The sequence below is a fragment of the Triticum aestivum genome, chromosome 1A, assembly GCF_018294505.1.
Source record: "Triticum aestivum cultivar Chinese Spring chromosome 1A, IWGSC CS RefSeq v2.1, whole genome shotgun sequence".
Taxonomy (NCBI): Eukaryota; Viridiplantae; Streptophyta; class Magnoliopsida; order Poales; family Poaceae; genus Triticum; species Triticum aestivum.
The window spans coordinates 550,371,306-550,434,494 of record NC_057794.1 but is presented as its reverse complement, the minus strand read 5'-3'; the positions used below and the strand labels follow the sequence as shown (position 1 = coordinate 550,434,494).

The 63,189-nt window shown below is 46.2% G+C and overlaps 3 protein-coding genes across 3 annotated transcripts; all 3 read right to left on the bottom strand.

Annotated features, from left to right (window-relative positions):
- Positions 1–2,872: 2,872 nt before the first annotated feature.
- On the bottom strand, positions 2,873–9,988 carry LOC123046875 (threonine synthase 1, chloroplastic-like). Its single transcript, XM_044470341.1, has 2 exons — positions 9,797–9,988; positions 2,873–3,715 (listed from the first exon to the last, which is right to left on the bottom strand). The coding sequence occupies exons 1-2, from the start codon at positions 9,986–9,988 to the stop codon at positions 2,873–2,875; spliced, it is 1,035 nt and encodes a 344-aa protein (XP_044326276.1).
- Positions 9,989–10,490: 502 nt separating this feature from the next.
- On the bottom strand, positions 10,491–12,405 carry LOC123066121 (threonine synthase, chloroplastic). Its single transcript, XM_044489270.1, has one exon. The coding sequence runs from the start codon at positions 12,347–12,349 to the stop codon at positions 10,772–10,774; it is 1,578 nt and encodes a 525-aa protein (XP_044345205.1). The 5' UTR covers positions 12,350–12,405; the 3' UTR covers positions 10,491–10,771.
- A 513-nt stretch (positions 12,406–12,918) lies between these two features.
- On the bottom strand, positions 12,919–16,753 carry LOC123066109 (peptidyl-tRNA hydrolase, mitochondrial). Its single transcript, XM_044489262.1, has 8 exons — positions 16,454–16,753; positions 15,976–16,060; positions 14,146–14,213; positions 14,012–14,062; positions 13,861–13,934; positions 13,698–13,756; positions 13,539–13,615; positions 12,919–13,347 (listed from the first exon to the last, which is right to left on the bottom strand). Exons 1-8 carry the CDS (start codon positions 16,679–16,681, stop codon positions 13,213–13,215), a joined length of 777 nt encoding a protein of 258 aa, XP_044345197.1. The 5' UTR covers positions 16,682–16,753; the 3' UTR covers positions 12,919–13,212.
- Between the last annotated feature and the right edge of the window lie 46,436 nt (positions 16,754–63,189).

Here is a 63,189-nt window from a genome sequence, read left to right as displayed (position 1 = left end):
AGGACAGAGATGGGTCGCTCAGCTCCGATGACAAGCAGATCCAGTTGGATCCATTTTGCATTTTCGAGCGCTACTTTGGCGTGAAGGACGACAAGGGCGTCGGGAAAGGCAAGGGCAGCTGTGGATGATCTTCTCCATAGCTAGTATGTAGATTTTTTTGCGGGTAAGCTAGTATGTAGATTGAACATGGCAATTTTTGGCAGTCCGATGGCATGTCCTCATGTAGTAGTCGGACGAAGTTGTTGCATTGTTTACGTTTACATATGAATCCGAGGTTTGCTAATAAAGATGTCCAGTTGTGCGAAGCAAGATTTGATATGTGACTGGTCAGTGTTCGTGGACCTGTCTGGGTGCGTCTGCGGGCCTTTAGAGTCTACATTAGCAAGTTGCGGCTGTAGATGCACACCTGAAGAGTGTATGGAGAAGCCATGGGTGAAAATTCAGTGCCCTGACAAGATGAAGGTGGTGCTTTGGAGGCTGGCCCGTATTTGTCTTCCCACATGGGCGGGCACAGATTCTCAGCTCCAAGCGAGATCAATTCCTACAAGGTACGACTGTCATTGTAATCGTAAGGAAGATGAGAATCAATATGATTATAATGCTGATTTGGAGGATCTGGCACCTCCGTAATGAGCTAACTCATGGCAAGGAAACCCCTCCCGTGGAAGCATCGAAGGTGCTTCTATGCAGCTATCTAAGCTCATTCCGCAAGGCTCGACAGTTCACCACAGAACAAGCCATCAAAGGCATGGCTCCTGTGGAGACGTTTGTACAGGTTCAACAGGATAAAGAACGACCGCCGGAGTCACCATGGCCGCCTCCACCAGCAGGCTGGTTGGCGTTATGAACATCGATGGACGGTTCCGATGACCCGGCTGATGGATCAGATTTCATATGGTGCAGGCATGATCTTGAGGAACAGGAGAGGTGAAGTAAATTTTTGCTGCATGCCAGTTGCTGTTCTTCTGTAATAGTAACGCGCTTGAAGCAGAGATCGAGCAATAATGATACTGTAGGTAGTACTATGTCGTTAGCCCTACAGTGGTCTACGCCTCCTGTTCTGGTGCAATCAGATGCGAGGGGTGCACTTGCTGCTATAAAAGAATCAGTGGTTAGGGGTGAAATGCCACTCGAACCCAGAGTTGTTGCCTGTCTTCAGAATTGCTGGTATAGTCGACTTGCCTCTGTTCTCGCACCGGTGTTTGCCAGGGTCTGAACCATTAGGTAGAGGATCAGCTGAAAGTAGAATCCTCCATTTAAGTGGTTCTCGCTTCTCCTTGTTCCTGCTCCTAACTCCTCCCCGGGTAGTTCCCAATGTTTGGCACTTTCCATACTTCGTGGGTGCAACATCAACAAATTCGCTCAAATAAAGGATGCTTCTGCTGACAAATCTCCTAACGGCCAACTGGTGAAGGAAATCAAGATTTTTATGTCCTCTATAGGGAGTTCGAACCTGTTAAGATTGCTAGAACGCAAAACAAGGTAGCACATTGTCTTGCTAGTTATGCTCGCTCGGCACGTAGCACCGCTTGTTGGTTGCAACGTGGCCCCCCTTCCATTACAGAACTTGTGTTAGCAGATTGTAACCCTAATTCTATGGAATAAATTCCCAAAAATATATATGTCCAAGAGCTATGGAAAGAAATAAAATATGCATATGGTATTTGCCTGAAGCTAACAAGCTATGTTGATATCATGCCATGGATATTGGGCCGAAATTCTAAATCGGCGAAGCTTCAGATTTCCAGGCCATATATGGCCTGGAAACAGGAACAGCTCCACTGCTCCAGTAATGGCGAGATGGAGCTTCACCCCTTCCGTATGGTGGGTAAAATCAAAGTCTTACCTCTGACCTCATCATCAAAAAGAAAATGGTCTCTGCCACAGGAAGATGTTCTGCAGATAAATGTTGATGCAACGACTTTTGCCCACTCTGAACAAGCTGGTCTAGGCGCCACTGTTCATGGATCAGTGCAGGCAGCAAATCGGGCTGCCATTCACCATGTTGGGATCCCAGAAGTGGCTGAAGCCCTTACATAGCGCCAGGTCTTTTAGCATGAGTTCAGGTTTTCATAAGATACATAAGGTAGTTCAGAGTTTTCAGAGGCAGGTAGTTCAGACCACCTGCCTATCTTTGATAAATAAGGTGCAAAGTGAGTTTGACAGATCATCTACAGGCGCCAATGTCCAAGATAGTACCAAGAATACAGCCTCGATGTTTTTATCTAGTAATTCTATTCATGTAAAATGTTGTAGTAATGGGACAACCCATGTTCTTGCAAAATCTGCAGAATATGATCAATGCTGCTGGTACAATGAGGAACCTGAAGCTATGAGGACCAATGCTTCTAATGAAAAGACTGTGAATGAAAGAAAGGGTGCTGCCCATTGTCTAAATAAAAGTACGTAGAAAACTACAATGAAGAACTGAAAAGTCTCGACAAGACTCGATGTAAACTGGAATGCGAGGATATGCATATAGCACCTGAATCCAACTTCAGGTTTCAGTAGTCACAGACTCCTTCAGAAGAAACATCAAATACTAGTGACAGTCCATAAAGCAGTGAACATTTCCAGCAAGCCAGTGCAACATGGAGCAAACAGACTGAATGATTGATTATTCAATGAACAACAACACAACACAACCGTTTATTATCCATAGAACACAACACGGTACAAGAGATAATCAACCCCACCCCCTAACCATTCCCCGCAGACGCCTACAAGAGTCTCACTCACCTACAAGATTTCAAATCAAGGGTTTCGAATGCTCCACACAGCAAACCAATCACATTTGAATCAGATGCATAAGACAATCGAATCGCAGTAGCCAATCGGAGGGGTCAGCAGCAGCAGCAGCAGGAGGGAAGGCTCACAGCTTACCCTTGAGCCTCTTCTTGAGGACGTCCATGACGGCGCTGAAGTCGGCCTTCATGCTGACCGGCGGGTTGGCGTACTTGCAGGCCATGTCCTCGATCTTCTGATCATGGTAGTCTATCTTGGATTGGGAGAACTTGAGGCCGTGCGCCATGCTGACGACCACTGTGCGGTCATTTGCCCCGATGGTGCCCTCTTCCCGGAGCTTGAAGAGCGCCGCGAGCGCGACCCTAGTGTGCGGGCACGCAAACATGCCAGTGCGGTCAGCGAGGGACATTGCGTTCGTGAGCTCCTCCTCTGTGGCCTCCGCGATGATGCCATTTGTTGCCTTGAGTGCGACCACCGCACGGTCGACAAATACAGGGTCACCAATCTGAATCGCCGATGCAAATGTAGGCTCGGCCACTTGTGGCCGGAACTGCGTCCACCCTGACTTGTAGTAGCGGTACAGTGGGTTGGCATTGGCAGGCTGTGCGCAGACACGCCGAGGCAGACGATAAACCAGACCAAGAACATGGCACATCTCGAATCCCTTGTAGAATGCATATATGTTTCTGAGCTTGCCTCCTGGGACAATGACCCAATCGGGGACCTCCCAATCAAACTGCTGCAGTATCTCAATGGCTGCTGTCTTCTGCCCCTCGAGCCTGAGAGAGTTGAGCGAATTGGCAAGGTAAATGGGCAACTTAGCGGTCACCTCCCTGATGAGCCGCATACAGCCATCAAAGTCGGTGTCCAGGGAGAGCACGGTGGCGCCGTTGGCGATGGGCTGGATGAGCTGCTCGAGCGAGATGCGGTTGGCCAGGAGGAACACAATAGCTGAGATCCTAATCTCGATCTATGCCAACTCAACAAACACCATCGGAGACACCTGTAGAGCATCTTTATAATCACCCAGTTACGTTGTGACGTTTGATGGCACACTAAGTGTTCCTCCGGTATTCGGGAGTTGCATAATGTAACGCCCCGGACACACCCGCCGGTGGTCGTTACTCCTGGCGGGATCTAGACTGGCCCCACAGATCAATACTAGTCTTTTCTACGCACTTTGTCCTCACTCATGCGCACCCGGGAGCAACTTCCCGATCGGTCACCCATCCTGACACTACTCCAAGCTGAGCACGCTTAACTTTGGAATTCTATCCGAATGGGCTCCCGGAAAAGAAGGAATTCCTTATTGATATGAGTAGTCTATCATCCCTAATAAGCCAGGCTATCACACATAATCTCATAGTCATATGAACATGTATAAGTCATGAACAAAGAATAGCAACAAATTAAACGATCATCGTGCTAAGCTAACGGATGGGTCAAGTCACTCACATCATTCTCTAATGATGTGATCCCATTAATCAAATGACAACTCATGTCTATGGCTAGAAAACTTAACCATCTTTGATTCAACGAGCTAGTCAAGTAGAGGCATACTAGTGACACTCTGTTTCTCTATGTATTCACACATGTACTCAGTTTCCGGTCAATACAATTCTAGCATGAATAATAAACATTTATCATGATATAAGGAAATATAAATAACAACTTTATTATTGCCTCTAGGGCATATTTCCTTCAATGCTAGGCCCGTCAAGTTTAACCCGAGTATTCTGCGTGTGCAAAACTGGCTTGCACCCGTTGTATGTAAACGTAGAGCTTATCACACCCGATCATCATGTGGTGTCTCGGCACAACGAACTATCGCAGCGGTGCATACTCAGGGAGAACACTTATACCTTGAAATTTAGTGAGAGATCATGTTATAATGCTACCGCCGAACTAAGCAAAATAAGATGCATAAAGGATAAACATCACATGCAATCAATATAAGTGATATGATATGGCCATCATCATCTTGTGCCTTTGATCTCCATCTCCAAAGCACCGTCATGATCACCATCGTCACCGGCTTGACATCTTGATCTCCATCGAAGCATTGTTGTCGTCTCGCCAACTATTGCTTCTACGACTATCGCTACCGCTTAGTGATAAAGTAAGCCAATTACATGGTGATTGCATTTGATACAATAAAGCGACAACCATATGGCTCCTGCCAGTTGCCTATAACTGTTACAAAACATCATCATCTCATACAACAAATTATATATCATCACGTCTTGACCATATCACATCACAGCAAACCCTGCAAAAACAAGTTAGACGTCCTCTACTTTGTTGTTGCAAGTTTTACGTGGCTGCTACAGGCTTAGCAATAACCATTCTTACCTACGCATCAAAACCACAATGATTTTTCATCAAGTGTGTTGTTTTAACCTTCAACAAATACCGAGCGTAGTCACACTCGATTCAACTAAAGTTGAAGAAATAGACACCCACTAGCCACTTGTGTGCGAAGCACGGAGGTAGAACTAGTCTCATGAACGCAGTCATGCAATGTCGGTTTGGGCCGCTTCATCCAACAATACCGCCGAATCAAATTATGACATGCTAGTAAGCAGTATGACTATTATCGCACACAACTCTTTGTGTTCTACTCGTGCATATAACATCTACGCATAGACCTAGCTCGGATACCATTGTTGGGGAATGCAGTATTTCAAAAAAAATTCCTACAATCACGCAAGATCTATCTAGGAGATGCATAGCAACGAGCGGGGAGAGTGTGTCCACGTACCCTCGTAGACCGAAAGCGGAAGCGTTAAACGCGGTTGATGTAGTTGAACGTCTTCGCGATCCAACCGATCAAGTACCGAACGTACGGCACCTCCACGATCTGCACACGTTCAGCTTGGTGACGTCCCACAAACTCTAGATCCAGCTAAGGCCGAGGGAGAGTTTCGTCAGCACGACGGCGTGGTGACGGTGATGATGAAGTTACCGATGCAGGGCTTCGCCTAAGCACTACGACAATATGACCGAGGTGGAAATCTGTGGAGGGGGCACCGCACACGACTAAAATCAACTTGTGTGTCTATGGGGTGCCCCCATCCCCCTATATAAAGGAGTGGAGGAGGGGGGGGGCGGCCTCCTATGGCGCGCCCCAAGGGGGGATTCCTACTCCTACTAGGAGTAGGTTCCCCCCCTTTCCTAGTCCAACTAGGAGGGGGAAGGAAGGGAAGAGGGAGAGAAGGAAAGGGGGGGGGGGGCGACCCCCTTCCCCAATTCGGATTGGGCTTGGGGGGGGGGGGGGGGGGCGCCCCACCACTTGGACGCCTCCTCCTCTCTTCCACTATGGCCCATTAAGGCCCATTAAATCCCCGGGGGGTTCCGGTAACCCCCCGGTACTCCGAAAAATGCCCGAACTCATCCAAAACCATTCAGGTGTCCAAACATAACCTTCCAATATATCAATATTCATGTCTCGACCATTTTGAGACTCCTCGTCATGTCCGTGATCACATCCGGGACTGCGAACAACCGTCGGTACATCAAATCACAAAACTCATAATACATATCATCATTGAATGTTAAGCGTGCGGACCCTACGGGTTCAAGAACTATGTAGACATGACCGAGACTCATCTCCGGTCAATAACCAATAGCAGAACCTGGATGCTAATATTGGTTCCTACATATTCTACGAAGATCTTTATCGGTCAAACCGCACAACAACATACGTTGTTCCCTTTGTCATCGGTATGTTACTTGCCTGAGATTCGATCGTCGATATCATCACACCTAGTTCAATCTCGTTACCGACAAGTCTCTTTACTCGTTCCATAGTGCATCATCCCACAATTAACTCATTAGTTACATTGCTTGCAAGGCTATTCGTGATGTGCATTACCGAGAGGGCCCAGAGATACCTCTCCGACAATCGGAGTGACAAATCCTATTCTCGATCTATGCCAACTCAAAAAACACCATCGGAGACACCTATAGAGCATCTTTATAATCACCCAGTTACGTTATGACGTTTGATAGCACACTAAGTGTTCCTCCGGTATTCGAGAGTTGCATAATCTCATAGTCATAGGAACATGTATAAGTCATGAAGAAAGCAATAGCAACAAATTAAACGATCATAGTGCTAAGCTAATAGATGGGTCTTGTCAATCACATCATTCTCTAATGATGTGATCCCGTTCATCAAATGACAACTCATGTCTATGGCTAGGAAACTTCACCATCTTTGATTAACGGGCCAGTCAAGTAGAGGCATACTAGTGACACTCTTGTTTGTCTATGTATTCATACATGTACTGAGTTTCCGGTTAATACAATTCTAGCATGAATAATAAACATTTATCATGATATAAGGAAATATAAATAAAAACTTTATTATTGCCTCTAGGGCATATTTCTTTCATCTTATCCATGTCGTCGCTAAGCTAATTGCTAAAATGATGTCCAACCGACTTACCTCGCACATGAATGAGCTCTTCTCACACGCCAAACATGCATTCATTAAAAAAAAGATGCATCCACGACAATTTCATGTATGTGCGCAATCTCGCGAGACGCTTCTACCATTGGGAAACCCTAGCGTCTCTTCAAACTTGACATTAAAAAAAGCCTTCGACTCGGTTCGGTGGTCTTTTCTCCTCGAACTGCCTTGACACCTTGGTTTCCCACTTCACTTCATAGGTTGGGTTTTGACACTGCTGCCCTCGGCTTCGTCGCGCATTCTGCTCAATGGCGTGCCTGACGATTCCACCAAGCTTGGTTGTGGGTTGAGGCATGGGAGCATCTACCTCCTGCTATTCATCCTCACATTCATGTGAAGGCCACGGCTCAGAGAAACCTTCATCCCCTTGGTGGAAATGCTATGTGTATCCATACTTCGCTTTACACGGACGACGCTGTTGTTTTTCTTGCACCCATTAAGGAGGACGTCCAGTTCTTCACGAGCACTCTCAAGCACTTTGGGGGTGTCGCTAGCCTTTTCACAAATTGTTCCAAAAGTTTTGTGGCCCCAATCCGTTCCGAAAATGTTGATCTTCCGGACATCCTCTAGTCCTGACTTGCCAAGTATTCCTCCTTTCCGACGAATATACCTTGGTTTGCCTTTGTCAAGAGATTGAAGAGAATTCACTACAAGCCCCTTGAGGACAATAGTCAGTTCACTCCTTGGGTGGGAAGGCATATTGCCTCAACGGGTCATGCGGTCTTGGTCAAGTCGATCCTCATGGCGATTACTATCTACTACATGACGGTGTTAGATTTACCGGTGGAGGTCAAGAAGAAGATCGATGCGCTCAGACGTGCTTTCCTTTGGGCAGGCTGTGATAAGGTCATAGGTGGAAAATGCAAGCTAAATTGGAAGCAAGTGTGCAAGTCCAACCTGCATGGAGGCCTTCGAATCCTAAATCTTGACAAGTTTTCCATTCCCCTTCGCCTCTGGTGCTTGTGGGCTGAGTGGCTTCACCCGTACAAGCCATGGTTTGGTTTGGGAACTCCTTGTGATGCCAATGGCCGAGATATCTTTGTCGCGGCTACCAAGGTCCAAGTTGGGTATGGCATGTGTGCCAAGTACTGGGAGTCACCTTTGCTCAATGGGATTAGGCCCAAAGATGTGGCTCCAAAAATCTATGATTTGTCGAAGAAGAAAATTGCTTGGTTCAAATGGCTTTACACGACAACTACTTGACTTCCTAGGTGGACATTCTTCAAGGCATCCCCGTCGAACACATCTTTGAGTTTGTCAACCTTTGGGAGAGGCTCTCCCATGTCCACCTTAATATTGACAAGCCTGACACTATCACTTGGAAGTTCACTACTGGCGGACACTACTCGGCAGCGTCGACATACAAGGTGCAATTCTTTGGCCAGGCTGACAGGGCCATGATCCCGACTGTTTGGAAGATTTGGGCACCTTCTAAATACAAGTTCTTCGCATGGATGGCAATCAACAAATAGGATTGGACAGCAGACAAGCTTCATCATCGTGGCCTCGCCAAACTATAACCTTTGTTCCCCGTGCAAGCAGGTCCACCCATTCAGACTTTGGCACATGATCAAAGATTGTCTTGGTCACCATGAAGTGCATCCTTCGACCGGGGTGACGCGGCTTCCGCTAAAGAGAGGTGGAGCCACAATGCTACCAAGAAGACCCAATCGCGAGGGCTACTTGCTTCCTTGATGTTGCTTATCTCTTGGGGGGTTGTGGAAAGAGAGGAATGGACGGATCTTCCGTAATAATGCCGTTTCGGTGGGAGTCATCGTTGCTAGGATTAAAGAGGAGACCTATCTTTGGAGTATTGCAGGAGCAAGGCACTTGAGTAACGTAATGCCACATGAGAGGTTGTTGTAGTTCGGCCTTGGACCTTAACCTCTAAAACTTCTCTCTTAATCGATGAAAATGGCAAATCTTTTGCCTCATATCAAAATAAAAATAAAAACTAGGCCACGGACCTCTAGACGCCAGCTTCTAAACTACAAAGAAGAAAGAGGCCAAGAGGGGAGGCGACTGCTACCATCTAAACTTACAGGAAAGCTTGGGATTTTATCAGGCTTACAACCTGGGCTGAAGACACTTTTTTTCCGGTCTGAACGTTGTTCCTCAGGGAAGGGTATCTCGTCCCACCTGAAGACTATGGAGAAGCCATGGGTGAAAATTCAGTTCCTAACAAGATGAAGGTGGTGCTTTGGAGGCTGGCCCATAATTGTCTGCCCGCAAGGTTCTCAACTCCAACTGAGATCAGTTCCCACAAGGTACGGCTGTAATTGTAATTGTAAGGAAGATGTGGATCGTTGCTTTTCTTTTTTACAGTGACAATATGTCCAAGAGCTATGGGTGGAAATAAATAAATATGAATATGGTATTTGCCTAAAGCTAACAAGCTTTGTTGATATCAGGCCATGGATATTGGGCTGAAATTCTGAACTGGCGAAGCTTCAGATTTCCATGATATATATGGCACTGGCAACAACTATACAACGCGGTATTTGGGGAAACAGGAACAGCTCCAGTAATAGCGAGCTGTATTGTGGGTAAAATCAAAGCCTGGCATGACCTCAATACCTCATCATCAAAAAGAAAATGGTCTCCGCCACAGGAAGATGTGTCGCAGATAAATGTTGATGCGGCGACTTTTGCCCACTCTGAAGTCTGAACAAGCTGGTCTAGGCGCCCTTGTTCATGGATCAGTGCAGGCAGCGAATCAGGCTGCCATTCACCATGTTGGGATCCCAGAAGTGGCTGAAGCCCTTGCATCGCGCCAGGTCTTTTAGCATGAGTTCAGGTTTTCATAAGATAAATGTTGTAGTTAAGAGTTTTCAGAGGTAGGTAGTTCAGACCACCCCCCTATCTCTGATAAATAAGGTGCAAAGTGAGTTTGACAGATCATCTACAGGCGCCAATGTCCAAGATAGTACCAAGAATAGAGCCTCGATGTTTTTATCTAGTAATAATTTTTATTCATGTAAAATGTTGTAGCAATGGTCCAGCTCATGTTCTTTCAAAATCTGCAGAATATGATCAATGCTGCTGGTACAAAGAGGAACCTGAAGCTATGAGGACCAATGCTTGTAATGAAAAGATTATGAATGAAAAGATGGGTGCTGCCTACTGTCTAAATAAAAGTAGAAAACTACAATGAAGAATTGAAAAGTTTCGACAAGACTCAGTGTAAACTGGAATGCGGGCATAGGCATATATAGCACCCGAATCCAACTTCAGGTTTCAGTAGTCGCAGACTCCATATACTAGTGCAACATGGAGCAAACAGACTGAATGATTGATTATTCAATGAACAGCAACACAACACAATCGTTTATTATCCATAGAACACAACACGGTACAAGAGATAATCAACCACACCCCCTAACCATTCCCCGCGGACACGCCTACAAGAGTCTCACTCACCTACAAGATATCAAATCAAGGGTTCGAATGCTCCACACAGCAAACCAATCACATTTGAATCAGATGCACAAGACAATCGAATCGCAGTAGCCAATCGGAGGGGTCAGCAGCAGTAGCAGGAGGGCATCATACTCAAAGCTTACCCTTGAGCCTCTTCTTGAGGACGTCCATGACAGCGCCGAAGTCAGCCTTCACGCTGACCGGCGGGTTGGCGTACTTGCAGGCCATGTCCTCGATCTTCTGATCATGGTAGTCTATCTTGGACTGGGAGAACTTGAGGCCGTGCGCCGTGCTGACGACCACCGTGCGGTCGTTTGCCCCGATGGTGCCCTCTTCCCGGAGCTTGAAGAGCGCTGCGAGAGCGACCCCAGTGTGCGGGCAGGCAAACATGCCGGTGCGGTCGGCGAGGGACATTGCGTTCATGAGCTCCTCCTCCGTGGCCTCTGCGACGATGCCATTTGTTGCCTTGAGTGCGACCACCGCACGGTCGACCGATACAGGGTCACCGATCTGAATCGCCGACGCAAATGTAGGCTCGGCCACTTGTGGCTGGAACTGCGTCCACCCGGATTTGTAGTAGCGGTACAGCGGGTTGGCATTGGCGGCCTGTGCACAGACAAGCCGTGGCAGCCGATCAACAAGGCCAAGAACGCGGCACATCTCGAATCCCTTGTAGAATGCATATATGTTTCCAAGGTTGCCTCCTGGAACGATGACCCAATCGGGCACCTCCCAATCGAACTGCTGCAGTATCTCAATGGCTGCCGTCTTCTGCCCCTCGAGCCGGAGGGAGTTGAGCGAATTGGCAAGGTAAATGGGCAGTTCGGCGGTCACCTCCCTGATGAGCCTCATACAGCCGTCGAAGTCGGTGTCGAGGGAGAGCACGGTGGCGCCGTTGGCGATGGGCTGGATGAGCTGCTCGAGCGAGATGCGGTTGGCCGGGAGGAAGACGATGGCGGGGATCCCGGCGGCCGCGCAGTATGCGGAGAGCGCGGCGGAGGTGTCCCCCGTGGAGGCGCAGCCGACGCCGGCGATGGGGCGGGAGAGCGGGGCGCGGCGGAGGCGGTTGACCTGGCTGACGAGCACGGTCATGCCGAGGTCCTTGAAGGAGCCGGTGTGGGAGATGCCGCAGTGCTTGACCCAGAGGTCCTTCATCCCGGCGAGGTGGTCGCGGCCGAGGCGCTCGGCCCAGAAGAGGTTGGAGTTGCCCTCGAAGAGGGAGACGATGTGGTCCGGGTCGATCCCGGGGAGCACGAACTCCTTCTTGGACCAGACGCCGGAGCCGTAGGGCCAGACGGTGCGGCCGACGCGGGAGTCGAAGAGGTCCCGCCAGTAGGACCCCGGGTGGCGCGCGAGGGCGTCCATGTCGTGGCGCACGTCGAGCAGGCCGCCGGAGCTGGAGCGGTACACGATCTCGTCCAGGGAGTAGCGCTCGTCCGTGCCGGCCCCGCCGGGGCCTGGGGGAAAGGGCTCGTACCAGGCGGAGAAGCCGTTGGCCGGGGCGCGGTGCCGCGCCGCCTCCTCGCGGATGTCCTCGTCCGCCGCGCGCCGGGGCTTGTTGGTGGCGGCGGGGGCGGCGGCGTCGGTGGCGCAGCGGACGCGGCGGTGGGCGGCGGGGCGGAGGCGGAGCTGCGGCGCGGCAGAGCGGGGGCGGGAGAGGAGGAAGGAGAGGGATGGCGACGGGGAGGGGGCGTGGGTGGTGGCCGCCATGGTGGAGCTGACGGCGGCGGCGGCGGGGATTGGGAGCAGTGGGTGGGATGTGGACTGTGGGGGTGGAGGAGGGTTTTAGACTGTAGCACGGGGTTGGTGGAAAGTGGAGACTGGAAAGCGGTAGAAAGTCTGATGGACGGTCCTGATTTGGCCGACATCTGACGAGCACCGTCTGTTCCATCAGATCACATCCAACTGATGGTCATTCAGACAAAGCTGTCCATTCTCATGATCAGATGCAGAAACACAATGTTCAATTTTTATCGACAAAAACATCCCAGGTTTTGAAATCAACCGGCTAAACATACCACACAAGTACTCGCTCCGTTCCGAATTACTTGTCGCAGAAATGGATGCATCTAGACGTATTTTAGTTCTAAATACATCCATATCCGAGACAAGTAATTCCGAACCGAGGGAGTACATTTCTAGAAAGTACAATAATATCTACTATGCATCAACAGATTCACATAACCTAAGTTTCATTACAGAGTGGTTAAAAATGCCAAAAAGGCGGCAATCAAGCCATGTAAAATAGAGAAACTCAACTGTTAGGTAAGGAGATCTGCTTGGAACAAAATCTGCTGATATAAACACTAGAACAAATAAATGCTTCACGCTGGAGACCGAAAACGTCGTACAACTGCAATTTTACAAGCTCTGGTGTGCGCTCCATTGGACGCCTCTACAAATGAATCTGGAATTCAGGATACATATGCTCAAAATGAATCTGGAATTCAGGATACGTATGCTCAAAGGACAATGGTCCTCTGTGCTTTCTAGTTTCTGCAGCTACCTGAGTGACTCTTAACCTGAACAAACTAATTTACACTTCACAGTGTGCATCTCAGCGTTGTTTAAGGTCAGGTTATTTTCATCTCTTCAACGTTTTCACGTGGCTGTGGAGCTGGAGTGTTCACAAAGGTCGCACTCTTGTTGAACCCTTCCAGCAACATTATCCGCACCGCTTGCAAGCCCCTCAGAAACGTGGAATCAAGCTGCAAAAGATTGGGGTGGAGACAAAAGTTAGCTGATGCTGTGGTTGTTTCTACACATCGATATAGTGCTTCAGCTAGTCACTGAGTGCTTGCTTACAAGAAGAAAAAGCACAGGATCAGCGCAGAAGCAAATTTCCACGCGTTATATTTTTGTCAAAAATATGTACAATGCAATATGCAGGTAAAAGTACCTCTTCTTGTTCTTCCTTGCTGAATGCACGTAGAACAAAACCGATGGCTCCCATCATTCCAGTTGGCCGTCCAATGCCTGCACAACATTTGGGGGATTTGTATTTTCAGATTCGTCACCTCAGTGACAAAGGCGTTAAAGAAGCGATCATTTAACATACCAACTCTTAGCCGCGGGAAATCACGGCTTTGTTTCAGATGGTGAATGACACTTCTCATCCTGAAACATTAATCATATGTTAAGGTAGAACAAAGGCAAACGATTAAGAAGAAATAACAAAGAACCACAGAACAAAGCAGGATGGGAACAGGTTAAATAAATACCCATTGTGCCCACCATGTCCCCCCTTTGGCAGTAGACGTAGTTTTGCAAAGGGTAAGTCTAGATCATCGTAGATCTAGAAGAATCAAACAACAGTTTGTGAATAACTAGGAGCATCAAAACATGTATTATGAGCTAGTGGACAATATTTACCAGAACGACTTGATTAAGTGGTATCTTGAAATATGAAACCAGCTGGCCAACCTGCATAAGGCAGTCCTATTCAGTAAACAGGGCCTGCTGAAAATAGTGATCTGAAGCTGCATTATTAGAGTTGCTGTACTTACAGACTCACCACTTGCATTCATAAAAGTCTGCGGCTTGGCAAGCATTACAGGGACATCACCAATGAGGCCTATAAATACAAGGCAATAAGATCAACAATGCCGTTTCAGGAATTTAAATACTTATCCATGTCCATTGCGAACAAAAATTCAAGCATATGGAAAAAAACTAAGAACTTGCGTTCTAAGGACATAATTCTTGATTACACAAAGATTGGCATGTAGATACTTCTTACAGTACATTAACCAAAGATATAAGCCTAGTGCATAAAGGTCATGCAGGAATCGTTTTTCTCAAAAACAGAGTGCAACTACAAATGATGGGTTAACAGTTCACACCCATCTATTCCCTCCGTTCCTAAATATAGGTCTTTCTAGAGATTTCAACAAGTGACTACATAGGGAGCAAAATAACGATTACGAGTCGAACGACTAGTCTAGACTAGTCGCTCGACTAGTCTATGAGTCGCAAACTGGCTGTGACTCGGTTTCTCGTGTAGACTACTTGTATGAGTCGAGCCAGTCATCGACTAGTCGACAACTAGTCCAGACTAGTCGACATGTTCGAGTCGAACGACTCAAAAAACTGGGGGAGTATAAATACGATGCCTCATCCCGCGGGAGACCTAATCCTTTCTTTCCCCTCCTCACCTGGACGCGCCGCCGGCTGCTGGACGCGCCTGTCGAGCCCTCCTCGCGCCGCCGGCCGCTGGATGCCTGCCGCCGCAGATCTGAAGCTCCACCGTCGCCGGCCCCACGTCGCGGATCTGAAGCTCCACCGTCGCCTTCGTCTCGCGCCCCTCGTGCTCTTCTCCTCTTCAGGCAGGTGAGCCTCAGTGCTGCTCTGCCTCGCTGCTGGACTGCTGGTGCTGCTCTGCCTTGCCCCTCCTTTCTCCTCCTCTTTCTTCTTGGCTTGCCGCTGCTGTTGCTCTGCTTCGCTGCTGGACTGCTGGTGCTGCTCTGCTTGCTGTTGGTGCTGCTCTGCTCGCAGATAGACTGCTGGTGCTGCTGTGCTTGCTGCTAGTTGCTGGTGCTGCTCTGCCTCAGTGACTCCACTTTGCTTGTTTCAATTGTATACTGTACTTGTATACTTATATAGTGTAGTACTACATACTACTACTAGGTATTATTAGTTATGTACTGTAAGTTCAGTGCTACAGTACCATGTCGACTAGTCTTGCACTAGTCTAGACTAGTCTATGAGTCTCAACCTTGGAACGGCTCGTCGACTCTTCGACTCGTAAACGTTGGAGCAAAATGAGTGAATCTACACTCTAAAATATGTCTATATACATCCGTATGTGGTAGTCTATTTGAAATGTCTAAAAAGACTTATATTTAGGAACAGAGGGAGTATTAGACTATTACAACGTCCTGGAGTTGGATAATACTCCCTCCGTCTGGAAATACTTATCATCAAAATGGATAAAGGAAGATGTATCTAGACGTATTCTAGTTCTAGATACATCCCTTTTTGTTCATTTTGATGACAAGTATTTCCGGACGGAGGGAGTACTCAATAGAAAAAGCAAGAACATTTTATTGTGCTTTCTTACAGAATGTGTGTCAGGAACAGAATGATGGATACCAAGTCTTAACCAACAAGCCTTATTTGGTTGCTCTCTATGTGAACAACTAGCGAAGTAAAAATAAGCTGCCAGAAAACATAATTCAAAAACAGAGCTAGACATAATTTGAGCAGGCCAACATTTAGCTTGTTGCAGTGGTCAGTTATAAATTACTCCCTCCGTCGCAAAATAAGAGTATATCTCAAATGTATAGCTACGCACAGCTGCACTTTTTGTAGATCAACAAGCTTTATGTGGAAATTACCTTTCCCAACCATCGATTTGAACTGCTTAGTGCTGACAGATATCCCCTCAGCTTCTGCAATAGCATCAATCATCTCAAACCCAACCTGTATGCAACAACAGAATGGTTACCAACAGGATATAATAGTGATATACTGTAATCCAGAATATAGTTCAACTAATCACATTAATCGGGACAGTGCGCAGTTAACTGAAAGCCAAGAGTTTGTAGTATCAAGCAACCAAAAAGATAACACCTTTACCCTGGCGAAGAGCTTAGCATCAAAGCCTAATTTAGCCTTTCCAACCACGCAACATCAACGTTTGTAGACATAGTATAAATGGCTTCAGAAAATTGTGATTTCTAGCAAATACTACTAGGATTTATGAATTGCATCATGATTAACTTGGACAGTCGACAGGGCTACCAGCTGAAAACGCACAGTTCCTTTCAAGATAAGCAAAGCGGGATCCAGATAGCTGGATCGCCGGAATCTTACGTTGTGGCGGGTCCCCTTGTACATCCTGCCGGGGTTCCCGAGCCCGACGAACAGCCACGGCTTCTGGGCCGCGCCGGCGCCGGCGCCGGCAGTGGCCGAGGAAGAGGATGACGAGGCGGCGGTGCTGCTTGCGGGGCCGTTCGCCCCCATGCTTCTACGGCTCGAGCGGGCGAAGGAGATGCGCGGGGAGGTGAGGCGGGAGGCGGGGACGCCGGAGAGTAGCCGCATCGCCGCCGTTGTGGCTTCCTCTATAAAACGGGTCCGGGTTGACCCGGGTCCCAATCGTACACGGGATTCCCCTTTGACAAGCTGACCGCTCAGCCTATTGGGTATTGGGCTGGACTTGTGGACCAGCCCAATATAACTCTTACAGCCCGTTTGGCTGAAAGGAACAAAAAAAAACTCAGGGCTTGTTTGGTTTGTGACTGATTTTGCCACAGTTTATCACAATGTGTTTGTCGCACTTGCTTTTATCTTAAGTGCTCAAATAGTCGCGACCTACCAAGAGATTGGCTAGCTAGGGTTTCTCGTGCCGCCGTCGCCCCCGCCATCTAAGAAAGGCGACTGCTACGAATAAGTCGGATGATTTCCTCGGGAAATCATCCGCCTAACCAGCCGTCCGATCTGACGGGGGTTGCCGTTGGATCGTAGCACAACCTCGTCTTCCTTCCCTATACGCAGCGCATCAATTGGATCGCAGCACAAACCTCGTCTTCCTTCCCTGTACCAAGCGCAGCAGCTTTCATGGCAGCACCGGTGGCACCGCCGACGCTCCATTGCAACCTCCGGCGTGCTTCACTGCAGCTCCGGCGACGCTCCATTGCAACCCCGACGACCCTCCGGCCTGCTTCACTGCAGCTCCTGGCGACGCTCCATTGCAACCCCGACGACCCTCCGGCGTGCTTCACTGCAGCTCCGGTGACGCTATATTGCAACCCCAACCCTTCGGTGACGCTTCACTGCAGCCGCGGTGGAGCTCCAATGGCCCCAAGAGCTCTCCAATGCAGCTCCGCCGCTGGCAACTTGCAGCATCAGTAGGTTGTATCGCAGTGTTGTGGCTATGGATGCGTTGCTCTGCATTGGAGCACAGATGGTCATCGACGAGCGCGGCGCATCGCCGGCGGTACCGACGAGCGAGCGCCTCCCCCATACGCATTGCGTCGCACCCTCGAGGATGCAACACCGCGGCGGTGGCGTGCGGACTTCACCGTCTCTCCATTTGTGGTGGGATGCAGGAGCGTGGTGGAGCCGTCGCTCCCTTTTTCGCAGCACCGTGGCCGAAGTACGCCATGGGGGCTCTCCTCTTCTCGCGAGCAGAGATGGGAAAGAGAAAAAAGTGAGCGGGGATGAAAACGTGTGGAGGAGAGACGGGGTGAAGAGATAAGGCCGACTGAGCGAAGCGGTGGAGGGCGAGAGGACACATGTCGATCAACGGGAGCGGCTTGCGTTTCGTTCTTTTCATCCGACTTAAAACAAACGTTTTCCTCCAAGAAATTACTTTGTATTTTCATTGTAATTCTTAGTCATAGGAGTTAGTTTGTATTTTCTTGAATCTTAGGTCCAAATCAGTGTACTTGTAATTGTTATGAGTATCAATAAAGTTGCAGGTGTTTCTAAAAAAAGATCTTAGGTCCTCAAATAGTTAGCCACAATTTGACTTGTCTAGGGGAGTCTTGCTACATTTTTTATGCGTATGACATATGAGGCTTATTTTTCACAAAAGGAATTTTGCTTTAGGTGTGGCTAAAATCAAACAAACACCTAATTTGACAAAACTTGCCTAACTTAACATGTGGCAAAGTGTGGCTACAAACCAAACAACCCTCAATGATACGATGTTGATCTTCAAATTTTTACTCTTAGCCCAAGTGGTTTAGCAAATTGCAATTAAACATAATTCTATTTAAAATTAGCCTTTTCCTTCCCCTCTCGCAAGGCGACTAGGGAAAGCCTTCTTCCCTTCGATCTTCATCGGCGAGCCTGTCGATTTGCCTCCCCTCCGCTTGCAGCTCCGACGGCTGGTGGCGGAGGGTACTCCTGGTGCCTCGGCTTATATAGGTAGGGTTTTCGTTCTCGCAAGGACGGCTCTTGGACAGATGACGACGTTTCTTCTTCGAGTCAGTCTCTTGGGCTCCGATCCTCCTCAAGTTCGTTTGTCGGGGCGGATTAGAGGAGCTCCAGCGTAGATTCCTGCCAGCTCCCGGGAGCGGCGAGGTTAGGGCTTCTCGTTGCATGCAACGACGAGATTTGATGTCAGGTTCTTCAGATCGATTCAAAGATTCAACGGCAACGACTGCGGCTCCTGAACGCTGGTCCTTAGGGGCACGTGCACGAAGACTTCCCAGCTGGTATCGACAAGGTCAGGCCGACTCCGGTATGGGAGCGGCGACAGCGGCGCGTCGGCGACTCGTTCGCGGCAACGATGGTCGTTAGGTTCTTTATGGATCTCGATGTAATTTTTATTATGTTTGGGATGCTTTGTACTTCCAGTGAATTTTTATAATAGATATGGTATTTTTGCAAAAAAAAAAAGGTTTAGCAAATTGCATGTCTTACAACTGTATTTATTCATGCCACTCACATGGTATTGCTATGTCAAGTGTTATGTTGATCTTCTCTCTTTTTCCAAATACGTGAAGACATTGCTGGGAAGCATTGGGTTCAGTCTTGAGAGAGTAATGTTACTATTCTTTGCACAATTTTGACACCGTTTAGCTCGGTTCTTGTCTAGTACTTGGGAAACCATCAGTTACTGCTAGAAATAAGGAGAAATACATGTATATATCCAAACCATGTTGGTGTGTGTGTGAGCACTCAGGAAGTCTTATGCCTTGCTATGTAATGTCAGTTTTAGAAGCTTAAAATCTGATAACTACTATAGTAAGTTTGCTTACATGCTTCCCATGGTGTTTGCAGGGAAACAAAGAAGCCACAAGTTTAAACCAATATCTGCATGCAAGTTCAAGCCTCTTCATTCAATGCAATTTTTTTATTTTTATGGTCTTAATATATTTGGAATGGCAAGTTCTCTTTTATCTTCCATACCGTGCTTAATACAAGCCATGAACCTTCGAAGATCTTGGTTTTCGACCAACCAAAATTTTAGCCTTCAATGGTCCTTGAAAGATCTTGTCGCTATTAGTATCTGCATTTTGGATTATTACATTTGACATATTTGAATGCGTGAATGTGTGAAGATGATGTTGTTTAGATAGATCTTGTTGATCTTGATCATTGAAAAAAATACACAATTATTTTGGGTTAATTGTCATTTTTAGGTTTTAAATGTGTTAATGTACATATTGAGATGTGCATGTTGATTATGATTACAATTCAACATAGCAGCTGATACGTCTCCAACGTATCTATAATTTTTGATTTTTTTGAGAACTATCTATAATTTTTGATTGTTCCAATGCTATTATATTATCAATCTTGGATGTTTTATATGAATTATTATGCTATTTTATATCATTTTTGGGATAGTCTATTAACCTAGTGCCAAGTGTCAGTTGCTATTTTTTCCTTGTTTTTGTCTTCACAGAAAAATCAATACCAAACGGAACGAAACTTTTTGACGATTTTTCTTGGACTACAAGACACCCTGGAAGCTTCGGGAGGAGGCCAGAAAGTCACGAGGTGGACACAAGTTCACAAGGCGCGCCCTAGCCCCCCCCCCCACTTGTGGGCCTGATACGTCTCCGTCGTATCTACTTTTCCAAACATTTTTGCCCTTGTTTTGGACTCTAACTTGCATGATTTGAATGGAACTAACCCGAACTGACGCTGTTTTCAGCACAATTATCATGGTGTTATTTATGTGCAGAAACAAAAGTTCTCGGAATGACCTGAAACTTCACGGAACAACTTTTCGGAAAATATAGAAAATCTTTGCAAAAGATGAAGGCCAGGGGGGCCACCACCTGTCCACGAGGGTGGGGGGCGCGCCCCCTACCTCGTGCCCCTGGAGCTCCTCCGACTCCAACTCCAACTCTATATATTGTGTTTCGGGGAGAAAAAAATCAGAGAGAAGAAATCATCGCGTTTTACGATACGGAGCCGCCGCCAAGCCCTAAAACCTCTCGGGAGGGCTGATCTGGAGTCCGTTCGGGACTCCGAAGAGGGGAATCCGTCGCCATCGTCATCATCAACCATCCTCCATCACCAATTTCATGATGCTCACCGCCGTGCATGAGTAATTTCATCGTAAGCTTGCTGGACGGTGATGGGTTGGATGTGATCTATCATGTAATTGAGTTAGTTTTGTTAGGGTTTGATCCCTAGTATCCACTATGTTCTGAGATTGATGTTGATATGACTTTGCTATGCTTAATGCTTGTCACTAGGGCCCGAGTGCCATGATTACATATCTGAACCTATTATGTTTTCATCAATATATGAGAGTTCTAGATCCTATCTTGCAAGTCTATAGTCACCTATTATGTGTTATGATCCATTAACCCCGAAGTAACAATAATCAGGATACTTACCGGTGATGACCGTAGTTTGAGGAGTTCATGTATTCACTATGTGTTAATGCTTTATTCCGGTACTCTATTAAAAGGAGGCCTTAATATCCCTTAGTTTCCGTAAGGACCCCGCTGCCACGGGAGGGTAGGACAAAAGATGTCATGCAAGTTCTTTTCCATAAGCACGTATGACTATATTCGGAATACATACCTACATTACATTGATGAACTAGAGCTAATTCTGTGTCACCCTAGGTTATGACTGTTACATGATGAACCGCATCTGGCATAATTCTCCATCACTGATCCATTGCCTACGAGCTTTCCATATATTGTTCTCCGCTTATTTACTTTTTCGTTGCTATTGCTATCATCACTATAAAATACCAAAAACATTACTTTTACTACGGTTACCTTTTTGCTACCGTTACCACCACTATCATATTACTTTGCTACTAAACACTTTGCTGCAGATACTAAGTTTCCAGGTGTGATTGAATTGACAACTCAGCTGCTAATACTTGAGAATATTCTTTGGCTCCCCTTGTGTCGAGTCAATAAATTTGGGTTGAATACTCTACCCTCGAAAACTGTTGCGATCCCCTATACTTGTGGGTTATCAAGACTATTTGCTGGCGCTGTTGCCGGGGAGCATAGCTCTATTCTTTGAGTCACTTGGGATCTATATCTACTTATCATTATGAAGAACTTGAGAGTCCAAAAACTAAGATTTATCCCTCAAAGGAACTGCCATCTAGCTCTGCACTTGATTCACCTTCTGTTTTGAGTAAGCTTGCGACACCTAAACCTACTTCTGTTATTCGTTCTGATATGTCGCATGTTATTGATGGTGCCACTTCTGCTATACATGATACTTATGATGAAACTACTTATATGCCTGATACTACTGTGCCACTTAGTGAATTTATTGACAAACAACTTGCTAGGGCTAGAGAGATTGGAAATATTGAATCTGATAATACTGATGAAATTGATGATGAAGACTTGCCTGTTATTCCTGAGGGTTATGTTTTTGATAAAGAAGCTTCTTTAGCTATTTTAGCTTGCAAAGATAGATACGAACTCAAGATGTTATTAGCTAAATGGAATCAGCAATCTCTAAATGCTAGAATGAAACCTGACCCTGCTTTTGCTACTTCACTTATCTGTGTTATTGATAAGGATTATGAATTCTCTGTTGATCCTGATATAATTACTTTGGTTGAATCTGATCCTTTTCATGGCTATGAATTTGAAACTGTTGTGGAACATCTTACTAAATTAAATGATATAGCTACCCTGTTCACTAATGATGAGAGAACTCGCTACTTTTATATCCTTAAAATATTTGCGTCCTCATTAAATGGTGATGCTAAGATATGGTTTAATTCTCTTGATCCTTGTTGTGTGCGTAGTCCCCAGGATATGACTTATTACTTCTCAGCTAAATATTTCCCTGCTCATAAGAAACAAGCTGCTTTAAGGGATATATATAATTTTGCGCAAATTGAAGAGGAGAGTCTCCCACAAGCTTGGAGGAGGCTTCTCCAATTACTTAATGCTTTGCCTGATCATCCTCTTAAGAAAAATGAAATACTTGATATCTTTTATAATGGACTAGCCGATGCCTCCAGAGATTACCTGGATAGTTGTGCTGGTTCTGTTTTCAGGGAAAGAACACCGGATGAAGATGAAATTCTATTGAATAATATGTTGAAAAATGAAAATAATTGAACACCTCCGGAGCCAATTCCTGAGCCTATTCCCAAACCAACTCCGAAGAAGAGGGGTATTCTATTTCTCAGTCCTAAAGATATGCAAGAGGCAAAGAAATCTATGAAAGAAAAAGGTATTAAAGCTGAAGATGTTAAGAATTTACCTCCTATTGAAGAAATACATGGTCTTAATTTACCGCCTGTTGAAGAAACATATGATCTTAATCCATTACCTATTGAAGAAACTCATGGTCTTGATAACCCGACACAGGTAGTAAAGGTAAATTCTCTCTATAGATATGATAAAGCTGAAATCCCATTTACTAAGTTTGCTAGCCCATGCTTAGATGAGTTTGATAAATTTATGGTTAAGAAAGAAGATTTTAATGCTTATTTTGGTAGACAATTGAAATACAATTCAAATATGCTTGAACACTTTGGGTGATTATATGGCTAATGTCAAAGGTGAACTTAAACTTATTAGTAAACATGCTTCTATGGTTACCACTCAAGTAGAACAAGTACTTAAAGCTCAAAATGATTTGCTCAATGAATTGAATAGTAAGAATAATGATAATGCTGTTAGAGTTATGACTAGAGGTGGTAAAATGACTCGGGAACCTTTGTATCCTGAAGGCCACCCTAAGAGAATTGAGCAAGATTCTTAGAGAAATAATATAGATGCACCGAGTCCTTCTAAAAGGAAGAAAAAGAAAAATGATAGGACTTTGCATGCTTCTAGTGAACCTATTACTGAAACACCTAAGAATCCAAATGATATTTCTATTTTTGATGCTGAAACACAAGTTGGTAATGAACCTGAAACTAGTGATAATGTTAATGATAATGTTCATGATGATGCTCAGCCTAGCAATGATGATGATGTAGAAATTGAACCTGCTGTTGATCTTGATAACCCACAATCAAATAATCAACGTTATGATAAGAAAGATTTTGTTGCTAGGAAACACGGTAAAGAAAGAGAACCATGGGTTCAGAAACCCATGCCTTTTCCTCCCAAACCATCCAAGAAAAAGGATGATGAGGATTTTGAGCGCTTTGCTGAAATGATTAGACCTATCTTTTTGCGTATGCGATTAACTGATATTCTCAAAATGAATCCTTATGCTAAGTATATGAAAGATATTGTTACAAATAAGAGAAAGATACAAGAAGCTGAAATTTCCACCATGCTTGCTAATTATACTTTTAAGGGTGGAATACCAAAGAAACTTGGAGATCCCGGTGTACCAACTATACCATGCTCCATTAAAAGAAACTATGTTAAAACTGCTTTATGTGATCTTGGAGCCGGTGTTAGTGTTATGCCTCTCTCTTTATATCATAGACTTGATTTGAATAAGTTGAGACCTACTGAAATATCTTTGCAAATGGCTGATAAATCAACTGCTATACCTGTCGGTATTTATGAGGATGTGCATGTTGTAGTTGCAAACGTTACTATTTTAACGGACTTTGTTATTCTTGATATTCCCGAGGACGATAGTATGTCTATTATTCTTGGAAGACCCTTTTTGAATATTGCAGGGGCTGTTATTGATTGCACTAAAGGCAATGTCACTTTTCATGTTAATGGTAATGAGCACATGGTACACTTTCCGAGGAAACAACCTCAAGTTCATAGTATCAACTCTATTGGAAAAATTCCATCGGTTATATTTGGAGGTTTTGAATTTCCTCTTCCTACTGTCAAGAAGAAATATGATATTCTTATTATTGGGGACGTGCATATCCCCGTTGAGGTAACATAGTGTTATTCAAAATTTCTCCGGTTCCATGTTATTCGGAATGAGTTCGTTAACAAGACTTGATCAACCTTGTTAGTGGATTCCTTTTGATGACCATGAGATGGATGAAACTAGAAGGCACAACCTTCTGTACCCCACTTTTACTTTCTGTTATTTATATTAAATAAAATAAAAATAGTATTTTTCTGTCTGTTATCTGAATTATCCGTGCACTATAAAAATACCCCGAAAATAAAAGTTCTTCAAATGCCCTAAAATTTAAATATGATTTTTTCTAGAATATTTGAGAAGATTTGGCACTGAGAACACAACAGGGGGGCACCCACCTGCCCACGAGGGTGGAGGGCGCGCCCTACGCCCCTAGGTGCACCCCCTACCTTGTGGGCCCATGCTGGCCCTACTCCACTTATCCTTTCACCCACACACTCCTTCTTCCTCCACAAACACGAACAACCAGCTCAAACCCGAGTCCAAGCTCATTTTGCTACCATTTTTTATCTCCTTGCTCAAAGCACCTCTCACAAAACTGCTTGGGGAGATTGTTCCTTGGTATGTGACTCCTCCATTGGTCCAATTAGTTTTTGTTCTAGTGCTTTATTCATTGCAAATTTTGGCTGCTTAGGTGACCCTGTTCTTGAGCTTGCATGTCAAATTTATATGGTTCCAAGTAGTTTTGATGCATGATATAGGCTCTAGGCACTTGTAGGAGTAGTTGCTATCAATATTATTGAGTTTGGTTTACTTTTATTTTGAAGTTACTAAAAAAATTCAGAATTTTTCAGAGGAAGAAATATGCTTAGGAAAATGTTCCAGGGTGGTTCTTCAAGGAAGCAAGGACCCAGGCTTGCAATGTGTGATGCTAATGATGAGCCACCAAGAGATGCTAAAGTGCGTCCTTGTGAATGGCCTTCTGAGAACTTTATGGATCGAGCGGGAATTAAGGAAGAATTTAATGCATATTTGCGTAACGCTGATCTTGTGAGCTTCGAGGAAGAGAAGTGCAGCCAGTATCACAATCTCACTAGTTCCTTTGTGAGGAGATTCCAGCTTAGTCCAATGCACATGCACAATTATTATTATTCACATCATTCGGTCGTGCAAGTGAAAGGCAATTATGACGATATATGATGGACTGACTGAGATGAGAAAGGTTGGTATGAACTCGACCTCTTTTGTTTTTGTAAATATGATTAGTTCATCGTTCCTGATTCGGCCTATTATGAATAAACATGTTTGCAATGACAACTAGAGATCATAGTTCTTGTGCCATGCTTGATTAGCTATGAGTTATAATGGTTTACCTTGAGTGCCAACATGCTATTGAAATGGTTATGATGTGGTATGATAGGGTGGTATCCTCCTCTGAATGATTTAAGTGACTTGACTTGGAGCATGTTCACGCATGTAGTTGAAACAAAATCAACATAGCCTTCACAATATTTATGTTCATGGTGGATTATATCCTACTCATGTTTGCATTCAGTGTTGATTAATTTTAATGCATGTTCATGACTGTTGTCGCTCTCTAGCTGGTCGCTTCCCAGTCTTTTACTAGCCTTCACCTGTACTAAGAGGGAATACTGCTTGTGCATCCAATCCCTTAAACCCCAAAGTTATTCCACATGAGTCCACTATACCTTCCTGTTGGAAATATGCCCTAGAGGCAATAATAAAATGGTTATTATTATATTTCTTTGTTCATGATAATTGTCTATTGTTCATGCTATAATTGTGTTATCCGGAAATCGTAATACATGTGTGAATACATAGACCACAACACGTCCCTAGTGAGCCTCTAGTTGACTGGCTCGTTGATCAAAAGATAGTCATGGTTTCTTGACTATGGACATTGGATGTCATTGATAACGGGATCACATGATTAGGAGAATGATGTGATGGACAAGACCCAATCCTAAGCTTAGCTCAAAGATCGTGTAGTTCATTTGCTGTAGCTTTTCTGAATGTCAAGTATCATTTCCTTAGACCATGCGATTATGCAACTCCCGGATACCGTAGGAGTGCCTTGGGTGTGCCAAACGTCACAACGTAACTGGATGACTATAAAGGTACATTACAGGTATCTCCGAAAGTGTCCGTTGGGTTGGCATGAATCGAGACTGGGATTTGTCACTCCGTATGACGGAGAGGTATCTCTGGGCCCACTCGGTAATGCATCATCATAATGAGCTCAATGTGACCAAGTGGTTGATCATGGGATCATGCATTACGGCACGAGTAAAGTGACTTGCCGGTAACGAGACTGAACAAGGTATTGAGATACCGACGATCGAGTCTCGGGCAAGTAATGTACCGATTGACAAAGGGAATTGTATACGGATTGATTTAATCCTCGACATCGCGGTTCATCCGATGAGATCATCGTGGAGCATGTGGGAGCCAACATGGGTATCCAGATCCCGCTGTTGGTTATTGACCGGAGAGTCGTCTCGGTCATGTTTGCATGTCTCCCGAACCCATAGGGTCTACACACTTAAGGTTCGGTGACGCTAGGGTTGTTAGGAAGACTTGTATGTGATTACCGAATGTTGTTCGGAGTCCCAGATGAGATCCCGGACGTCACGAGGACTTCCGGAATGGTCCGGAGGTAAAGATTTATATATGGGAAGTTGTCATACGGTCGCTGGAAAGGTTCGGGGGCATATCGGTATTGTACCGGGGCCACCGGAGGGGTTCCGGGGGTCCACCGGGAGGGGCCACCTCTTCCGAAGGGCCTTATGGGCTGTATGGAGAAGGGAACCATCCCAAGTGGGCTGGGGCGCCACACCCCCCTAGGGCCCATGCGCCTAGGGTTGGGGGGAAACCCTAAAGGGGGGGCCCCCTTGCTTGGGGGGCAAGCCCCCTCCCCTTGGCCGCCCCCCCTCTAGATCTCATCTAGAGGGGGCCGGCCCCCTTCCCCCTTCCCCTATAAATAGAGGGGTGAGGGGAGGGCTGCATACAACATCCAAGGCGCAGCCCCTCCCCTCCCGTACACCTCTCCTCCTCCGTTAGAGCTTGGCGAAGCCCTGCCGGAGTACTGCAGCTTCACCACCACCACGCCGTCGTGCTGCTGTTGGAGCCCTCTTCCTCAACCTCTCCCTCCTCCTTGCTGGATCAAGGCGCGGGAGACGTCCTCGCTCCATACGTGTGTTGAACGCGGAGGTGCCGTCCGTTCGGCGCTAGGATCTTCGGTGATTTGGATCACGACGAGTACGACTCCATCAACCCCGTTCTCTTGAACGCTTCCACTCGTGATCTACAAGGGTATGTAGATGCACTCCTCTCTCCCTCGTTGCTAGATGACTCCATAGATTGATCTTGGTGATGCGTAGAAAATTTTAAAATTCTGTTACGTTCCCCATCAGTGGCATCATGAGCTAGTTCTATGCATAGTTACTATGCACGAGTAGAACACAAAGCAGTTGTGGGCGTCGATATTGTCAATTATCTTGCCGTTACTAGTCTTATCTTGATTCGGCGACATTGTGGGATGAAGCGGCTCGGACGAACCTTACACGTACGCTTACGTGAGACCGGTTCCACCGACTGACATGCACTAGTTGCATAAGGTGGCTGGCGGGTGTCTGTATCTTCCACTTTAGTCGGATCAGATTCGATGAACAGGGTCCTTATGAAGGGTAAATAGAAATTGGCAATTCACGTTGTGGTTTTGGTGTAGGTAAGGAACGTTCTTGCTAGAAACCTATAGCAGCCACGTAAAAACTTGCAACAACAATTAGAGGACGTCTAACTTGTTTTTGCAGCAAGTGTTTTGTGATGTGATATGGCCAAAGGATGTGATGTATGCGATGATCATGTTCTTGTAATAGGAATCACGACTTGCATGTCGATGAGTATGACAACCGGCAGGAGCCATAGGAGTTGTCTTTATTTATTTATGACCTGCGTGTCAACATAAACGTCATGTAATTACTTTACTTTATTGCTAAAGCGTTAGCCATAGTAGTAGAAGTAATAGATGACGAGACAACTTCAAGAAGACACGATGATGGAGATCATGATGATGGAGATCATGGTGTCATGCCGGTGACAACGATGATCATGGAGCCCCGAAGATGGAGATCAAAAGGAGCAAATGATATTGGCCATATCATGTCACTATTTGATTGCATGTGATGTTTATCATGTTTTGCATCTTATTTGCTTAGAACGACAGTAGCTTAAATAAGATGATCCCTCGAAATAATTTCAAGAAAGTGTTCCCCCTAACTGTGCACCGTTGCGAAGGTTCGTTGTTTCGAAGCACCACATGATGATCGGGTGTGATAGATTCTAACGTTCGAATACAACGGGTGTAAGCCAGATTTACACACGCAATACACTTAGGTTGAATTGACGAGCCTAGCATGTACAGACATGGCCTCGGAACACAGAAGACCGAAAGGTCGAGCATGAGTCGTATAGAAGATACGATCAACATGAAGATGTTCACCGATGTTGACTAGTCCATCTCACGTGATGATTGGACACGGCCTAGTTAACTCGGATCATGTTATACTTAGATGACTGGAGGGATGTCTATCTGAGTGGGAGTTCATTGAATAATTTGATTAGATGAACTTAATTATCATGAACTTAGTCTAAAATCTTTACAATATGTCTTGTAGATCAAATGGCCCATGTTGTCCTCAACTTCAACGCGTTCCTAGAGAAAACCAAGCTGAAAGACGATGGCAGCAACTATACGGACTGGGTCCGGAACCTGAGGATCATCCTCATAGCTGCCAAGAAAGATTATGTCCTAGAAGCACCGCTAGGTGACGCACCTGTCCCAGAGAACCAAGACGTTATGAACGCTTGGCAGTCACGTGCTGATGATTACTCCCTCGTTCAGTGCGGCATGCTTTACAGCTTAGAACCGGGGCTCCAAAAGCGTTTTGAGAGACACGGAGCATATGCGATGTTCGAAGAGCTGAAAATGGTTTTTCAAGCTCATGCCCGGGTCGAGAGATATGAATTCTCCGACAAGTTCTTCAGCTGTAAGATGGAGGAAAATAGTTCTGTCAGTGAGCACATACTCACAATGTCTGGGTTGCATAACCTCTTGTCTCAGCTGGGAGTTAATCTCCCGGATGACGCGGTCATTGACATAATCCTTCAGTCGCTTCCACCAAGCTACAAGAGCTTTGTGATGAACTTCAATATGCAGGGGATGGAAAAGACCATTCCTGAGGTGTATTCAATGCTGAAATCAGCAGAGGTGGAAATCAAAAAGGAACATCAAGTGTTGATGGTGAATAAAACCACTAAGTTTAAGAAAGGCAAGGGTAAGAAGAACTTCAAGAAGGACGACAAGGGAGTTGCCGCGCCCGGTAAGCAAGCTGCCAGGAAGAAGCCAAAGAATGGACCCAAGCCCGAGACTAAGTGCTTTTATTGTAAGGGAAATGGTCATTGGAAGCGGAACTGCCCCAAATACTTAGCGGACAAGAAGGCCGGCAACACTAAAGGTATATGTGATATACATGTAATTGATGTGTACCTTACCAGTACTCGTAGTAGCTCCTGGGTATTTGATACCGGTGCCGTTGCTCACATTTGTAACTCAAAGCAGGAGCTGCGGAATAAGCGGAGACTGGCGAAGGACGAGGTGACGATGCGCGTCGGGAATGGTTCCAAGGTTGATGTGATCGCCGTCGGCATGCTACCTCTACATTTACCTACGGGATTAGTTTTAAACCTCAATAATTGTTATTTAGTGCCAGCTTTGAGCATGAACATTGTATCAGGATCTCGTTTAATTTGAGATGGCTACTCATTTAAATCTGAGAATAATGGTTGTTCTATTTATATGAGAGATATGTTTTATGGTCATGCTCCGATGGTGTGGTTTATTCTTAATGAATCTCGAGCGTAATGCTACACATATTCATAGTGTGAATACCAAAAGATGTAAGGTTGATAATGATAGTCCCACATACTTGTGGCACTGCCGCCTTGGTCACATAGGTGTCAAACGCATGAAGAAGCTCCATGCAGATGGACTTTTAGAGTCTCTTGATTACGAATCATTTGACACGTGCGAACCATGCCTCATGGGTAAAATGACCAAGACTCCGTTCTCAGGAACAATGGAGCGAGCAACCAACTTATTGGAAATCATACATACTGATGTGTGCGGTCCAATGAGTGTTGAGGCTCGTGGTGGCTATCGTTATGTTCTAACCCTCACTGATGACTTGAGTAGATATGGGTGAGGGAGTCCTGGATTAGGGGGTGTTCGGGTAGCCGGATTATACCTTCAGCCGGACTCCTGGACTATGAAGATACAAGATTGAAGACTTCGTCCCGTGTCCGGATGGGACTTTCCTTGGCGTGGAAGGCAAGCTTGGCGATGCGGATATTCAGGATCTCCTACCATTGTAACCGACTCTATGTAACCCTAACCCTATCCGGTGTCTATATAAACCGGAGGGTTGTAGTCCATAGGCAATCAACTCCATATACAACAATCATACCATAGGCTAGCTTCTAGGGTTTAGCCTCCTTGATCTCGTGGTATATCTACTCTTGTACTACCCATATCATCAATATTAATCAAGCAGGACGTAGGGTTTTACCTCCATCAAGAGGGCCCGAACCTGGGTAAAACATCATGTTCCCTGTCTCCTGTTACCATCCGGCCTAGACGCACAGTTCGGGACCCACTACTCGAGATCCGCCGGTTTTGACACCGTCATTGGTGCTTTCATTGAGAGTTCCTCTGTGTCGTCGCCTTTAGGCCCGATGGCTCCTTTGATCATCAACAACGATGCGGTCCAGGGTGAGACTTTGCTCCCCAGATAGATCTTCGCTCTGCGGGCCAATTCGCTCGGCCACCTGGAGCAGATCAAAAGTTACGCCCCTGGCCATCAAGTCAGGTTTGGAAGCTTAAACTACACGGCTGACATCCGCAGAGACTTGATCTTCGATGGTCTCGAGCCACGGCCAAGCGCGCCGCACTATCTCGAGGGGCATGATCTAGCTCTGCCCCCGGACAGTGTCCTGGAGGCCGCACATGCATCGGTTCCGACCCCTAACTCGGAGCCTATTACGCCAATCGAGGATGAATGGTTGGACATCACCTCAGGGGCTGCGATCCTGAAAGCTATCGAGCCGAACGCTAGCCCCGCACTCTGCACGACCCGTGACTACGAGGATCCGAACTCCTCCCCGGACTCCGAACCCCCCACGCCCCTGCCAATCGAATCCGATTGGGTGCCGATAATGGAGTTCACCGCCGCAGACATCTTTCAGCATTCGCCTTTTGGCGACATCCTGAATTCTCTTAAGTCTCTCTCTTTATCAGGAGAGCCCTGGCCGGACTACGGTCAGTGAGGGTGGGATACGGACGATGAGGAAATTCAAAGCCCACCCAGCACCCACTTTGTAGCCACTGTCGACGATCTAACCGACATGCTTGACTTCAGCTCCGAAGACATCGACGGCATGGACGACGATGTACGAGACGAATAGGAACCAGCACCTGTAGGGCGCTGGAAGGCCACCTCGTCATATGACATATATATGGTGGATACTCCAAAAGATGGAGATGGCGATGGAACAGTGGGGGATGACGCCCCCAAGAAACAGCCAAAGCGCCGGCGTAAGCGGCGCCGCTCTAAATCCTGCCAAAGCAAAAATGGTGATTCCGGCATGGGAGATAATACTACCCCGGATAGCGCCGAAGAACACCCACCTCAGCAAGATTCGGCACAGGAAGATGGAGAAGCCAGCCCTCATGAGAGAGCGGCAGACCGAGAGGTCGAGGATGATAACTATACGCCTCCCTCCGAAGACGAGGCAAGCCTCGATGACGATGAATTCGTCATACCATCAGACCCCGTCGAACAAGAGCGTTTTAAACGCAGGCTTTTAGCCCGACAAGTAGCCTCAAGAAAAAGCAGCAACAGCTTAGAGCTGCCCAAGATTTGCTAGCTGACAGATGGACTGAAGTCCTTGCGGCCGAAGAGTATGAACTCGAACGCCCCTCCAAGAGTTACCCGAAGCCCAGGCCGCTACCCCGATCAGAGGAGGAAGCACCTACATCACCAGCGCATGACATGGCAGACCGGCCACCTCGCGGCCGTGACAGAGAGGCCTCTCGGCCCTCCACCCAAGCCATGCCCCGACGCTGCTCAACTAAGGCATGGGAAAATGCGCCTGACCTGCGAGACATACTGGAGGATAAGGCAAGACAAACAAGATCGATCTACGGATCGCGCAGGCGCCCTACGGCATGTGACAATGATCTTCACGCCGGATACAACAAATCCGGCCGGGCCGAACACAACAGACATAGCTCTTCCGAGCTGTGTCGTGATATAGCCCAGTACAGAGGCGCCGCACACCTGCTATGCTTCACGAATGAAGTAATGGATCATAAAATCCCAGAGGGTTTCAAACCCGTAAACATCGAATCATACGATGGCACAATAGATCCGGCGGTATGGATCGAGGATTATCTCCTTCACATCCACATGGCAAGCGGCGATGATCTACACGCCATCAAATACCTCCCGCTCAAACTTAAAGGACCGGCCCGGCATTGGCTTAACAGCTTACCAGCAGACTCAATCGGTTCTTGGGAGGACCTGGAAGCCGCATTCCTTGACAACTTCCAGGGAACTTACGTGCGACCGCCGGATGCCGACGACTTAAGCCACATAATTCAGCAGCCAGAGGGATCGGCCAGACAATTCTGGACACGGTTCCTAACAAAGAAAAACCAGATAGTTGACTGTCCGGACGCAGAGGCCCTAGCAGCCTTCAAGCATAACATCCGCGACGAGTGGCTTGCCCGGCACCTGGGACAGGAAAAGCCGAAATCCATGGCAGCCCTCACGACACTCATGACCCACTTTTGCGCGGGAGAAGACAGCTGGCTAGCTTGCAGTAACAACTTATCAAAGAACCCTGGTAATTCGGATACCAAGGACAAAAGTGGCAGGACACGTCGGAATAAGCAAAAACGCCGCGTTAACAGCAACAGTAATGAAGACACGGCAGTCAATGCCAGATTCAAAGGCTATAAATCCGGTCAGCGGAAAAAGCCATTCAAAAAGAATACTCAGGGCCCGTCCAGTTTGGACCAAATACTCGATCGCTTGTGCCAGATACATGGCACCCCCGAAAGGCTAGCCAATCACACTAACAGGGATTGTTGGGTGTTCAAGCAGGCAGGCAAGTTAAGGGCCGAAAATAGAGACAAGGGGCTGCACAGCGACGATGAGGAGCCCAAGACGCCGAACAACAATGGACAGAAGGGCTTTCCCCCACAAGTGCGGACGGTGAACATGATATACGCAACCCACATTCCCAAGCGGGAGCGGAAGCATGCGCTACGGGACGTATACACGATGGAGCCAGTCGCCCCAAAGTTCAACCCATGGTCCTCCTGCCCGATCACTTTTGATTGAAGGGACCATCCCACTAGCATCCGTCATGGCGGCTTCGCCGCATTGGTTCTCGACCCAATCATCGACGGATTTCATCTCACAAGAGTCCTCATGGACGGCGGCAGTAGCCTGAACCTGCTTTATCAGGATACAGTGCGGAAAATGGGCATAGATCCCTCAAGGATTAAGCCCACAAGAATGACCTTTAAAGGCGTTATACCAGGTGTAGAAGCCAATTGTACAGGCTCAGTAACACTTGATGTGGTCTTCGGATCCCCGGACAATTTCTGAAGCGAAGAGTTAATCTTCGATATAGTCCCGTTTCGCAGTGGCTACCACGCCCTGCTCGGACGAACCACATTCGCAAAGTTCAATGCGGTGCCGCACTACGCATATCTCAAGCTCAAGATGCCAGGCCCTCGAGGAGTAATTACGGTCAACGGAAACACCGAACGCTTGCTCCGTACGGAGGTGCATATGGCGGCTCTCGCAGCGGAGGTACAAAGTAGCCTTCTCAGGCAATTCTCCAGTCCGGCCATTAAAAAGCCAGACACTGCCAAGCGCGCCCGGAGTAACCCACAGCAGGACTGCCTGGCACACTCTGAGCAAGCATAGCAATGCGGCCCCAACCCCAGCTTTTGCGACATAGCGAAACCAGTACCTCACGTACATAACTACGCCCTTGAAATACCATGGGCACAGGGGAAGGGGCACAATAACGGCACGCCCAAAATATGGCTTAAAACGTACTAGGGGCTGCCGGATTCTTTTTTTAATTTTTTCTTACTTTCAGGACTCCATACTTCGGACGACCTGTTCGGCAATTCGACTGCCGCACAAACGATGCAAGATCCAGGGAGGCAGACAAGCCATGCCGCATTATGGAACTCCCAGGTGGTCTCTGTTACGAGCGGTATACCTGTTTTAAATACAATTCCGCGGCCTGCCCCTGGTCAGGACATACTGAATAGTCCAATATCTTTTGCTTACCGCACTATTTGTATCGTTCGTCTTTGATAAATAGCCTCTCTATAAACAATGCTTAGCTTCTTGTCTATTTTTTGCATTATCTTCTTTTCACATTTATGTTTATTAAATGACATGATTGCACCCGTACACCATGGTACGGCAAACACGCCAGGGGCTTCAGTACCCCTCATAATGGTGTGAGAAGTCCGTACACTTTCACAAGTGCGGCACCCCGAACTTATAGCACTATATGCATCGGCTCCGAATCATGATTTGGGTCAATAGTTGGGTTTGCCCGGCTCCTATGTTTTGGTGCCTTACATTCCGCTCTATCGGCTAAGGTAGCACTAGGAGAACCACTGCGATTGTGCCCCGGTTCAGCTGGGTTAAGCACCTCAGTGGAGAAAGCTAAAACTGACTGTCATGATGTGGCGAGAGACCGGTCGCTGTTCGAGAGGTTTTTCGAGTCCCTAAAGGCTTATGCCGCTTCGAGCGAGGAGCTGGCTTTGTCCGGCCAAGGCGTGGATAGCGCCCCGAACTCGGTCTTCCGAACTAGGGGCTTCGCCGAAATTTAAAATTATAGAGTTCTATGGCTAAGTGAGAGTGTTCAAGCATTATAGTCCGATTGCCTGGTTCATTGTGCTGAGCGCCTCCCTCGAAGGACCCAACTATGGGAAAAAGAGCGCTCAGGTTTATCCCGAACACCCCAGCACTAGTGGCACGGGGGCAGAAGCCGACGACTGGCCATCTCTCAATTTTTGATAAATGGCCGCACAGAAAGTAATATTTTAAATTCAATAAGCATTGCTTAGCGCATATGAACAAGTTTTCAGCGCACAGGATAAACACGAGCGAGTTCATTCAAATATCACATCCTTGGTACTTTCATCCGCCACAAGGCGGGCACCTGCAAGAACATCCTTGTAGTAGTTCTCGGGCTTGCGATGCTCTTTCCCCGGCGGCGGCCCGTCCTTCACAAGCTTCTCACCGTCTAGCTTACCCCAGTGCACCTTTGCACGAGCAAGGGCCCGACGGGCACCTTCGATGTAGACGGAGCGCTTGATGACCTCAAGCCTCGGACAGGCCTCCACCAGCCGCTGCACCAGCCCGAAATAGCTCCCAGGCAGGGCCTCTCAGGACCACAGCCGAACTATGAAGCCCTTCATGGCCTGCTCGGCCCCCTTGTGGAGCTCAACCAGCTGTTTCAGCTGGTCGCTCAAGGGCACAGGGTGTCTGGCCTCAGAATACTGAGACCAGAACACCTTCTCCGTCGAGCTACCCTCTTCAACTCGGTAGAATGCGGCGGCATCGGATACGCTGCAGGGAAGATCTGCGAATGCCCCTGGAGAGCTCCGGATTCGGGTAAGTAACAGGTAGTTCACTTTTATATTTCTGCTTTGCATAAAGAATGCCTTACCCGCTGCTATCTTCCTCATCTCCTCCAACTCTTGGAGGGCCTTTTGGGCTTCGGCCTTGGCAGACTTGGCAGCCTCTAGGGCCGTTGCAAGCTCGGATGCTTGCGCCTTCGACTCCAGCTCCAAACTCTCATGTTTTTTCATGAGAGCCTGAAGCTCTTGCTGCACCTCGCCGACCTGAGCCCCAAGTCTGTCTCACTCGGTGCGCTCCGTGGCCGTTTTATTTTCAGCCTCAGACAGCGCCTACTTAAGGGTCGCCACCTCAGTCATGGCCCCTACAATAAGCAGTACAATCCTGTTACTCTTTTTTGCAATCAAGCCTTTTTATAGGCACTTTTTCTATAAGGTATTTCTTACCTTCTTCCTCCTCGAGCCGCCGCCTGGCAAGGCCGAGCTCTTGCTCGGTCCGCTCGAGGTCCTGCCTCAGGACACCCACCTCCGCAGTCAGTGCGGCAGTGGATAGCAGCGAAGCCTGCATACGCATATTGACTCTTTTTTGTTAGACTCATGCGATATTTAATAGATCCTCTATTCGGCTTTTCTTTCCGAACGCCAAACAGAGCATCAGGGGCTACTGTCTATGCGGTAATATTTTTACTTACCTCAAAGCCTGTTAGAAGGCTAGCGCAAGCTTCAGTCAGTCCACTCTTGGCAGACTGAACCTTCTGGATCACCTTACTCATAATAGTACGGTGCCCCTCGTCGATGGAGGCATCGTCAAGCACCTCCAGCAGATTGTCCGGCACCTTCGGTTGGACGGAGGCCGCCGGCTCAGAAGGCTTGCTCCTCTTGGAAGGAGTTCGCCTATCGCGGTCCGAAACTGTAGAAGATTCTGGCGCGGTGTCCGGCACAAAGCCGGACCGAGAGCCATGGGGAGCCTTATCCCCTTCACCCCTGGAGTTCGGGAAGTTGCCTTGCGGCTCCTCCGGGACCACCTCCTCCTGCCCTAGAGCTTGTCGTGACGCCACTTCGGCATCGTCTGCAGTGCGGGGGGAGACAGCGGGCGGAACTGAGTTCACGTCCGATGAGTCCAGGGAGCCGCCCGACGATTCGTCGAATTCGGCCCGGGGCGGACTGCATAATTACATTCGACATTAGGGAAAGTTGTGCAACAAAGGAACATCATGAGTTATTCTGATATCCGAACTTACGATTTCGCCGGACGCTTGGCCCTGTTTGGCCACTCCTCTTTGCCCTCTTCGGCGTTGGGGGCATAGTCCGGCGGAGGGGTCTTCCTTTTCCTAGACCCCTCGGCCTCCCCCGTTGGGGCGGCCCTCCTCTTCTCTCCTCCCTCCGCTGGGGGGGATAGTTTTCTTCTTCCTCCTCCTCGTTTCCACGGGAGGAGGGCGTCTCGGACTCGTCAGATGACGAGTCTGACACCACCACGTTGCAGGCACTCTTTCGAGTCCCCGTGGTCTTCTTCTTCTTGGCCTTCTTCTCCGGCACCACATAAGGCGCCGGAACCAGCAGCTTCACTAGTAGAGCTGGGGCTGGGTCTTCGGGCAGTGGAGCCGGACAATTAATCGGTCCGGATATCACTTGCCAAGCCTTTCAAAGGTAAGGGAGTTTAGATCCCGCATAGAGTCAAACTATGAAAAAAGCTTAACATCCTGTAAAAGGTGAAGATAGCTTACCTCGCTAGCGTGACGCTGCGAGCTGTATCCGCGGTCCTCGGAAGCGGATGTGGGAGCCTCGGTGCCCTTGAATAACACCTTCCAGGCATCTTCGTACGTCGTGTCGAAGAGCCTGCTAAGGGTTTGGTGCTGCGCCGGGTCGAACTCCCACAGATTAAAATCCCGTTGTTGGCACGGGAGGATCCGGCGGACGAGCATAACCTGGATTACATTAACAAGCCGGATTGGCTTGTTCACCAGGGACTGGATGCATGTTTGCAATCCGGTCACCTCTTTTTCGTCACCCCACGACAGGCCCGTCTCTTTCCAGGACATAAGCTGCGTGGGGGGTCCGGATCGGAACTCGGGGGCTGCGATCCAGTTCGGATCGCGTGGCTCGGTGATGTAAAACCACCCGGATTGCCACCCCTTTAGGGTCTCCACAAAAGATCCCTCGAACCATAGGATGTTGGCCATCTTGCCCGCCATGGCGCCTCCGCACTCTGCCTGGCTGCCACGCACCACCTTGGGCTTGACGTTGAAGGTCTTGAGCCAGAGGCCGAAATGAGGGTGGACGCGGAGGAAAGCCTCGCACACGACGATAAACGCCGAGATGTTGAGGATGAAGTTCGGGGCCAGATCGTGGAAATCCAGGCCGTAGTAGAACATGAGCCCCCGGACAAATGGGTGGAGTGGAAAACCCAGTCCGCGGAGGAAGTGGGGAAGAAATACCACCCTCTCATGGGGCCTTGGGGTGGGGAGAAGCTGCCCCTTTTCAGGAAGCCGGTGCGCGATGTCCTTAGACAGGTATCCCGCCTTCCTTAGCTTCTTGACTTGGCCCTCCGTAGCGGAGGAGACCATCCACTTGCCTCCCGCTCCGGACATTGCTGGAGAAGGTTGAGGTAGGAAGTGTGGGCTTGGGCGCTGGAGCTCGAGTGCGCAGGAGATGGATCGGCAAAGGAGGAAGAAGGCGTAGGTAAAAAGGTGGATCCTTATCCCCTTATATGGGCGGATGTGGTTGTGCGTCCCCACCTGCCTAGTAAAACTCGCTTGCCTCCCAAGTGCCGTGATAAGTGGCGCAGTTGGGTTACCCACGTCCGTATTGATGAGAATCCCGTAAAAGGGGGGTACACGATCTCTGCTTTGACAAGACGTGCCAAGGAAACCGCCTCGCAAAACACGCTGAGGTGGAAAAGTAAAAAGGATTCGAGTAAAGGACTTGGCCGTAGTGTGATGATGCACTGCGGAATACGTCAGCAGATTTGATTTGTGTTTATATCATTCTCTCTATGGCAATATGTGGAAACTTATTTTGCAGAATCGGACACTACTCTTGGTGTTTACAATCTTCTATGAAGGACTTGGAGGAGGAACCCGCCTTGCAATGCCGAAGACAATTTGCGCGCCGGACTCGTCGTCATTGAAGCCTGGTTCAGGGGCTACTGAGGGAGTCCTGGATTAGGGGGTGTTCGGGTAGCCGGACTATACCTTCAGCCGGACTCCTGGACTATGAAGATACAAGATTGAAGACTTCGTCCCGTGTCCGGATGGGACTTTCCTTGGCGTGGAAGGCAAGCTTCGCGATGCGGATATTCAGGATCTCCTACCATTGTAACCGACTCTATGTAACCCTAACCCTATCCGGTGTCTATATAAACCAGAGGGTTGTAGTCCGTAGGCAATCAACTCCATATACAACAATCATACCATAGGCTAGCTTCTAGAGTTTAGCCTCCTTGATCTCGTGGTAGATCTACTCTTGTACTACCCATATCATCAATATTAATCAAGCATGACGTAGGGTTTTACCTCCATCAAGAGGGCCCGAACCTGGGTAAAACATCGTGTTCCCTGCCTCTTGTTACCATCCGGCCTAGATGCACAGTTTGGGACCCACTACCCGAGATCCGCTGGTTTCGACACCGACAATGGGTATGTCTACTTAATGAAACACAAGTCTAAGACCTTTGAAAAGTTCAAGGAATTTCAGAGTGAGGTTGAGAATCAACGTGACAAGAAAATCAAGTTCTTGCGATCAGATCGTGGGGGAGAATACTTGAGTCACGAATTTGGCACACACTTAAGAAAATGTGGAATAGTTTCACAACTCACGCCGCCTGGAACACCTCAGCGTAATGGTGTGTCCGAACGTTGTAATCGCACTCTATTAGATATGGTGCGATCTATGATGTCTCTTACTGATTTACCGCTGTCATTTTGGGGCTATGCTTTAGAGACTGCCGCATTCACTTTAAATAGGGCTCCGTCGAAATCCGTTGAGACGACACCATATGAATTATGGTTTGGGAAGAAACCTAAGCTGTCGTTTCTAAAAGTTTGGGGATGCGATGCTTATGTCAAGAAACTTCAACCTGAAAAGCTCGAACCCAAGTCGGAAAAATGCGTCTTCATAGGATACCCTAAAGAAACTGTTGGGTATACCTTCTACCTCAGATCCGAAGGCAAGATCTTTGTTGCCAAGAATGGGTCCTTTCTAGAGAAAGAGTTTCTCTCGAAAGAAATAAGTGGGAGGAAAGTATAACTTGATGAAGTATTACCTCTTGAACCGGTAAGTGGCGCAGCTCAAGAAAATGTTCCTGAGGTGCCTGCACCGACTAGAGAGGAAGTTAATGATGATGATCATGAAGCTTCAGATCAAGTTACTACTGAACTTCGTAGGTCCACGAGGACACGTTCCGCACCAGAGTGGTACGGCAACCCTGTCTTGGAAATCATGTTGTTAGACAACGGTGAACCTTCGAACTATGAAGAAGCGATGGCGGGCCCGGATTCTGACAAATGGCTGGAAGCCATGAAATCCGAGATAGGATGCATGTATGAAAACGAAGTATGGACTTTGACTGACTTGCCCGATGATCGGCGAGCCATAGAAAATAAATGGATCTTTAAGAAGAAGACAGACACGGATGGTAATGTGACCATCTATAAAGCTCGGCTTGTCGCTAAGGGTTATTGACAAGTTCAAGGGGTTGACTACGATGAGACTTTCTCACCCGTAGCAAAGCTGAAGTCCGTCCGAATCATGTTAGCAATTGCCGCATTCTATGATTATGAGATATGGCAAATGGACGTCAAAACGACATTCCTTAATGGTTTCCTTAAGGAAGAATTGTATATGATGCAGCCGGAAGGTTTTGTCGATCCTAAGAATGCTGACAAGGTGTGCAAGATCCAACGCTCGATTTATGGGCTGGTGCAAGCATCTCGGAGTTGGAACATTCATTTTGATGAGATGATCAAAGCGTTTGGGTTTATGCAGACTTATGGAGAAGCCTGCATTTACAAGAAAGTGAGTGGGAGCTCTGTAGCATTTCTCATATTGTATGTGGATGACATACAGTTGATGGGAAATGATATAGAATTCTTGGAAAGCATAAAGGCCTACTTGAACAAGTGTTTTTCAATGAAGGACCTTGGAGAAGCTGCTTATATATTAGGCATCAAGATCTATAGAGATAGATCGAGACGCCTCATTGGTCTTTCACAGAGTACGTACCTTGACAAGATATTGAAGAAGTTCAAAATGGATCAGTCAAAGAAGGGGTTCTTGCCTGTATTGCAAGGTACGAGATTGAGCACGGCTCAATGCCCGACCACGGCAGAAGATAGAGAAAAGATGAGTGTCGTCCCCTATGCTTCGGCCATAGGGTCTATCATGTATGCTATGTTGTGTACCAGACCTGATGTAAACCTTGCCGTAAGTTTGGTAGGAAGGTACCAAAGTAATCCCGGCATGGAACACTGGACAGCGGTCAATAATATCCTGAAGTACCTGAAAAGGACTAAGGAAATGTTTCTCGTTTATGGAGGTGGCGAAGAGCTCGTCGTAAAGGGTTACGTCGATGCTAGCTTCGACACAGATCTGGATGACTCTAAGTCACAAACCGGATACGTGTATATTTTGCATGGTGGGGCAGTAAGCTGGTGCAGTTGCAAGCAAAGCGTTGTGGCGGGATCTACATGTGAAGCGGAGTACATGGCAGCCTCGGAGGCAGCACAAGAAGCAGTCTGGTGAAGGAGTTCATTACCGACCTAGGAGTCATACCCAATGCGTCGGGCCCGATGACTCTCTTCTATGACAACACTAGAGCTATTACCCTTGCCAAGGAGCCCAGGTTTCACAGGAAGACCAGGCATATCAAGCGTCGCTTCAACTCCATTCGTGAAAGTGTTCAAAATGGAGACATAGAGATTTGTAAAGTACATACGGACCTGAATTTAGCAGATCCGTTGACTAAACCTCTCCCTAGAGCAAAACATGATAACACCAGAACTGCATGGTTGTTCGATTCATCACAATGTAACTAGAATATTGACTCTAGTGCAAGTGGGAGACTGTTGGAAATATGCCCTAGAGGCAATAATAAAATGGTTATTATTATATTTCTTTGTTCATGATAATTGTCTATTGTTCATGCTATAATTGTGTTATCCGGAAATCGTAATACATGTGTGAATACATAGACCACAACACGCCCCTAGTGAGCCTCTAGTTGACTGGCTCGTTGATCAAAAGATAGTCATGGTTTCCTGACTATGGACATTGGATGTCATTGATAACGGGATCACATCATTAGGAGAATGATGTGATGGACAAGACCCAATCCTAAGCTTAGCTCAAAGATCGTGTAGTTCGTTTGTTGTAGCTTTTATAAATGTCAAGTATCATTTCCTTAGACCATGAGATTGTGCAACTCCCGGATACCGTAGGAGTGCCTTGGGTATGCCAAACGTCACAACGTAACTGGGTGACTATAAAGGTACATTACAGGTATCTCCGAAAGTGTCCGTTGGGTTGGCATGAATCGAGACTGGGATTTGTCACTCCGTATGACGGAGAGGTATCTCTGGGCCCACTCGGTAATGCATCATCATAATGAGCTCAATGTGACCAAGTGGTTGATCACGGGATCATGTATTACGGCACGAGTAAAGTGACTTGCCGGTAACGAGACTGAACAAGGTATTGGGATACCGACGATCGAGTCTCGCGCAAGTAACGTACCGATTGACAAAGGGAATTGTATATGGACTGATTGAATCCTCGACATCGTGGTTCATCCGATGAGATCATCATGGAGCATGTGGGAGCCAACATAGGTATCCAGATCCTGCTGTTGGTTATTGACCGGAGAGTCGTCTCGGTCATGTCTGCATGTCTCCCGAACCCGTAGGGTCTACACACTTAAGGTTCGGTGACGCTAGGGTTGTTAGGAAGACTTGTATGTGATTACCGAATGTTGTTCGGAGTCCCGGATGAGATCCCGGACGTCACGAGGAGTTCCGGAATGGTCCAAAGGTAAAGATTTATATATGGGAAGTTGTCATACGGTCGCCGGAAAGGTTCGGGGGCATATTGGTATTGTACCGGGGCCACCGGAGGGGTTCCGGGGGTCCACCGGGAGGGGCCACCTCTTTCGGAGGGCCTTATGGGCTGTATGGAGAAGGGAACCAGCCCAAGTGGGCTGGGGCACCACACCCCCCTAGGGCCCATGCGCCTAGGGTTGGCGGGAAACCCTAAAGGGGGCGCCCCCTTGCTTGGGGGGCAAGCCCCCCTCCCCTTGGCTGCCGCCCCCCCTCTAGATCTCATCTAGGGGGGGCCGACCCCCTTCTCCTATAAATAGAGGGGTGAGGGGAGGGATGCATACAACATCCAAGGCACAACCCCTCCCCTCCCCTACACCTCTCCTCCTCCGTTAGAGCTTGGCGAAGCCCTGCCGGAGTACTGCAGCTTCACCACCACCACGCTGTCGTGCTGCTGTTGGAGCCCTCTTCCTCAACCTCTCCCTCCTCCTTGCTGGATCAAGGCGCGGGATACGTCCTCTCTCCGTACGTGTGTTGAACGCGGAGGTGCCGTCCGTTCGGTGCTAGGATCTTCGGTGATTTGGATCACGACGAGTACGACTCGATCAACCCCATTCTCTTGAACGCTTCCGCTCATGATCTACAAGGGTATGTAGATGCACTCCTCTCTCCCTCGTTGCTAGATGACTCCATAGATTGATCTTGGTGATGCGTAGAAAATTTTAAAATTCTGCTACGTTCCCCAACACTTCCTATATGCGGTATCTACATGCCGTTCCAAGTAAATTTGTATGTGCCAAACTCTAAACCTTCAAATAATCATCATGTTTTGTATGCTCGATTAGCTCATGTATCAACTAGGGCTGTCTGTATCTTCCATGTTAGGTGGGTTATTCTCAGGAGGAGTGGACTCCGCTCCTCACTCATGAGATAAAGGGCTGGTCACCGGGATGCCCAGTCCCATGCTTTATGCAAACTAAATCAAAATAATTGCAAACAAAACTCCCCCCTGGGACTCTTGTTAGTTGGAGGCACTCGTTGTTTCGAGCAAGCCATGGATTGATGCTTGTTGGTGGAAGGGGGAGTATAAATTTTACCATTCTGTTTGGGAACCGCCTATAATGTGTGTAGCATGGAAGATATCGCCATCTCTTGGTTGTTATGTTGACAATGAAAGTATACTGCTCAAAATATTATTCATCTCTGTTTCAAAACCGAGCTCTAGCACCTCTACAAATCCCTGCTTCCCTCTGCGAAGGGCCTATCTATTTGCTTTTATGCTGAGTCATGATCCTCTTATTAAAAAGCACCAGTTGGAGAGCACTGCAGTCATTTGCATTCATTATTGTTAGTTTACATTGGGTATGACTTGACTGGATCTCTTTTACCATGAATTACAATGTCTAGTCAGTCCTCGGTCTTCAAAGGTGCTCTGCATTTATGTTTTGCGGTCTCAGAAAGGGCTAGCGAGATACCATCTTGTTATATCATATTATGATTGTTTTGAGGAAGTGTTGTCATCCGAGATTTATTATTATTGCTCTCTAGTTGATTATACCATTGACATGAGTAAACTTGAGACCTAAGCGTTATTGTGAATGTGGTTAGTTATAATCTTTGCTGAAAACTTGAATGCTGGCTTTACATATTTACAACAACAAGAGCAAACAGAGTTTGTAAAAGTTTTTCTTTATCACTTCCAGTTTGTCAACTGAATTGCTTGAGGACAAGCAAATGTTTAAGCTTGGGGGACTTGGTACGTCTCCGTCGTATCTACTTTTCCAAACATTTTTGACCTTGTTTTGGACTCTAACTTGCATGATTTGAATGGAACTAACCCGGACTGACGCTGATTTCAGCACAATTACCATGGTGTTATTTATGTGCAGAAACAAAAGTTCTCGGAATGACCTGAAACTTCATGGAACAACTTTTCGGAAAATATAAAAAATCCTTGCAAAAGATGAAGGCCAGGGGGGCCACCACCTGTCCACGAGGGTGGGGGCGCGCCCCCCACCTCGTGGGCCCCCTGGAGCTCCTCTGACTCCAACTCCAACTCTATATATTGTGTTTCGGGGAGAAAAAAAATCAGAGAGAAGAAATCATCGCGTTTTACGATACGGAGCCGCCGCCAAGCCCTAAAACCTCTTGGGAGGGCTGATCTGGAGTCCGTTTAGGGCTCCTGAGAGGGGAATCCGTCGCCATCGTCATCATCAACCATCCTCCATCACCAATTTCATGATGCTCACCGCCGAGCGTGAGTAATTCCATCGTAGGCTTGCTGGACGGTGATGGGTTGGATGGGATCTATCATGTAATCGAGTTAGTTTTGTTAGGGTTTGATCCCTAGTATCCACTATGTTCTGAGATTGATATTGCTATGACTTTGCTATGCTTAATGCTTGTCACTACGGCCCGAGTGCCATGATTTCAGATCTGAACCTATTATGTTTTCATCAATATATGAGAGTTCTAGATCCTATCTTGCAAGTCTATAGTCACCTATTATGTGATATGATCCGTTAACCCCGAAGTGACAATAATCGGGATACTTACCGATGATGACCGTAGTTTGAGGAGTTCATGTATTCACTATGTGTTAATGCTTTGTTCCGGTACTCTATTAAAAGGAGGCCTTAATATCCCTTAGTTTTCGTAAGGACCCCGCTGCAACGGGAGGGTAGGACAAAAGATGTCATGCAAGTTCTTGTCCATAAGCACGTATGACTATATTCGGAATACATACCTACATTACATTGATGAACTGGAACTAGTTCTGTGTCACCTTAGGTTATGAATGTTACATGATGAACCGCATCCAGCATAATTCTCCATCACTGATCCATTGCCTACTAGCTTTCCATATATTGTTCTCCGCTTATTTACTTTTCCGTTGCTATTGCTATCATCAGTACAAAACACCAAAACATTAATTTTACTACTGTTACCTTTTTGCTAGCGTTACCACTACTATCATATTACTTTGCTACTAAACACTTTGCTGCAGATACTAAGTTTCCAGGTGTGGTTGAATTGACAACTCAGCTGCTAATACTTGAGAATATTCTTTGGCCCCCTTGTGTCGAATCAATAAATTTGGGTTGAATACTCTACCCTCGAAAACTGTTGCGATCCCCTATACTTGTGGGTTACCAGGGCCCCTCCGTGGCACTTCCAACCCTAATTCTTCTATAAATACCCAAATATTCCCCGTAGACCAGAGGGCACACCAAAAATACTTTTCCACCACTGCAAGTTTCTGTCTTCATGAGATCCCATCTGGAGGCCTTTTTCGGTACTCTGTCGGAGGGGGATTCGATCACGGAGGGCTTCTACATCATCCTTGCCGCCCTTCTGATGATGTGTGAATAATTTACCACAGACCTACGGGTCCATAGCTAGTACCTCGATGGCTTCTTCCCTCTCTTTGATATTCAATCCAATGTTCTCCTCGATGTTCTTGGAGATCTATTTGATGTAATCTTATTTTGCAGTGCGTTTGTTGAGAACCGATGAATTGTGGGATTATGACCAGATTATCTATGAATATTATTTTAGTCTTCTCTAAACTCTTTTATGCATGATTAAGATAGCTTTGTATTTCTCTCCGATCTATGAATTTGGTTTGTGTTTGCACACGAACACGTCACCGTGTATCCTCGACGCCGGGGGTGATGCACCGCAGCTCACGTCGAAGGAGACCCGCCGGAAGCGCGGTACACAAGCAATCCGGCGGGTGCTTTTGAAGACCCAAAACCCCACGCACCCGAGAGGGACCCCGTGAGGGCGCGCGGCGGCTATGGGCTGCCCTAGGTTGACCTGATCGCCCCTAGGGCCTCGAGGTTCGCCGCCCTGCAACAAAAAGAACAGACGAAGAACGAGGAAGAAGAAGAACTAGGGTTAAGGAGAAAAGATAAAAGGTAAAAGTTGGTAGATGATTTGATCGATTGTGTGTTGTTCAATCGGCCGTCACCTCTTAGGTATATAAGAGGCGGCTGGACTTCCTGTGCAAGGAAAATTCTTGGATTCACGCCCAAAACCATAGTCAAATTTGAATTGGTTTTGTCTGAACTTTTCAAAACCGTTCGGTTTAAACTGGATGCATCTTCTGGGTCTTTTTTGTGGCAGTAAACGACCTCTGATGAAAATGTGCTCAAAAGCATATTTACTCGTTTCAACGAGACGAACAACTTTAATGTTAAATTTTTTTGATTCGAGGCCATCTTCAGGGTCGAATCCCTCGCGCAAAACGGACTGTCACTCGCGCTATCCATTAGACAAGGTGTTTGATGGGGCGAGCCAGTTTTGCCTCGTGACAGAGCCGTATTCAAATGGCTCTAACTTTTGCATACGATCTCAGATTGATATGGGTTTTATATCAAAATCATCCATTTCAATGAGATGAAGACAATTCGTGTAGAAAGTTTTCTCATCTGAGGCCATCTTGGGGGCGTAATTAGCCGAATAGTGTTCTGAATACAAAATCTCAATACTTCGAACACAACTTCGGCCTTAGAGATGAGACCGAATTGCTATGGCCCAAATATCAAAGTTTCTCCTTTTGACGATATGGAACATTCTCGCTATAAGATCTTTTCCATTTGAGGCATTCTTAATTATGAATTCGACCATGCCAAAATATGATGTCAACACATGCCCTCCTGTTTTTCGGCAAAACTTGCATGCCGAAAAATAACTTGCACAATGCTCTTTCTAAGGACGATGTCAACACTTCATCGGCCATTTGTATGTGCTTAGGACGATAAGTATATATCGGCCATTTAGATTAGCAACAAAAGTGAAGCTAATCAAAACATATGATGATTTGGTAATACCCTTTCATGATGTAAGAAATTATGTTGCATCCATGGATTAAAATAAGCCCAGTGAGGGTAACCAATCATACCTGATGACGAATTCCATGGCATAGGCATCAACGACATTGTTGAAGAAAATGGATAATGTGTGGACTGAAGATGTTAAAACCTTCGGCTTGGTCCTTCATAGTTTTCACTCTTTTCCTTCTTCACCTTTGCCGCACTCCTTGTAAAGGAAGCTCGCGCATAATTCTTATTTTGAATACTTCCTTTGGGAACCCATGCCATGTTTCTCTTTTCAAGTTCTTGTGCACCAAGCTTTTGCAACTTCTTCTTTTTCCAATACGATAAGCCGAGTGGGCACCTCGACTGCGATTTTGTTTGAAGTAATGGCAATTCTTGTTTTACCTTGTGCACTCTCAACTTCTTCCCTTCAGATTTGACACTTGATTGACTTGCCTCACTACCTTTTGTAGCCAATGTCAACACTTTAATTGGCTCTTTTTCATTTGAGATCATATCTGAAGTGGCACTCTTACGACCATCTCTTTTGACGCGGTAGACTTGCTCAACCACCTCCTTATCCTTCCTTGTGCTCCGGACCGATTCTTTTTTATTGAAACGGTCTTGAACATATGACTGCTCATTGGACATTGGTCTTCTTGAAGCTGCATAATATTGGCGAGATGGTTTATAATAATATGGAGAATGTGCCCTTGTATCATACTTGTCCCATGATGGATATGGATTTATGTGAGCATAGGGAGGCATCCACGACATTGGCATTGGCGGCCCAAAATAAGGATATGAACAAGTTGCATTCAAATTCTCTTCTTGCCAATATCGATGCTTGGATTTGCGCCTAGGGGGTGATCTTGATGCTTTTACATTAGTTGGCCTATAAGCACTGTTCTTCTCACTTATCTTCTGATATTTTTCCAATAGTTGCACGAAAGTGACTTTTGGCTTTTTACCTTTGTGCTTACGTCAGCCTTTGTTTTCTTTGGTTGTGCTTGCACCGATCTTTGGATTTTCTTGTTGCCCCCAGTCCTTGGCGTCTCCATTGTAGCTTAGATGGAATTTTCTCCCTCAAGATTATGTTCATTATGCTCTTCAACAACTTCTTTACTTGAAAGCTTGATCCCATCACCTGCAATTTTTACCTTCTCTTTAAATGGATCGGCTTGAAGCAGCCGATGCAAAAACCTTTTACCATCGGGACCAATTGGAATAGACTCGTCATCTCTTGGTGTCTCAACAAATTTCAATCGTCCTTTATCAATGGCCGATTTAACTATTTGACGAAACATGTTGCAATTCTCAATACTATGCTTGAATGAATCATGCAACTTACAATAAATTCGTCCTTGGATAGATGGCTTGACATGGTGATCAAGAATTCTAATGTAATTATTTTTCAACAACAAATCAAAGATTTGATCACACATGTTTGAATCGAAGGTATACGTTTTGTTTTCTAGCCGATCTTGTTGTGCGAACGGCTTTGGAGGTAAGCAAACGAATGGTTCAGATTTAGAATCCCCCCATTTGGCTATGCATTGTGTTTTGCACTCTATCTCCGATGTCTTTGGATAAGATATAATATTAGCATCAGATTTCTCAAAAGAATTTAACCTTGGCTTTATATTTCTAAAACAAAAATTGAGACCATGCGTAAGCCAAGTATGAAGCAAGCAAAACTAACCAATTAGATATGAACTTTAAATAAAGCAATGGGAGAAGCTTTGGCTGCAATAATAAGTCACTATCGATCTCTTTGAATGGTACAATATATTGACCGATATGCTTAGTAAAATTTTTATTGCTAACAAGTAAATTACCCTTCATCATTTGTCCTTCAAAATTACTTATGAGGATTTTTCTAATAGATGCATCAACAATAAAGTTCTGACCAAATCTGAAAATAGGTAAATTACTTGCTAAACATAACTCTTCAAATATGCTGGGAGAGCATTATGGTGGTGTAATTTCAATAATACTTTGTTTCGTTTTCAGTTGGCTCCCCAATGCCTTGGCATCCTCTTTTTCTTCAATAGATTCGGCACACATAATATTTGATTCGGCTTTATCAATAACCAAATTTTCATTGTTACCTGAATCAATACTTTTATCTTTTTGTATTTGCAAGGCTTCCCGCTCTTGTCTAATTTTAGCCCACATCTCAGCTTGGTGAGCTTTAAACTTTTTCATCTCAATTTCCACCCACTCCTCATGAGATTCCCCCCCAATACTTTTAGACTTTTTCGGTAATGAGGTGCCGAAACTTTGCAATTGTTTAGGGGGTGCACTGGATGGTACAACACTAGACGAATGCATCATTTGCACAACTCTAGCTTTTACTGCAGCAAAATCGTGAGGCTTCCCACCTTCTATTAGTTCCTCTCAAATGGAGTTGCACAAATCCCAAGAGAATGTAAGCTTGTTCTCAACTACCAGTCAAGATATGGTTGCCCCCCGATGCTTTTAGACTCTTTCGGCAATAAGATGTTACCGGAATTCTGTAATTGTGTAGGGGGGACATGATATGCCACGGTAGTAGGTGAAGGCATTCGTGCTCCTGCAGAAGTTTGCTACGTCTTGAGCTCGCGTTGGTTTTCCCCGAAGAGGAAGGGATGATGCAGCAGAGTAGTGTAAGTATTTCCCTTAGTTTTTGAGAACCAAGGTATCAATCCAGTAGGAGCCCACGCTCAAGTCCCTCGTACCTGCACAAAGCGATAGCTACTCGCAACCAACGCGATTAGGGGTTGTCAAGACCTTCACGGTCACTTATGAGAGTGAGATCTGATAGATAGAATATTTTTGGTATTTTTGATATAAAGATGCAAAGTAAAAAGTAAAGGCAAAGTAAATAGCAAAACAATATAAAAGTAATGGAGATTGATATGATGAGAATAGACCCGGGGGCCATAGGTTTCACTAGTGGCTTATCTCAAGAGCATAAGTATTCTACGGTGGGTGAACAAATTACTGTTGAGCAATTGATAGAATTGTGCATAATTATGAGAATATCTAGGCATGATCATGTATATAGGCATCACATCCGTGACAAGTAGATCAAAAAAATTCTGCATCTACTACTATTACTCCACTCATCGACCGCTATCCAGCATGCATCTAGAGTATTAAGTTAAAAATAGAGTAACGCCTTAAGCAAGATGACATGATGTAGAGATATAAATTCATGCAATATGAAATAAACCCCATCTTGTTATCCTCGATGGCAACGATACAATACGTGCCTTGCTGCCCCTTCTATCACTGGGTAAGGACACCGCAAGATCGAACCCAAAGCTAAGCACTTCTCCCGTGGCAAGAACTACCAATCTAGTTGGCCAAACCAAACGGATAATTCGAAGAGACTTGCAAAGATAACCAATCATGCATAAAAGAATTTAGAGAAGATTCAAATATTATTCATAGATAGACTTGATCATAAACCCACAATTCATCGGTCTCAACAAACACACCGCAAAAAGAAGATTACATCGAATAGATCTCCACAAGAGAGGGGGAGAACTTTGTATTGAGATTCAAAGAGAGAGAAGAAGCCATCTAGCTACTAACTATGGACCCGAAGGTCTGAGGTAAATTACTCACATTACATCGGAGGGGCTAGGATGATGTAGAAGCCCTCCGTGATGACGGCCCTCTTCCGGCGGAGCTCCGGAACAGGCCCCAAGATGGGATCTCGTGGATACAGAAAGTTGCGGCGGTGGAATTAGGTTTTTGGCTCCTGTTCTGATCGTTTGGGGGCACGTGTGTATATATAGGAGGAAGGAGTACGTCGGTAGAGCACCGAGGGGCCCACGAGGCAGGGGCGCGCCCTAGGGGAGGGCGCCCCCACCCTCGTGACCACCTCTTTGATCCCTGGCAGTAGGGTCCAAGTCTCCTGGATCACGTTCGGTGAGAAAATCACGTTTCCGAAGATTTTATTCCGTTTGGACTCCGTTTGATATTCTGTTTATCCGAAACACTGAAATAGGCAAAAAAACAGCAATTCTGGGTTGGGCCTCCGGTTAATAGGTTAGTCCCAAAAATAATATAAAAGTGGAAAATAAAGCCCAATATAGTCCAAAACAGTAGATAATATAGCATGGAGCAATCAAAAATTATAGATACGTTGGAGACGTATCAGGCATCCCCAAGCTTAATTCCTGCTCGTCCTCGAGTAGGTAAATGATAAAAAGAGAATTTTTGATGTGGAGTGCTACTTGGCATAATTTCAATGCAAACCTTCTTAATTGTGGTATGAATATTCATATTAGAAAGATTCAAGACAAAAGTTTATATTGACATAGAAAATAATAATACTTCAAGCATACTAACAAAGCAATTATGTCTTCTCAAAATAACATGGCCAAAGAAAGTTGTCCCTACAAAATCATATAGTCTGACTATGCTCCATCTTCCCCACACAAAGTATTTAAATCATGCACAACCTCGATGACAAGCCAAGCAATTGTTTCATACTCTAACTTTTTCAAAACTTCTTCAATCTTCACGCAATACATGAGCCTGAGCCATGGATATAACACTATAGGTGGAATAGAATGGTGGTTGTGGAGAAGACAAAAAGGAGAAGATAGTCTCACATCAACTAGGCGTATCAACGGGCTATGGAGATGCCCATCAATAGATATCAATGTGAGTGAGTAGGGATTGCCATGCAACGGATGCACTAGAGCTATAAATGTATGAAATCTCAATAAAAGAAACTAGTGGGTGTGCATCCAACTTGCTTGCTCACGAAGACCTAGGGCAATTTGAGGAAGCCCATCATTGGAATATACAAGCCATGTTCTATAACGTAAAATTCCCACTAGTATATGATAGTGACAACATATGAGACTCTCTATATGAAGAACATGGTACTACTTTGAAGCACAATATATGAGACTTGCTATATCATGGTGCTACTTTGAAGCACAAGTGTGGAAAAAAAGGATAGTAGCATTGCCCCTTTTTTATTTATTTATTTTTTTGGGCCTTCTCTTTTTCTTTGGCATTTCCCTTTTTTGGGACAATGCTCTATTGAATGATGATCATCACACTTCTATTTATTTACAACTCAATGATTACAACTCGATACTAAAACAAAGTATGACTCTATATGAATGCCTCCGGCGGTGTACCGGGATATGCAATGAATCACGAGTGAGAAGTATGAAAGAATTATGAACGGTGGCTTTGCCACAGATACTATGTCAACTACATGATCATGCTAAGCAATATGACAATGATGGATATGTCATGATGAACTAGATGGTGGAAAGTTGCATGGCAATATATCTCGGAATGGCTATGGAAATACCATAATAGGTAGGTATGGTGGCTGTTTTGAGGAATGTATATGGTAGGTGTATGATACCGGTGAAAGTTGTGTGGTATTAGAGAGGCTAGCAAGGGTGGAAGGGTGGGAGTGCGTATAATCCATGGACTCAACATTAGTCATAAAGAACTCATATACTTATTGCAAAAATTTAGAAGTTATCAAAGCAAAGTATTACGCGCATGACCATCGCTTGTCCCCGACCGCCACTCATAAGGAAGACAATCAATAAATAAATCATGCTCCGACTTCATCACATAACGGTTCACCATACGTGCATGCTACGGGAATCACAAACTTCAACACAAGTATTCTTTAAATTCACAACTACTCAATTAGCATGACTTTAATATTATCACCTCCATATCTCAAAACAATTATCATGCTTCAATGTTTTCTTAGTATTCAACACACTCAAAAGAAAGTTTCACAAATCTTGAATACCAAGCATATTATTATTAGGAAAATTACCATGCTATTAAGAGACTCTCAAAATAATTTAAGTGAACCATGAGAGATCAATAGTTTCTTTAAAACGAATCCACCACCATGCTCTAAAAAGATCTAAGTGAACCACATAGATAAAAATTATCTAGCTCAAAAGATATAAGTGAAGCACATAGAGCAAAATTATCTAGCTCAAAAGATATAAGTGAAGCACATAGAGCAAAATTATCTAACTCAAAGGATATAAGTGAAGAACATAGAGTATTCTATCAAATTTTAATTCATGTATGGCTCTCTCAAAAGGTGTGTACAGCAAAGATGATTGTGGCATACTAACAAACAAATACACAAATAATACAAGATGCTCCAAGCAAAACACATATCATGTTGGTGAATAAAAATATAGCTCCAAGTAAATTACCGATGGAAGTGGACGAAAGAGGGGATGCCTTCCGGGGGCATCCCCAAGCTTTGACTTTTTGGTGTCCTTGGATTATCTTGGGGGTGCCATGGGCATCTACAAGCTTAGGCTCTTGCCACTCCTTGTTCCATGATCCATCAAAATAATTCACCCAAAACTTGAAAACTTCACAACACAAAACTCAAAATAGAAAACTCATGAGCTCCGTTAGCGAAAGAAAACAAAAGACCACTTCAAGGAACTGTAATGAACTCATTCTTTATTTATATTGGTGTTAAACCTAATGTATTCCAACTTCTCTATGTATTATAAACTATTTTACTAGCCATAGATTCATCAAAATAAGCAAACAACACACGAAAAACAGAATCTGTCAAAAATAGAACAGTCTGTAGTAATCTGTAGCTAGCGCAAGATCTGGAACCCCAAAAATTCTAAAATAAATTGCTGGACGTGAGTAATTTATCTATTAATCATCTTCAAAAAGAATTAACTAAATATCACTCTTCAAATAAAAATGACAGCAGTTCTCGTGAGCGCTAAAGTTTATGTTTTTTACAGCAAGTTCAACAAGACTTTCCCCAAGTCTTCCCAACGGTTCTACTTGGCACAAACACTAATTAAACACAAAAAACACAGCCAAAACAGAGGCTAAATAATTTATTTATTGAATAACAGAATGTATAAATATTGGGTTGACTCCCAACAAGCGCTTTCGTTTAACGCCCCTAGCTAGGCATAACGAGCAAGAATAGATCTAGGTATTGCCATCTTTGGTAGGCAATCCATAAGTGGCTCTCATGATAGTTTCATATGGTAATTTTATTTTATTTCTTGGAAAGTGTTCCATGCCATTTTTTAATGGAAATTGAAATCTAATATTCCCGTCCTTCATATCAATAATCGCACCAACCGTTCTAAGGAAAGGTCTACCAAGAATAATAGGGCAAGAAGGATTGCAATCTATATCAAGAACAATGAAATCTACGGGCACATAATTCCTATTTGCAACAATAATAACATCATTAATTCTTCCCATAGGTTTCTTAATAGTGGAATCCACAAGATGCAAGTTTAGAGAGCAATCATCAAAATTATGTAAATCTAGTAAATCACACAAAGTCTTGGGAATAGTAGAGACACTAGCACCCAAATCACACAAAGCATAAAACTCATGATCTTTAATCTTAATTTTAATAGTTGGTTCCCACTCATCATAGAGTTTTCTAGGGATAGAAACTTTCAACTCAAGTTTTTCTTCATAAGATTGCATCAAGGCATCAACAATATGTTCGGTGAAGGCTTTATTTTGACTATAAGCATGTGGAGAATTTAGCACGGATTGCAACAAGAAATACAATCAAGTAAAGAGCAATTTTCATAATTAAATTCCTTGAAATCCAATATAGTGGGTTTAGCAACATCTAGATTTTTATTTCTTTCAATCCCACTTTCATCATTAAGATCTAAACACTCCGAATTTTTAGAACGCCTTCTAGGTAAAGGAAGATCATATTCAGTTTCATCAAGATTCATATTGCAAATAAAGATTTAATTGGAGACACATCAATAACTTTTAGATCTTCATCTTGATTTTCATAGGTATTCGGTTTAGCGGCCATCTTATTGACTAAGGTGGCTTGCATATCTGAAATTTCAGTAGTCATCTTCTCTAGACGAGCAATCTGGGATCTTATACCCTCAAATTCTTTAGACATATCATCAAGCTCTTTATTCATATAACTCATAAAGATTTTTTGTTCCTTAAGCTCGTTTCTAAAGAAATTATTATGCTCAAATTGCAAAACCATAAACTTCCTAACATTGTTTTCTATCTCCTCTAACCTTTTAAGGTGAAGATCACCAAATCTTGGTTGAGCCATCGCGACAAATAAGCAATCTAACACACGGGCACACAAATAGCAAGCGGACAAAAAGAGGCAAACAGAGAGGGAGGATAGAGAGAGAGGGCGAATAAAACGGCAAGGGTGAATTGGGGGGAGAAGAAAACGAGAGGCAAATGGCAAATAATGTAATGCGAGAGATAGGGATTGTGATGGGTACTTGGTATATTGACTTTTTGCATAGACTCCCCGGCAACGGCGCCAGAAATCCTTCTTGCTACGTCTTGAGCTCGCGTTGGTTTTCCCCGAAGAGGAAGGGATGATGCAGCAGAGTAGCATAAGTATTTCCCTCAGTTTTTGAGAACCAAGGTATCAATCCAGTAGGAGCCCACGCTCAAGTCCCTCGTACCTGCACAAAGCGATAGCTACTCGCAACCAACGCGATTAGGGGTTGTCAATCCCTTCACAGTCACTTACGAGAGTGAGATCTGATAGATAGAATATTTTTGGTATTTTTGATATAAAGATGCAAAGTAAAAAGTAAAGGCAAAGTAAATAGAAAAACAATATAAAAGTAATGGAGATTGATATGATGAGAATAGATCCGGGGGCCATATGTTTCACTAGTGGCTTCTCTCAAGAGCATAAGTATTCTATGGTGGGTGAACAAATTACTATTGAGCAATTTATAGAATTGTGCATAATTATGAGAATATCTAGGCATGATCATGTATATAGGCATCACGTCCGTGACAAGTAGATCGAAACAATTCTGCATCTACTACTATTACTCCACTCATCGACCGCTATCCAGCATGCATCTAGAGTATTAAGTTAAAAACAGAGTAACGCCTTAAGCAAGATGACATGATGTAGAGAGATACATTCATGCAATATGAAATAAACCCCATCTTGTTATCCTCGATGGCAACGATACAATACGTGCCTTGCTGCCCCTTCTGTCACTGGGTAAGGACACCGCAAGATCGAACCCAAAGCTAAGCACTTCTCCCATGGCAAGAACTACCAATCTAGTTGGCCAAACCAAACGGATAATTCAAAGAGACTTGCAAAGATAACCAATCATGCATAAAAGAATTCAGAGAAGATTCAAATATTATTCATAGATAGACTTGATCATAAACCCACAATTCATCAGTCTCAACAAACACACCGCAAAAAGAAGATTACATCGAATAGATCTCCACAAGAGAGTGGGAGAACTTTGTATTGAGATTCAAAGAGAGAGAAGAAGCCATCTAGCTACTAACTATGGACCCGAAGGTCTAAGGTACACTACTCACACTTCATCGGAGGGGCTAGGATGATGTAGAAGCCCTCCGTGATGACGGCCCTTGTGGGAGTCCTGGATTAGGGGGTGTTCGGGTAGCCGGACTATACCTTCAGCCGGACTCCTGGACTATGAAGATACAAGATTGAAGACTTCATCTCGTGTCTGGATGGGACTTTCCTTGGCGTGGAAGGCAAGCTTGGCGATGCAGATATTCAAGATCTCCTACCATTGTAACCGACTCTATGTAACCCTAACCCTATCTGGTGTCTATATAAACCGAAGGGTTGTAGTCCGTAGGCAATCAACTCCATACACAACAATCATACCATAGGCTAGCTTCTAGGGTTTAGCCTCCTTGATCTCGTGGTAGATCTACTCTTGTACTACCCATATCATCAATATTAATCAAGCAGGAGTAGGGTATTACCTCCATCGAGAGGGCCCGAACCTGGGTAAAAAACATCATGTCCCTTATCTCCTGTTACCATCCGGCCTTGACGCATAGTTCGGGACCCCCTACCCGAGATCCGCCGGTTTTGACACCGACATTGGTGCTTTCATTGAGAGTTCCTCTGTGTCATCGCCTTTAGGCCCGATGGCTCCTTTGATCATCAACGACGATACGGTCCAGGGTGAGATTTTTCTTCCCGGACAGATCTTCGTCTTCGGCGGCTTCGCTCTGCGGGCCAATTCGCTCGGCCACCTGGAGCAGATCGAAAGCTACGCCCCTGGCCATCAAGTCAGGTTTGGAAGCTTAAACTACACGGCTGACATCCGCGGAGACTTAATCTTCGACGAGCTCGAGCCACGGCCAAGCGCGCCGCACTATCTCGAGGGGCATGATCTAGCTCTGCCCCCGGACAGTGTCCTGGAGGCCGCACATGCATCAGTTCTGACCCCTAACTCGGAGCCTATCTCAGGGGCTGCGATCCTAAAAGCGATCGAGCCGAACGCTAGCCCCGCACTCTGCACGACCTGTGACTCCGAGGAGCCGGATTCCTCTCAGGACTCCGAACCCCCGCGCCCCTGCCAATCGAATCCGATTGGGCGCCGATAATGGAGTTCACCGCCGCAGACATCTTTCAGCATTCGCCTTTTGGCGACATCCTGAATTCTCTTAAGTCTCTCTCTTTATCAGGAGAGCCCTGGCTGGACTACGGTCAGCAAGGTTGGGATACGGACGATGAAGAAATTCAAAACCCACCCACCACCCACTTTGTAGCCACTGTCGACGATCTAACCGACATGCTTGACTTCAGCTCCGAAGACATCGACGGCATGGACGACGATGTAGGAGACGAACAGGAACCAGCGCCTATAGGGCGCTGGAAGGCCACCTCGTCATATGACATATATATGGTGGATACTCCAAAAGATGGAGATGGCGATGGAACAGTGGGGGATGACGCCCCCAAGAAACAGCCAAAGCGCCGGCGTCAGCGGCGCCGCTCTAAATCCCGCCAAAGCAAAAACGGTGATTCCGGCATGGGAGATAATACTACCCCGAATAGCGCCGAAGAACACCCACCTCAGCAAGATTCGGCACAGGAAGATGGAGAAGCCAGCCCTCATGAGAGAGCGGCAGACCGAGAGGTCGAGGATGATAACTATACGCCTCCCTCCGAAGACGAGGCAAGCCTCGATGACGACGAATTCGTCATACCATCAGACCCCGCCGAACAAGAGCGTTTTAAACGCAGGCTTTTAGCCACGGCAAGCAGCCTCAAGAAAAAGCAGCAACAGCTTAAAGCTGCCCAAGATTTGCTAGCTGACAGATGGACTGAAGTCCTTACGGCCGAAGAGTATGAACTCGAACGCCCCTCCAAGAGTTACCCGAAGTGCAGGCCGCTACCCCGATCAGAGGAGGAAGCACCTACATCACCAGCGCATGACATGGCAGACCGGCCACCTCGCGGCCGCGACATAGAGGCCTCTCGGCCCTCCACCCAAGCCATGCCTCGACGCTGCTCAACTAAGGCACGGGAAAATGCACCCGACCTGCGAGACATACTGGAGGGTAAGGCAAGACAAACAAGATCGATCTATGGATCACCCAGGCGCCCTACGACATGTGACAATGATCTTCACTCTGGATACAACAAATCCGGTTGGGCCGAACACAACAGATATAGCTCTTCCGAGCTACGTCGTGATATAGCCAATTACAGAGGCGCCGCACACCCGCTATGCTTCACGAATGAAGTAATGGATCATAAAATCCCAGAGGGTTTCAAACCCGTAAACATCGAATCATACGATGGCACAACAGATCCGGCAGTATGGATCGAGGATTATCTCCTTCACATCCACATGGCAAGCGGCGATGATCTACACGCCATCAAATACCTCCCGCTCAAACTTAAAGGACCGGCCCGGCATTGGCTTAACAGCTTGCCAGCAGACTCAATCGGTTCTTGGGAGGATCCGGAAGCCGCATTCCTCGACGACTTCCAGGGCACTTACGTGCGACCGCCGGATGCCGACGACTTAAGCCACATAATTCAGCAGCCAGAAGAATCGGCCAGACAATTCTGGACACGGTTCCTAACAAAGAAAAACTAGATGGTCGACTGTCCGGACGCAGAGGCCCTAGCAGCCTTCAAGCATAACATCCGCGATGAGTGGCTTGCCCGGCACCTGGGACAGGAAAGGCCGAAATCCATGGCAGCCCTCACGACACTCATGACCCGCTTTTGCGCGGGAGAAGACAACTGGCTAGCTCGCAGTAACAACTTATCAAAGAACCCTGGTAATTCGGATACCAAGGACAGAAGTGGCAGGACACGTCGGAATAAGCAAAAACGCCGCGTTAACAGCGACAGCAATGAAGACACGGCAGTCAATGCCGGATTCAAAGGCTATAAATCCGGTCAGTGGAAAAAGCCATTCAAAAAGAATACTCAGGGCCTATCCAGTTTGGACCGAATACTCGACCGCTTGTGCCAGATACATGGCACCCCCGAAAGGCCAGCCAATCACACTAACAGGGATTGTTGGGTGTTCAAGCAGGCAGGCAAGTTAAGGGCCGAAAACAGAGACAAGGGGCTGCACAGCGACAACGAGGAGCCCAAGCCACCGAACAACAATGGACAGAAGGGCTTTCCCCCACAAGTGCGGACGGTGAACATGATATACGCAACCCACATTCCCAAGCAGGAGCGGAAGCGTGTGCTACGGGACGTATACGCGATGGAGCCAGTCACCCCAAAGTTCAACCCATGGTCCTCCTGCCCGATCACTTTTGATCGAAGGGACCATCCCACTAGCATCCGTCAGGGCGGCTTCGCCGCATTTGTTCTCGACCCAATCATCGACGGATTTCATCTCACAAGAGTCCTCATGGACGGCGGCAGTAGCCTGAACCTGCTTTATCAGGATACAGTGCAGAAAATGGGCATAGATCCCTCAAGGATTAAGCCCACAAGAACGACCTTTAAAGGTGTTATACCAGGTGTAGAAGCCAACTGTACAGGCTCAGTAACACTTGACGTGGTCTTTGGATCTCCGGACAACTTCCGAAGCGAAGAGTTAATCTTTGATATAGTCCCGTTTCACAGTGGCTATCACGCCCTGATCGGACGAACCGCATTAGCAAAGTTCAATGCGGTGCCGCACTACGCATATCTCAAGCTCAAGATGCCAGGCCCTCAAGGAGTAATTACGGTCAACGGAAACACCAAATGCTCCCTCCGTACAGAGGAGCATACGGCGGCTCTCGCAACGGAGGTACAAAGTAGCCTTCTTAGGCAATTCTCCAGTCCGGCCATTAAAAAGCCAGACACTGCCAAGCGCGCCCGGAGTAACCCACAGCAGTTCCGCCTGGCACACTCTGAGCAAGCGTAGCAATGCAGCCCCAACCCCAGCTTTCGCGACATAGCGAAACCAGTACCTCGCATACATAACTACGCCCTTGAAATACCATGGGCACAGGGGAAGGGGCACAATAACGGCACGCCCAAAATACGGCTTAAAACATACTAGGGGCTGCTAGATTCCTTTTTTAATTTTTTCTTACTTTCAGGACTCCATACTTCGGACGACCTGTTCAGCAATTCGACCGCCGCACAAACGATGCAAGATCCAAGGAGGCAGACAAGCCATGCCGCATTATGAAACTCCCAGGTGGTCTCTGTTACGAGCGGTATACCTATTTTAAATACAATTCCGCGGCCTGCCCCTGGTCAGGACATACTGAATAGTCCAATATCTTTTGCTTACCGCACTATTTGTATCGTTCGGCTTTGATAAATAGCCTCTCTGGTATTCCCCCTATCGTTGGACTCTGTGTTCGTCTCCTTCCTGTGTCCATTTTTTGCATTTTTCTGTCTTACATTTCTCTCCTTCCCCTCTTTTCTTTTATAGCCCTTAAAGGCTCATCTAGTGACGCGCCACTCGCGCTCATTAAACCTGGGGGCTTCTTTAACAGAAGCTTATTTGTACGGGCTTCACGCCCAACACATGCGTCAAACTTCCGCATGTACCTTTTTCTTCACCATTATATGCATCGACATGACTTAAGTTTGGCCAAGCTGGGTTGCCTGGCTCCTGTGCTTACCCCTACGTTCCCGATTGTTCGGCTAGGAGGTAAAGGGAGCACCTCTGCGATTGTTACTGCCGGGTCAGCCGGATGTGTACCTCAGACTGGGTGAAGCCGAAAGCTAGCGTTCTTAAGGGAATATTAGGTCGGTGAGATAAAAGCTGATCTTTTTACTCATTTTATGCGCCCCAGATGCTTTTTTCTACGTCTTTTTACGCAGTCCGGACATGCACTTTAGGGCATGCCTCCTAGCGAAAGGAACCCCTAACGAAACTATTCTCTCTGGAAGATGTTTCTTACTAACCATGTAATATAACATAACTAGTTGGGCACTTGTCTGATAAAGCACTAATGACCCCTACGCCTGGTCTCCACGCATACCACGGTTCTTATATAACCTCTATGGTATCCGGACACACTCCGGACCGTCAGGTCCTGAGGTTGAAGCAAAAAGGTCGGCAACGACAAACGATCTACAATCCGGCTAGAAGGCATTACACATGTCAATTCAAAATTACATAGTCATTCTGACTGATTGTATTCCTCTTCTATACCATCTAACAGGTTGTCTAATTTATAGTCCGATTGCCTGGTTCGTTGTGCTGAGCGCCTCCCTCGAAGGACTCAACTATGGGAAAAAGAGCGCTCAGGTTTATCCCGAACACCCCAGCACTAGTGGCACGGGGGCAGAAGCCGACGACTGGCCATCTCTCAATTTTTGATAAACGGCCGCACAGAAAGTAATATTTTAAATTCAACAAGCATTGCTTAGCGCATATGAACAAGTTTTCAGCGCACATGATAAACACGAGCGAGTTCATTCAAAAACTACATCCTTGGTACATTCATCCGCCACAAGGCGGGCACCCGCAAGAACATCCATATAGTAGTTCTCGGGCTTGCGATGCTCCTTCCCCGGCGACGGCCTGTCCCTCACAAGCTTTTCACCGTCTAGCTTACCCCAGTGCACCTTTGCACGGGCAAGGGCCCTACGGGCACCTTCGATGCAGACGGAGCGCTTGATGACCTCGAGCCTTGGACAGGCCTCCACCAGCCGCCGCACCAGCCCAAAGTAGCTCCTAGGCAGGGCCTCTCCGGGCCACAGCCGAACTATGAAGCCCTTCATGGCCTGTTCGGCCGCCTTGTGGAGCTCGACCAGCTGTTTCAGCTGGTCGCTCAAGGGCACAGGGTGTCCGGCCTCAGCATACTGAGACCAGAACACCTTCTCCGTCGAGTTGCCCTCTTCAGCTCGGTAGAATGCGGCGGCATCGGATACGCTGCGGGGAAGATCTGCGAATGCCCCTGGAGAACTCCGGATTCGGGTCAGTAACAAGTAGTTTACTTTTATATTTCTGCTTT

What these genes read in the sequence shown, in the direction of transcription:
- LOC123046875 (XM_044470341.1), bottom strand. Translation starts at nt 9,988, where the DNA reads ATGCAAGGGCTTCAGCCACTTCTGGGATCCCAACATGGTGAATGGCAG. An exon ending in ATTTTCTTTTTGATGATGAG is followed by an intron (nt 3,716 to 9,796) that starts GTATTGAGGTCA and finishes GAGTTGGCATAG; the next exon opens with ATCGAGATTAGGATCTCAGC.
- LOC123066121 (XM_044489270.1), bottom strand. Translation starts at nt 12,349, where the DNA reads ATGGCGGCCACCACCCACGCCCCCTCCCCGTCGCCATCCCTCTCCTTC.
- LOC123066109 (XM_044489262.1), bottom strand. Translation starts at nt 16,681, where the DNA reads ATGCGGCTACTCTCCGGCGTCCCCGCCTCCCGCCTCACCTCCCCGCGC. An exon ending in CAAATCGATGGTTGGGAAAG is followed by an intron (nt 14,214 to 15,975) that starts GTAATTTCCACA and finishes TTGTATTTATAG; the next exon opens with GCCTCATTGGTGATGTCCCT. An exon ending in TTTCCCGCGGCTAAGAGTTG is followed by an intron (nt 13,616 to 13,697) that starts GTATGTTAAATG and finishes AATGTTGTGCAG; the next exon opens with GCATTGGACGGCCAACTGGA.